Source organism: Eschrichtius robustus, chromosome 13 (genome assembly GCF_028021215.1).
Source record: "Eschrichtius robustus isolate mEscRob2 chromosome 13, mEscRob2.pri, whole genome shotgun sequence".
NCBI lineage: Eukaryota > Metazoa > Chordata > Mammalia > Artiodactyla > Eschrichtiidae > Eschrichtius > Eschrichtius robustus.
The window spans coordinates 4,628,582-4,699,897 of NC_090836.1; the positions used below are offsets into that span (position 1 = coordinate 4,628,582).

Here is a 71,316-nt window from a genome sequence, read left to right on the forward strand (position 1 = left end):
AATCTCTATGTGCCTTAGTATCTTCATCTGTAAAATGGAAATAGTAACTCATTCCCTCCAGAGGTATTGCAGTAATAAAATGAGACAAAGTGGAAGGCTATTTTTAGTTACATTTAGAAATGCACTCAGACCATCTTAACACAAAGGGGTTTTATTGGAAAAACCAGAATCTACAAGGTACTTGGTGCTTGGGCAGCTGGAAAGAGGAAGTAGGGACCAGGTGGTCTCTGCATTGCTCACTGTGTCTTCTTTCTGTCTGTCTACTCAGTTCCCCCACTATCTTTGCTTGCTCTTACCTTCTACTCTGTAATTTTGCTTTCAACCTTGTATTGCTGGTGGTTTCCGTTTCTTCATAGCTTCAGTCTACACACTCCCTTGGGCTCTATCTCCATGCTTTCTTCTTTAGCCCTCACAGATAACTACCTTTAATTTTTCAGTTCAAATTTCCAGAAGAATCTGTTGGATCGATTTGTTCATTCAGGCATTCAGAACACATACATGGAGTATCTACTAAGGACAGGCAGTGGACGCCCATGGTAATCCCTACCCCCTGTTAGGACCCTCTGAATGATCCCTCCATCCTCATCCTGAAGATGGACTCTTCCCCTGGGACCTTGTTACGGGTGCTGAATTTGGCCCCCACTCCAGATCTACTGAATCAGAATCTACATTTTAACAAAATCCTCAGGTGATCTGTGTGCACAGTTCATGTCTGAGAAGCACTGCTTTCAACTTCTAGCTCAAAACCGGCTGCACACTGGAAACAGCTGGAGATTTAAAAAATTACTGATGCCTGGGTCCCTCGCACAGAGATCCCTTTTTAATTTTTCTGGGGTGCAGCCTGGCATTCAGAAAATCCTAGATGATTCCAATGTGCAGGTAGGTTTGAGAATATCTGAACTAGTCCTGAGTCACCACAATCAGCTGTGAACTTGGACAAACTGCTTAGTTTCTCTCAAGGCTAGATTTCTCATCTCTTAAGTGAAGATAACCTGTGGACCTCAGAGTTGTTCTGAGGGTCCCATCTTCTCTTATACAATTGGGGATTTAAGGAAACAAATGCATTATTAAATATGAGAATATAAGTAAAAACGCATGGAAGACAATTGTAAAGCTTACATCATTACACTCTACCTGTGTCATGGCCGAGTACCGTTATTCCATCTTACCTATCACGTAATGGAGCGTTAAAGAGGTTAAGTAACTGTCTCAAGGCCCTGAAGGCTGTTAAAGAGAAATTATTCACCAGATCCTCTTTAAAAACCGGCGGGGAAGACTTTACTCCAGACTACTGCGATGGGGGAGACAGACTGCATGCAACTCGGAACACAACAGGGACCAATGGAGATTTACAGCCAGGGGCCAGGGTGAAGGAGAGAACGGAAAAAAATGACCAAGACGAACTTGGTGAGATATTGGGGGGTAGGGGAGCGGGTGGGATGAGGAACGTGATTAGAAATCGAGAGTGGAGGAAGAGGAGCTTGATTAGATACCAACGGTCGGGGGGGGGGGGTTGCTCTCGATCGAGTGGCTTCGCAGGATTCTCTGGTAAAATCAGGCTCAGCAGGCCAAGCACGAGGCCTAGTCTACACGAGGGCTCCAAAGGACCAGACCAGAGTTTGCTCCCGGAGCGGGTCAGTCTAGGCGGAGTTGGGGGCTCAAGCCGGGCGAGTCTAAGCGCGCAGACCCTGCTGACCCTACACCCCCAAAGTGCCGGGGGTTAACGCAAACCTCATAGCACCGAACGTGTCTGGCGCTGTACACCCACGAAGCAGGACTGCTGGCTGCACTCCAGCTTCCAATCAGACCAACCCCAATCGGAGCGGCTACCCCCCCCTTAGCCGTTCGTAGCCTCCAGGACCGGGTTTCCCCGGGCACGCCCCGCCTCCCGGCCCGGGGCGGGGCCGCCGCACCTGCCGCGCACCAATCACGGGCCGGCGCGCAGGGGCGCACGCGCCACGGCCGTGGGCGGGGCCTCGCCGCGCATCAGTCTCCGCGACCTGCCGGCCCCCGGCCGTCCTGATTGGCCGTCCGGGGGTGACGTGACGGCCGCCTCGGCCTATGGCAGCGGAGCCGGCCGGTGGCGGGGTGCGGAAGCGGCGGGGTGCGGCAGGCGCAGTGCCGGGCGGCTTGTGCGGAGTGCGGTGACTGTTCGGGCGGCGCGCGCGGCCTTTGCTTCGCTCTGTCCCGGCGCCGGCGGGATGACGCGCTTCGCTCTGACCGTAGTCCGGCAGTGAGTATGGCCGGCGCGGGCTGCCCTTTCCCCTCCGTGGAGTGTTGCGGGCTGGGCGGGGGGACCGAAGATCTGCACCCGCCCCGCCCTGCCCGTCCCATTTGCTCCTCCGAGGCTCGGCCTGGCGATTTCTAGGTGTTTCCCATGAGTTACCCCCTTCCGGCCCTCCTGCCCCAGCGACGCTGAGCGGGAAGCCAGGTGTCAGATGGCAGCGGTCCCGCGTTCGATGGGGACAGGGAGGTCGGGAGGAGTGAGTGTCAAGGGCCCCCGCCGCCGGTTGGCAGCTGAAGCGGAAGAGACAGCCCTGTCGCCGCACCTCCTGGGCCCCGCGTTTGCCCCCGGCCGGTCCCCAGGGTCTGCAGAGTGACTGGTCCGGGGCCGACGTTTCCGCTGCAGGCTCTGCGCCGGCTCCGTCCCTGTCCCCTCGGTCGCCTCGGCCCCCCAGGCCTGTGTCTGAGATTCGCTTCTTCTCCGCAGACCTTCTGTCGCTGGGGGAGGACAGGGGACCTCGCCCTGCTCTCAGCCGCCTGCATGGCCCCGAATAAATATGTTCATCATATAACGTTACAGGGAGCTAAATGCTGACAAGTCTTTACGTCTCTTCCTCTTTCCTTCTCGACTCTTCTTAGCCCGGTGTTAACGGGAGGTGAAATTCAGGGAGGTCAGGAGCACAGATTTTTCGAGAAAGATCGACGTAGGTTAGACTCTGGGCTGCAGCTAGGAGCCTTGTAACACGGGCTTCCTTTTACCGACTTAATCTCTACGACCTCAGTTTCCTGATTTATAAAATGGGGGTAGTGATAAGACCCACCCACTTCACTGGGTTCGCGTGATAATGAAATGTCAGAAAGGTGAAGAGTATAGCACAGTGGAGGGGAGAAATATATCTGAGAATTAAATAACTTTTGTTTCTGTAAGGACAGCTCTGATACAAATGCAGTGAGTCCTCCAATTTGTGTGTATGGTTAATGGGACCAGCATTCTGAGTGGGTGCTGTGTGTCAGCAGGTAATTAAGGGTTACAGGGTTACAGGTTACTAAGATGCCGTTTTTGACATCGTGGAGCTTGTGGAGAGCAGCAATATGGTCTAACCTTGTCAAGCTGCCTTTAGCCGCTATCTTTTTTTGTCCTGTTCTTATAGGAAGATTATCTTGGCAACCGTCTGAAGTTGTCCCGTTAGGATTCACAGGATTTTAATGACTGAGCTAGAAATCGAGCTCCTCTCTCTCCACCCCACCCCTCTCCATTTTATAGAAGGCTTTATGACCATCGTGTGACCTTCTTAAGGTCATACAGCTAGTCAGTAGCAGAACAGGAATTAGAGTCTTGATTGCCCTTTCCTCTAAAGTTTCTGGATGCCTTGACCCAGTGCCTGGCATATATTTGCCACTCAGAAGTCGTAGAAAATCTGGGCAAAACCACCCCTTGAAAAACAAGATGATCCCTATTTAGTTTCTTAGTAGACAATAGTGACATGAGTGTGGATTTTATCCCCTCCCTGCTTCTTAAAAAGGGCTTCATTTTTTAAATGGATTCCTCATAGAATTCCTATGAGGAATTAATTTAAAAATAAGTCTTAATAAATTAGTTTGTGCCAGGCACTGTTGTAATTAAATTCTGACAGCAATCCGGTGAGGTGAAGACTGGCTTCTCAATTTGCCAGTGAGGAAAGAGACACGGAGGGCATGTGACTTGCTTATTGTCACATGACAAGTTGGGGCGGTGGCGTTTAAACCAAGGCAGCAGGACTGCGGCCCATCCTCTTAACTATATACTATGCCCTTCTGCCTCCTATTTTACAGAGTTAAAACCTAGTGTTTGTAGATTGCTTGAATATCGTCAGCCATTTCAGAGGCTACTTTTTATTTCCTGTGATATAACCATGAAGAGTGATAAGAATTGTTTACTTTGCTCTGTTTTATTCATGGGAAAGTGCAAAGGAAGTGTTGAAATAATTGATAGGGTTAGTTTTCTCCTTCAGAGTTCTCAGAGCTAAAAATTGATGATTCTTTCAGGAAAAGAAACAGTTTCAAACTTGATTGATAATCACCAGAGTTCAATGTCATGACTCTTACTGGAATCAGCAAGATTGAATCATTGAGCATAATATTGGGAATTTACCTTGAGTTTCCTATTACCCGACTCTGTCAAATGCTTTGAAACTGAGAGCATGATCAGTGTGTTTTAAGAGTTGGATAATTTTTGGATAATGCAAGAAAACTTTATAAATGCAGTTTCTTTAAGTTCAGCCAAATCCTTTATGCATCTGTGCTGTTACCATCTGTGTGTTGATCTTCATCGTCATACTTGAAAGGGAGAGTGCCAGTTGTATCATTTTTGGAACAGAATACCCCACCTTTCAAACTTCCAGTCTACTAATCTGATTGAGCGGTAGCTTCTGGTGGCCTTAGAGCAGCATGGTTGGAAACCCCAGTACATGCAGGTCGGCACTGCCCACACGGCACATCGAAGGCCCTAGTTCCCTTGAAAGGTTCTTTGTAGGAGTTTGCAGTTGGTTGCCTGCAAAACCATCCCATTTCACTTCCGTTTTTATAGCTAGCTCTTTAAACATTTTTACAAACTAAATTTCCTTTACTTTTAACTACTTAAAGACGATGGATCAGTGTAGGTATTGACAGCAGAACTGATTGGTTTTTCTGACTCTGCCTCTGTCGGCACTTAGTCTTCTTGAACGCTAGTCATTGTTCTGTGTGTTAATAAAGCAGGCCAAGTGAATATTGGATCATCTGTAAACTTTTATCAAGATGCATGTAATTGTTATGTTACTGGGATATTTGTTTTCTGGGAGTAGGGTTGATTAACTGGGAGAGCCTATGCAACTAGGCCTAATCTACATATAGACAAACATATGTCATGAATTGAGTATTTTACATTTTTGCCCCCAGACCCATCCAGTGAAACTCTCCACGTTACTAGCGCTTGAAATCTTCTATGTTTTCAAATTATTAATTCATTTTCAAATGAATTAATTGGTGTGGAGGAATTAGGATAAAGCTGTATATTCATGCTTAAATATCAGGTGAGTACACTCCATTCCTGTGTACACCAAAGCATATCTATTTTGAAAACTTGCCCCCAATATATACTGACTTCCCATGATTTGTCTCTGCTGCAGCAAACCGAGTACTGGTCCGTGGAATTTGAATTATTTAAAAGGATGTGATTGGGAAATTAAGCTTTCTATATGATTTCTAGAGAAACGCTATAGAATACAAACCAGAACTAACAAAATAACATGTCTTTTTAAGGGAAGAACAGCATGATAATCCACAAAATAAATGGTGCATATTTGTAGGCCTTTAAATGGCCGGTCATAAGACTTGACTTCTTGGCCCAAGTGTTTGCGTTCTCGCAGAGTCGGGTGTCTGTCTTGGAACTGAATCACACTGCAGGTTTTGAAAATGAGTGCTGTTATTCCTGACTCCTTTAAAATATATTCCTCTGACCTTTCCACTCCCCTTACCTTCCCTGCCACTGCTACAAGCCAAGCTTTGGTTAGGGAAGTAGCTTAATAGTAAACCTATTTTAGCCACCCACTTTTCTTCCCCACTCCCCAAACAAACTAAACAGTTGCTTCAAGGATTTGTACAGACCCCTCGAAAAAGCTGATAAAAGCTGTAAGGCTAAATATTTGTGCACGTTTTTGGAAATAAATTCTCTTTCTATATTCTTACACTATAATGTTTATAAAGTGATTTGAAAGCAAAAAATGCCCAGTAGAACACTAATGATTATTAATAATGCAGTGATGTCTGTAGCAGTCTCTACTGACTTATAGCTAAAGGAAATCTTTTATTATGTTATAGCTATTTTTTCTCCTTTCGCTGAAATTGGTGAGATGCTGGGGCAGTACTGTTTCAAATTATTGAAGTACTGGGATTCTGTTTTTTAATAGGATGACATTTTGATGATATAATGTTTTATTCTGAATCCTTGATCAAATCAGCTATTGGGATTAAGTTAAAATCTTGAGCTACCTTTTCAGTAAGCATACAAAAAGTTATCATCTTGGCAAATCATTTGTGTGATTTGTAAAGACCTGGTCTGGCGTAATTATTAAATTTCTTCTCACCCTTGATTTTAAATTTGTACAATGAGCGAGAGAGCTTGTGATCCACAGTAAGTGGGCCAAACCTTCTGAGGTTCCCGTATAAAAGTAAATATGGGATTGGGGGTCAGGGAGGCGTTCTTTGAATTTTGCTGGTAATTGAACTGGTTACAAAGCCATTGTCTAAAGAGGACGTCACTCGTACAGAAGTGAAGCACAGCCCTTTTATTCTTGGTTTCAGCAGGACTGTGAGGCTGAGACAGACAGGAAGTGGATCCAGTGTTTAGGAACTGTTTTCTGTATGAGAAGCAATGCCTTCCCCATCACTTCCCCGGATGCTTTGTTCATCTGAACCGCAGAGCTTAATCTCTTTCATATCCATTTCATATGATTCTGAATGGGTTTTGGAATGCTACAAGACATCTTTTATTAATACTCACCTCAAGAATGATAATACTGGCAAGTGAGTGGCTAGTAGTGCTGTGTAATTTCACTCACTTGTCGTATATTTTTTAAGCCACTACGTCCACATGTTTAGAAATCAGAACAGTTCTCCTGAGTCTTCTGTCCTCTCACCCTGCAGGTGACCACAGCCTCTGTGTCCTCCCGGCATCTCTCGTGCAGATGCAAACGTTTACTCTTGTGTCCCGCCTTTCTTTTTCTTTCTATTTTTAAAAATTATTTTGGCTGCGTTGGGTCTTTGTTGCAGTGCTCGGGCTTCTCCTTGCGGTGGCTTCTCTTGTTGCGGAGCACGGGCTCTAGGCGCGCAGGCTTCAGTAGTTGTGGCACGTGGACTCAGTAGTTGTGGCTCGCAGGCTCTAGAGCATAGGCTCAGTAGTTGTGGCGCACGGGCTTAGTTGCTCCGCGGCATGTGGGATCTTCCCGGACCAGGGCTCGAACCTGTGTTCCCTGCATTGGCAGGCGGATTCTTAACCACTGCACCACCAGGGAAGTCCCTGTCCTGCCTTTCTAAAAAGCTAGCAGTCTTTGTATATTATTCTGTACCTTGCTTTTTCTGCTGAATATGTCTTGGTGATTTTTCCATCTCTTTACATAAATCACTCTCCAGCAGACACAGCCGCATCGAATTCCATCAGGTAGATATCCCACTGTTTATTTGTTAAAGTAATGGGTTCCCTGCTAAAGGGAATTTAGGTTATTTACCATCTTTTGCTGTTAGAAATATACTGTAGCAAGTATTCTTTTAAATCTGGATGAATGCAAGCATTTCCAGTAATAGGGCTGCTGGATCAAAGGGTAAGCAGACTTGTCATTTTGGTGGATATTTCCAGGTGACCCTCCATCCAAAGAGCATGTACACTGAGGTTCTGTTATTTCCCAGGATTTTCTCCAGGTACCAGGCATGTTAGGCTGATGCAGCCTCTGGCCGTGCGTTTTAAGGAACTGGGGCCAGGATAGATGCATGACTACAAAAGTTAACTAGCGTAGTACAGAGGGTAACTAACTACAGTAGTGCCGGGAAGAATGGGAGCGCAGAGTTGGGGTAGTTAAATGGGATGGGGCGGTAGGGAATGGTGCTGGAGAGGGAAGGCTACTTCAAGGAGCCATCTGGCTGTGTTGGGTCTTGAAGAATGAGAACACTTTGGCCAGGTCCAGCGGTCTTTGTTTTCATAAGACCCCTAGGGGATTCTGAGACACACTCACGTTTGAGAACCTGTGCTCTAGGTGAGGTTGAAAAACAACTGTTTTTATAAACGAGAGGCAAGGTTCCAGGCAGAGACCCGAGTTTGTGATTCTGACTAAGGTCTGATGGCATTCCTTTCCGGATCTGAGTGAGTCAATCCCACGTGAGATATTTTTCTTTTTAAACTAGTGCTTCACGTTAAAAACAAAGCAGGAGTGATGCGCCTTCATGGTAATCAGGGAAAAACCAATTAAAGTCAAGGTGAGGTAAAGTGTTCAGGTGCCATTTTGGCACAAATTGAAGGCTGTCACATGATGGTGAGGATGTGGAACACTGCAGCGTGGCAGCGATTGGTGTAACCGCTTTGGCGTTAGCGAACAAAGCTGGATGCGCCATGGCCCCGCAGTTCCAGTGCTGGGTGTAGGTCACTAGGCGGGGCTCAACAGACCCCTGAGAGTGAATAGTTTAGGCTTTGCAGGCCACATGGTCTGTCTGAACTGATCATTTCCACCATTAGAGTGTAAAACCTGTCATAAACGATAAATAGACGTATGGGTATGACTGTATTGCAACAAAACTTGGTTCGCAGGAAGACTTGTTTACCAGTCCTTGAGTGGATCTCAAACGTGAGCATGCATGAGCATCACTTGGCGGTTTTATGAAAACAGACTGCGGGGCCGCCACCTCGGAGTTCCTGATGCAGTGTGTCTGGGGGCACGTGGGGCCTGGGACGCCGCATTTCCAGTGAGTTTCCAGGCAGTGCCAGTGATGAAAGTCCAGGGACCATGCTTTTGAGAACCACTGCCCTAGAGAGCCTGCTGCGCTCCGAACAAACCTGTTCATGGCAGTGCAGCCCGGAGCTGGAAGCAGCCTAAGTGTCTGTCCCAGGGGACCGCGTGCTACATTGTAGTACATGCTTACGGTGGAGTTTACACAGTAAAAACGAGAATCAAGTGCGGCCACACTCAGCAGCATTGGTGTATCTCCCAAAATGTTGAGCAAAAGAAGCAACACAGAAAACCACATAGAGTAAGAAGCAAGTCATTGTAAAGTTCAACAACAGGCGAACTAATCTATGCTGCACATGGGCAGGAAAGCGAAGAGGAAAGGTGAGCACTTGCGCAGGCAAAGGTCCTGGCAGGGGATCCACTGGGGAGGGAGGACATTGTGATGGACAGGGACGGGGTCCTGGACCCACTGGGGAGGAGGGACATCGTGATGGACAGGGACGGGGTCCTGGAGGCTGGCAGTGATCTGTTAACTTGGGTGGTGTAACGTGCTGCTGGGTTTATCATTATATTATTTACTATTTATTTCATAATTTTTAAAAGATTAAAAATGCATTAAGTCTTTGATGTCTGTATAGTCTGTCCAAAAATGACTTATAAGTACAACTACTGAGTGCTTCATAAAGCTAAGCAGTGTTCTGGATGCTTTACCTGTGTTCACCCAATCATCCCGAGAATCTTGTGAGGTTGGGACCATTTATTATCCCCATTTTACAGATGAGGAAGCTGAGGCATTGAGCTTAACCCAGCTGGTGAGTGTAGCGCCGGGAGCAGTCTTGTTCCTGGGCCCGATCGATGGCAGCGAGGTTTCCCCTCACGGATTTTCACCTCTCACCGACATGGAAGGGTGTGGACGTGGGCTGTGGAGACAGTTGATTCCAGATGAGGCGATAACTGCATCTGAAGAGGCCTGTGGGGTGTTTCCCCCCACCGTTTCTAGTTCTCTGTCCAGTGTCCGCACAGCACACGCCAGCTCCCACCTCCAGGAGATGCCGGTCTCGAGCATCTCTGGGTTCAGTCTCATCACATAAAAAGAGCTCGGAGAAGTGTCTGCGGGGTCCTCCCGGAGAGCTTTCTGTGTGTTTGACGACTGCTTTCATTATGGGTGCACTCTGTCGTCTGTTCTGGTCCAGGGGCCCTCACCCGCACCTTCCCCCTCCAGCCTCAATCCAGTTGCTTTGCGACACCACTTCCCCCCTTCGCTCTCCCGGTTGCTTCAGAATGGGTTGGGTTTGCTTTTGTAATTGCTCGGTGTTGCAAAGTGGAGCAGCTTGAGCGGCTCCAGGACTGAGGAGGCAGGGCCGGGGTCTGCCGCTCTGCGCTCCGCTCTCGGTCCCTCGCGCCTGTCCGCTCAGCCCAGCGGACGGACGGACGGATGGACCAGCTGTCGTGTTTTGGTCCCGATGCCTGTGGGAGTAGTTTTGGTCAACATATTTAAGAAGATTATTTAACAAAAATTTTTTATACGTACATATACTACTTTTAAAATAGTATTTTCTACCTTCAGTTCACTTAAGATTGTTGATCTATACATTTTAATTTGGGGCAATTTGAAATTTTAGCTTATCGATTAGGTACATAGAATAGATGATTGCAGATAGTAGTTTAGAATAAATTTTATCTTTACAGGTTAGATTCTGACGTATGTACAATATGCTGTCTTTACAAGTATCATTACCTTTTGTTGCTGATTTTTTTTTTTCTCATTTCAAAAATAACCTAATTTGGTAATAAAGGCTTTTTTCCCTCCCTGTTTTAGTGGAGAAACAAGACTTAACAAGGAGAAAATCCTTCAAGGTTGGTATGCTCTGACTCTTATTTTAGCTCTCTCTGTTAGTGTTAATGTGAAATATGGGTTAATCAGATCCGGTGGGGTAGGGTGGACGGGGGCCACTCTGGGCTGTGAACTGGGATTACGGAATTAAATCATCATGGTCACAGAAATATGATCAGAGCAGATGGTAAGCAAGAGAAGTAAGTCTCTTGAGTGAATTAGATGTAAAGAACAGTGCTCCAAGTTGTTCGTGGGCAGCTTCAAAGCTGATTAAGGAGTTATATTGAGTCTAGTTGTCTTAAAATACATCTGCCAGGATTTTAAATGATTTCATATTTGGAAACAGAAATTTACTGGCTGCTGTTAATGGTATTTTTCTGCTAAGATACTTACATTATTTTTAGTAGTAACAAAGAAATGGTTTAAAAAGAGAATTCCTGTTCTCACATGGGGTTGTTACTTTATTCTGAATAGACTCTCCCCTGCCCCCTGCCTTGTTCTGTTAATTTGGGTTCAGATCTTTGAATCTCCCTGTGATCCAGCTGGTCTGGCTTTTAAAGAATATCTTTCAGCTAGACATGCTATTTCTCTGCTTGGATTATACAAGCATTTAGTTTTATATTTTGGGGTTAGGGACATCTGGGGTTTGCAGAAGCTGATTTTCATACCCCGTGTGCTTGCCTCCCTCTTCTGGAAACCAGTCTGATAATTAAACGCACCTCTACTTCCCATTGACCTGGACCCCACCCAGAGCATCCTCTGGGCTCACATCCCCTACCGCCTTGTCCGCCTTGTCCGCGGGCCCTGCTCCTTTGTCTCATTTCATTCGAAGCTGACGGTAAAACATGAATAAAATTTTCATGTTCACACCTGTTTTGTAGGTCTGTTTTGTGTTTTCCTAACTTTGGAAGTTAGATGCTTAGTTCTTTAAGTTATAGCCTCCTTTTTATTTTTTTTAAAACCCTCAAGCCTTATATGTTTCTAAGTACCATTTTTTTGTCACATACCTGCAGTTTTGATTTGTCGTAATCTGATAAGTATTCAGCACCAAGTATCTTAAATTTCTGTTATGATTTCTTCATTGACCCATGAGTTATTTAGAACTGTTTTTTAAATTTCCAAATGAGTGGGCTTTTGGGTTTTGTTCTTCATCTTTTGTGATTGACTTCCAGTGTCATTGCTTTGTGTTCTGACAATATGGTTTATTTGATAATACGTCTTTGAAATTGGTTAGCGTGGTCAGTTTTTATAAACCTACTACTGTATGTTTGAGAAAAAATCTGTTTTCTACTTGTTGGGTGTGGAGTTCTATATCAGATACTTAACCTTGGTTTTGTTGTTCAAATCTTCCATACTTTACTAATTTTGTAAATTTACTCATTTGCCTGTATGACCTAAGGGTCAGTTTATGAGTGAGATATGTTGGATTTCCCACTGTGATGGCCAGCTTATCCTTTAACACCTGAAGTTCTGTCAACTTGTGCTTTATGTGTTCTGCTTTTATACAGCTAGAGGCTAATTTGTTAGGCACATACAAGTTTTAAAATTGCTCTATCTTCCTGGTGAGTGGGAACACTGATTGTTTATAGTGATCTTCACAATCCTTACTAAGACTTTTGTCATAAAGTCTGCATTTCTGAGAGTGATATGGCAACTCCGGCTGTTTGGGGTTGGGATTTGCCTGGTATATATTTTCCTGTCCCTTTCCGTTCAACCCTACTGTGTACTGATGTCCTAAGTGTTACCTTGTAAATGGTAGGCAGCTGATTTTGATTCTTTTTAAAAAAAAAAAAAAAAATAACAGTCTTTCTGTTAACTGGTGAGAGTGGTCTGTCCACATTGACTCTGGTTTCTGGTGTGTTTGGACTTTTCCTTTGTGGTTCTTTTCTCCCTTCTTTATCTAGTCCTTTCCTTCTCACTCACCTTTACATCTCAGGTGCCTGCTTTTCTTTTCCTTTTCTTTATCCAACCCACTCTTACTTTCCCTACTGGCCTCGAAATGAGCCATCTCTATCCTTTTGATGGTTGCCTTTATATCTTTACCATTTGTGCCTAACCAAGTGTAAGAGAAATATCATCTCTCCTGAAAAATACAAAGTATGTGCTGCCATTTAGTATCTCAGTCCTGTCCTTTTTTAACCATGCAATGTAGGCATTATTATTTAATTTGTTCCTTAGTGTTTGTTTAGGTTGACATCTGTATTTGCCAGTTTCTCTCCTGACCGTTTCTTTTGCGTCTCAGACCTTCATTCCTGAAACGTCTGTTTTGAAAAGTCCTCTTGTGTAAATCAGCTTGTGGTAAAGATAGTTTCAGTCGATTCTATTGCAGACGATTCCGTTTTTATTCTCCTCAGTCTTTTTTAGTCCAGTCAGTTCTAGACTCACATTCTCTTAGCTCTTGGGAGCTATTTATCTGCTGCTTTTTGGCTTCAGAAGTCTTCTCTCATCCAAATGGTGTCCCACGGTGGGGTATCTGTCTTTCTCTGTAACTGCTTTTAAAGTCTTTGTGTTTTATTTTGGTATTCTACAGTTTCTCTTACTAAATCTAGGAAGGTACTTTTTTTTTTTTTAGTAATTTATCCTTCTTGGTATATGTCGTGTTTCCTTCATCTGTAGTTTTATGTCTTCCCTCATTTCTGTTCTCCATTTTCTCTCTTGTCTTTCTGGAGTTCCCACTGAGGTACTTAGGAATCCTCGTCCTTTCTCCGTGTCTCTAACACATCTGTGATGTGCTCCATCTCCTCGTGTCTGTGCCAGGGGACAGCTTCAGCCCTGCCTTCGGGTTCGTGAAGCTTCTCAGCTTAATGAATCTCCTTTTATCCACTGAGAGATTTTTTTTTTTTTCCCTCCTCAGCAATTCCATTTTTCATTGTTAAAAGATCTGTCTGGTTCTTTTAGAAAGCTATCTGGTTTTTGATCGCTTTTTGTCGCTTATTTTTGTGACTCAGTTTACAGTCTCTGCTGATTCACACGTCTGACGTATTAGTGGTTCCAAATCTGTTACTTCTTGTTTCTGCCGACTCTCATTCATGACAGATTATTTTCCTGTGTGTTGAGTCATTGGCTGACCTGTTATTCGCTCTAAATCAGTAGAAGACTTGTCAGCTTTTATTGAGAATGACTTGCAATACTGAACGTTACTGAATTCAAACAATGGAGATAACGAAGGAAAACTTTTCTAGGTGATGATCCGACTACCCAAATGCCGCAGCTGAGGTGAAAACGTAAGGTCGGGGGCAGCATTAATAAAACACGTGGTGAAGTGACGGGCGATGTGAGGGGGGAGAGCTTGGGACAGCCTCCCCATTACCCAGTTCTCGCCAGGCAAACATTCTTCTGGGAGATACAGAAGAGCCTTTACAGGATCCTAGCTTAATTTTGCTTGCTTTCAGTTCTCTGAAAAGTTATGTGGAGAAGTACCCAAGGAAATCTTTGAATAAAATATAGATAAATGCTCTTTATATTCTCTTAGGTGTGATTTTTATTGCATCCCATATATATATACATATATTTGAATGTTACTGTTCTTTCTCTTAATACCACAGGACAAGGAATAGATGAGCCTCTTTCAGAAACTGGATTTAAACAAGCAGCTGCTGCTGGTATATTTCTTAATAATGTGAAGTTTACTCACGTTTTCTCCAGTGACCTCATGAGGACAAAGCAGGTGAGCTTAGAGTCAAGGCTGAGGCTGATGAGTCAAAAGTCTCAGCAGTTGTAACCTTGAAACATTTGCTGCCAGAGTCCGCAGGGAATTAACTTGCACAAGACATCACCCCCAGCCCTCCTCTCCCTGACAGAACTTACTTCTTTTCCCTTCATTTTACTTTTGTGCTTTGTTTTATTGTGGTAGTTTTTAAGTTAGAGTAGCTTGGGGAAAATGTCTAACAAAAGGCCTATAAAAAGGCAAAGAAGGTGTCGTGAGAGAGAGCCAGTGGAAACACCACAGAGATGTCAGAGTTTAGAATCCAGATACAGGTTGAAAAACAACTATGTTACTCTAAAGAAATAAAAGACGTGTGAAATACCTTTAAGGAACAGATTACTATAAAAATGATCCCAGAGATTTAAGAAAGAACCAAATCAACTTCTAAAAGCTCGGTGGAAGGAGGCTTTTGTGGCAACCGTGGGGGAATAACAGGGTTGGAATGTAGCCTCCCCCCATAAACAACTAGCAAACAGGACGAAATCTGTGAAGCAACTGTTTTCAGACACTGGACTTCAGGCAGTGTGGGCTGCGATCCCCGAATGAAGTGAAACAAAACAGGTGAGCCCTCGATCGTCCTGGTTTTCCAGCTGAAGCAATTCCCAGACTCTGGCAGAAGAAGCCAAATAGAGGACGGTGGTCTCAGTGATTGAGGGGACAAAGCTTGGAATTTGGGGAGTTTAAGTAACTAAAATTTGTGGGGAAGAGTGCTGGAGAGAGAGTTGCACAGAGAAAACTCTACAGACATATGTGTAGGGATCCCCGTGATTCTTTGTTGGACGGTTGGTTAATCTGCACACGTGTGGCTGAAACTGCATGAGAGCAGGAAACACGGCTTCGGGCGGGAGGGAAAAGGTCACTGGCGGGCGGTCGTCCACTCGATTCCTGGGGCTCACACAGGGTGGGGAGTCAGAATTCCCACCAGCACAAGTGGAGTCTTTGCTGGATACAGAGAGCATATTACACCTTAATAGTGAGGCTAAACTGTCCTCAGAGGAGCATGAGGTGAGAAGTAGGAGACAGCAGAACCAAATTTCATCTTCTAGAGGTGAAAAATGCAGTATTCTGAAATGAAAATTTCATAGGGTGGGATTAACAGTAGGTTAGACACTGTAGAAGAAGACGTCAGTGAGCATGAAGACGTGGAAACTGAACATTCCAAAATTAACTGTGGAAAGAAAAAAGACTAAGAAGGGAAAGTGAAGAGTCTCAGTGATGTGGAGGACAGTATCAAGCAGTGCAATATACACGTAGTTGAAGTCTCAGAAGGGAAGTGGGGAGAAGGGTGAGGGTGAGTATGAACGTAAAAAGATAGATTTTGAAGAAATAATGACTCAGAAATCTCCAAATACATACCCAGTGAAAATACTTTCAAAAATTAAGGCAAAGTAAAGACTTTTTCTTTCAAGCACAAGTTGAGGGACCCACACTTATATGGTCAGTTGTTTTCGTTTAGTCTTTTTGGTCAATTGGCTTTTGACACAGATGCCAAGGTAATTCCGTGGTCGAAACGGTGGTCTTTTCAATAAAGGGTGTTGAAACAATGGACCATCCATGCAGAAAAGCATGACATGTGACTCTTACCTCACACAGTCCACAAAAACTAACTTGCAGGTGTTCACAGAACAAATCTAAAAGCTAAATCTATGAAAATTCTATAAGGAAACAGGAAAAATCTTTATAAAGGCATCTTGGAACAAAGCATAAACAAGACACAGATTGGGAGAAAATTGTAAACGTGTGTTACATGTATGTAATACATGTGTATATATCTGACACATATGTATGTATTATCACTATATACCTCTTAGCTGTATAAATATATAAGATTCTTCCAACTCAGTAATTAGACAAATAGCCCACTTTAAAATAGGCAAAAGATTTGAATTTGACCAGGTGCTTTACAAAGTGAGATATGGGGAAAGCCAGTAAACAGATGAGAAGGTGCTCAGCATAATTGATCGTGACAGAAACGCGTATTAAAACCACAGTAAGATACCATTACACAACGTGTGCATGGCTAAAATTAGAAAGATAAAGGATGTGGAACAACTAGAACTCGAGACGTTGCTGGTGAGAATGTAAAGTGGAACAGCTACTTTGGAAAACAGTTTGAAAGTTGAACATACACTAACTGTATTATCCAACAGTTTCAATCCCAGAAATTTATCCAAGAGAAGTAAGAATATATGTCCACACAAAGACTTGTACACAAATGTTTTATGACAACTTTATTTGTAATAGGCAGAGAGTGGAAACAACCCACGTGTTGATCAGTAGGTGAATGGATAAGTGAACACGGCGTAGTCATACAGTGGAATACAACTCATCAGCAGCACAGAGGAGTCCCCAGAAGAGTATCTGAGCAAAAGAAGGCAGATGTGGAAGAGTGCAGACTGTGTGATTCCATTTACATGAGACTCTAGAACACATAAAGCAGGTAGTGCGGGCCGGGGGCCAGGAGTGGGAGGCATTGGCTGGCAAGGGCACGAAGGAATCATTTCGGCTGATAGACTTCTTCTCTGTCTTGATTTTGGCGGTGCTTAGATCTGTCACAACTCAGTGACCTGTATGCTTGAAATATACTTCAATAAAATTTACTTAAAATATGGAAAAAGTTGATCCAAAAACGAAAACCTCAGTGGCTGTACGAAATTATAGACTAGATATAGCTGAAATGGTCATTTGCTTTATAGATAAATGTAAGATAGCAACTGAAGTGTAGCACAGTGTGATAAATAGATTAAAAATAAGACTAAGACAGAAGGATGTGATGAGAAGGTCTGTCGTCTTTCGAGAGGAAGTATCAGAGAGAATGGGAAAGAGGCAATATTCGAAGAGGTCACAGTTAATAAACTACAGAATTATTGAGAGATAGCAAAATATCAGATCCAGAAAGTGTAAAAATATCCCGGTCAGAATTAAAAAAAGAAACCACATCTACACTTACAGCAATATTGCAAAACTCCAAAGACTATGAAGGAAAAAAACATTATCCATTAAAGACCAATATTAGACTATCAACAAATGTGTCAATATCAACAATAATTTGATGTGCTGAGAGATAATAAAGATTAATCTAGAGTTTTATACAGCAAAACATTTTCTAGAGAATAGGTGAAGTGAAGACATTTCAGACAAACAAGCTAGAAAGAAACTTTCAAAGGATAATTGAAGAAGGAAAGTAATTCCAGAAGAGATGTCTGAGATTCAGAAAAGAATAGAGAGCAAAAGAAATCGGTACAGGTATAGGTAAATATAAACAAATATTGACGATGTAAAACAGTGTCTGATTTTTGGAAGGGAGTTAAAAAACAAGGCAGACTATGGACTTTAATTATTTCTACCGTTTGGCAAATACAGTGTCTCTTGTCAGAGTAACCAGGTACACAGTGAGAGAAGGAAACATGAACAAAAATGAGCAAAAACAAAAGGCAGCAGAAAGAGCCACAGGAGTTATCCGGTATCTGGAGTTATCAGATGTAGCCTTTAAAATAATCATTGAATGCACAGATAAAAATGACATGGAGAATTTCAGCAGAGAACTGGAAATTACAAACAAGAACCAAATGCAAATTCTAGAACTGAAAAGATAACTGAAATTAATATTCAACGGATGGGTTTAAAACCAATTTAGACACACCTGAACGGAGAACTAATGAACTAGAACCTTTTTCTGTAAAGGGCTAGTTAGTTAAATTTTAAGTTTTGTGGGCTGTATGGTCTGTGTCACAATTGTGAACTCTGCCGTTGTACTGTGAAAGCAGCCATAAATGATACATAAATGGCTGAGTTCTAATGTTATTTACGAAAACAAGCCATTTATTTATTTATTTATTTATTTATTGGCTGTGTTGGGTCTTTGTTGCTGCACCCTGGCTTTCTCTAGTTGTGGTGAGCAGGGGCTACTCTTGTTGTGGACCACGGGCTCTAGGCGCTCAGGCTTCAGTAGTTGTGGCACGCAGCTTTATACAGTTGACCCTTGAACAGTGTGTGGCTTCGGGGCCCCCACCCTCCTTGCAGTCAAAAATCTGCATATAACTTTGCAGTCCGCCCCGTGTATCCACGGTTCAACATCTGAGGATCGTGTAGTACTGTACTGTAATATGTATTTTTAAAAATCCATGGATACATGGACCTGTGCAGTTCAAACCCATAGTCAAGGATCATCTGTATAGTTTGGATATTAATCCCTTAGGTATATGATTTGCAGTTATCTTCTGTCATTCAGTAGGTTGCTCTCTCATTTTGATGATGGTTTCCTTTGCTATGCAGAAGCTTTTTAGCTTAATGTAGTCCCACTTGTTTATTTTTCTCCCTTGTCTTTGGAGTCAGATCTACAAAAACATCGCAAATACTAATGCCAGTGAAGTTACTGCCTGTGTTTTCTTCTAGGACCTTTATGGTTTCAGACCTTACATTCAAGTCTTTAATCCATTTTGGGTTAACTTTTGTGTCGGGTATAAGATAGTAGTGTAGTCTCTTCTTTTGCATGTAGCCGCTTGGTTTTCCCAACACCATTTGCTGAAGAGACTGTCCTTCCTCCATTGTATGTTCTTTGCTCCTTTGTTGTAAATTAATTGTCCATATATACGAGGGTTTATTTTTGGGCTGTCTATTCTATTCCATTTATCAATGTGTCTGTTTTTGTGACAGTACCATACCGTTTTGATTGCTGTAGCTTTATAGTATAGTTTGAAATCAGGGAGCATGATTCCTCCAGCTTTGTTCTTTCTTAAGATTGCTTTGGCTATTCGGAATCTTTTGAGATTCTGTACAAATTTTAGAATCATTTGTTCTAGTTCTGTGAAATATCGCCACTGGAATTTTGATAGGGATTGCATCAAATCTAGATTGCTCTGGGTAGTGTGGACATTTTAACAATATTAGTTCTTCCAGTCCATGAACACAGAATATCTTTCCATTTATTTGTGTCTTCAGTTTTTTTCATCAGTGTCATAGTGTTCAGTGTACAGGTTTCACCTCCTTGGTTAAATTTATTCCTAGGTATTTTATTCTTGTTGATGCAGTTGTAAATGGGACTATTTTCTTAATTTCTCTTTCTGATAGTTCACTAATTAGCGTGCAGAAACACCATAGATTTCTGTATATTAATTTTGTATCCTGTGACTTTACTGAATTCATTTATTAGTTCTAATAGTATTTTGATGGAGTATTTAGGATTTTCTGCATATAGTATCATGTCGTCTGCAAACAGTGACATTTTTACTTCTTCCTTTCCAATTTGGATGCCTTTAATTTCTCTTTCTTTCCTAATTGCTGTGACTAGGACTTCCAAAACTATATTGAATAAAAGTGTGATGGTGGGCATCCTTGTCTTATTCCTGATCTTAGAGGAAAAGCTTTCAGCTTTTCACCATTGAGTATGGTGCTAGCTGTGGCCTTGTCATATATGGCCTTTATTATGTTGAGGTATGTTCCCTCTATACCCACTTGGTTGAGAGTTTTTTTTTTTTTTTTTTTTTATCATAAATGGGTGTTGAATTTTGTCAAATGCTTTTTCTGCATCTATTGAAATGATCATGTGATTTTTATCCTTCAGTTTGTTAATATGGTGTACCATGTTAGTTGATTGCATATGTTGAACCATCCTTGCATCCCTGGAATAAATCCCACTTGATCATGGTTTATGGTCCTTTTAATGTATTGTTGGATTTGGTTTGCTAATATCTTGTTGAGGATTTTTGCATCTTATGTTCTTCAGGGATACTGGCCATAATTCTTTCTGTGATGTCCTTGTCTGGTTTTGGTATCAGGGGTAATTCTAGGTTTGTAAAATGTGTTTGGAAGATTTCCCTCCTCTTCAGTTTTTGGGAAGATTTCAAGAAGGTTAGGTGTTGAATCTTTGAATGCTTTGTAGCGTTCCAGGTGGTTAGTGAAGCCATCTGGTCCTGGGCTTTTGTTTGTTGGAAGATTTTAGATTACTGATTCAGTCTCCTTACTAGTAATCAGTCTATTCATATATTTTATTTCTTAATGATTTAGTCTTAAAATCATTGAAATTTCTAGGAATTTATCCATTTCTTCTAGGTTGTTCAATCTGTTGGCATATAATTGTTTGTAGTAGTCTCTTACAATCCTTTGTATTTCTGTGTTTTCAGTTGGAACCGCTCCTCTTTCATCTCTGATTTTATTTATTTGGGTCCTCTCTCTTTTTTCTTGGTTAGTCTAGCTATAGGTTTGTCGATTTTGTTTCTCTTTTCAAAGAACCAGCCCTTATTTTCGTTGATATTTTTCCTATTATTTTTAGTCTCTGTTTTATTTATTTCCACTCTGATCTTTATTATTTCCTTTTGTCTATTAATTTTGGACTCTGTTCTTTTTTTTTCCTAGTTCCTTTAGGTGTAAAGTTAGATCATTTGGGGTTTTTCTTATTTCATAAGGTAGACCTGTATTGCGATGAACTTCTCTCAGAACTGCTTTTTGCTGCATCCCATAGATTTTGGTACGTCGTATTTCTGTTTTCATTTGTCTCTAGGTATTTTTTGATTCCTCCTTTGATTTCTTCGATGATCCATTGGTTGTTCAGTAGCATGTTGTTTCACCTCCACATTTTTGTGGTTTTTCCTGTTTTTTTTTTTTTCCTTGTACTTGATTTCTAGTTTCATACAGTTGTGGTCAGAGAAGGTGCTTGTTATGATTTCAGTATTCTTGAATTTATTGAGACTTGTTTTGTGACCCAATATGTGGTCTGTCCTGGAGAATGTTCCATGTGCATTTAAGAATGATATTTTGCTCCTTTTGGATGGAGTGTTCTGTTTATATGTATTAATCCATTATTTAAGACTGATGTTACTGATTTTCTGTCTGGATGACCTACCTATTTGTGTAAGTGGGGTGCTAAAGTCCCCTACTATTATTGTATTGCTCTCAGTTTCTCTCTTTAAGTCCGTTAATATTTGCTTTAAATATCTTGGTGCTCCTCTGTTGGGTGCATATACATTTATAAAATTATATCTTCTTGTTAGATTGACCCCTTTATCATGTAATGCTCTCTTTGTCTTTTATTACAATCTTTGTTTTAAAGTCTACTTTGTCTGATATGAGTGTAGCCACTCCAGCTTTCTTTTCATTCCTGGTTGCATGGAATATCTTTTCCCATCTTTTTATAGTCTGTGTGTGTCCTTTGTTCTCAAGTGAGTCACTTGTAGGCAGCCCATAAATGGCTCTTTTTTTTTTTTTTTTTAAATCTATTCAGCCACTCTGTATCTTTGATTGGCATATTTAGTTGAGTTAGCTTTAAAGTAATTATTGCGAGGTATGTACTTATTGCCATTTTGTTAATTGTTTTCTGGCTATTTCTGTAGTTCCTCTCTGCTCCTTTCTTCTCTTTCTCTCTTCCCTTGTGGTTTGGTGGTTTTCTTTAGCGTTATGTTTAGATTCCTTTTTCATTTTCTTTTGTGTACTTAGTGTAAATTTTTTCTTTGTGGTTACTATGAGGTTCACATATGACATCCTATATAAGTAGTAGCCTGTTTTAAGTTGGTAGCAACTTAAATTTGAACACATTCTCAAACTAGCTTTTCACTCCTCCCTGCCATGCTTTATACTTTTTTTTTTTTTTTAATAGCTACTTTTTTAAATTTTTATTTATTTATTTATTTTTGGCTGTGCTGGGTCTTCGGTTCGTGCGAGGGCTTTCTCTAGTTGCGGCAAGTGGGGGCCACTCTTCATCGCGGTGTGCGGGCCTTTCACTATCGCGGCCCCTCCCGTTGCGGGGCACAGGCTCCAGACGCGCAGGCTCAGTAGTTGTGGCTCACGGGCCCAGCTGCTCCGTGGCATGTGGGATCTTCCCAGACCAGGGCTCGAACCCATGTCCCCTGCATTGGCAGGCGGATTCTCAACCACTGCGCCACCAGGGAAGCCCTTTATACTTTTTATGACACATTTTACATCTTTCTATTTTATGCATCCCTTAACTAATTATTGTAATTTTACTGCTTTTGTCTTTCAGCCTTCATCTTTGTTTTATAAGTGATTGATCTACTACCTTTATTATATTATTTACCTTTTCCAGTGAGATTTTTGCTTTCATATGTTTTCTTATTATTAATTAGTGCCATTTGTTTTCAGCTTAAAGAAGTCCCCTTAATATTTCTTTTTTTAAAAAAATAAATTTAATTATTTATTTTTGGCTGCATTGGGTCTTAATTGCTGTGTGTGGGCTTCCTCTAGTTGAGGTGAGCAGGGGCTACTCTTCGTTGTGGTGCACGGGCTTCTCATTGCGGTGGCTTCTCTTGTTGCAGAGCACGGGCTCTAGGTGTGTGGACTCAGTAGTCAGGGCTCGCAGGCTCTAGAGTGTAGGCTCAGTAGTTGTGGTGCACAGGCTCAGTTGCTCCGGGTCATGTGGGATCTTCCTGGACCAGGGCTCGAACCCATGTCCCCTGCATTGGCAGGTGTATTCTTAACCACTGCGCCACCAGGGCATTCCCCCCTTAATATTTCTTTCTTTCTAGGGTTGGTTTAGTGGTGACGAACTCCTTTAGCTTTGCTTCTGGGAAACTCTTGATCTCTTCTTCAATTCTGAATAACCTTGCTGGGTAGAGAAAAGATTCTTACTTGGAATTCTCAGCACTTTGAATATGTTATGCCACTTCCTTCTGGCCTGTAAGGTTTCTACTGGAAAATCTGCTGTTAGCCTTATGGGGTTTTCCTTGTCCTTGGGAGGGGGTGAGTTCAGTGTCTTCCTATGCTGCCATCGTGAACACTCCCAGGATGATATTTTTTTTGGCTGCGTGTGCAGCTTGTGGGATCTCAGTTCCCCGACCAGGGATCGAACCCAGGCCCCTTGCAGTGGAAGTGCAGAGTCCTAACCACTGGACCGCCAGGGAATTCCCCAAGAATGATTATTTTTATGAGAAAAGAGATAGTTGTCTTTTGATTTGCAGACCGTGCATGGAATTTTGGAGAAGAGCAAATTTTGCAAAGATATGACAGTAAAGTATGATTCAAGACTTCGAGAAAGGGTAAGTAACTTACATATTGTTCTTTTACCATAAATTATCAATAAACCAACTCAGTTAATCCCATGGCTAGAAATTAAATGCCTACCTGCTAGGGATGTGATATCAGCTATTACGTGAAGAATCTACTGTGTGGCAGTTACTGTTACTTACTCTCATAAATAGTGTCTTCTTTGATTATTAAAATCATAGGAAAGAGGTATCTTAAATTATAAAAGCAAGGCATACTTGTGAGAACTTAGTACAGAAGAGTTTAAAGTTAAAGGTGAAAAGTTCTCTTCCCAGTCTCCTAATCCTACCCCATAATTATAAGCATGAATAGACTTCTTTATGCCAACTTTATATACTTTACCAGAAATGAATCTTCCTGAAACTGTGATTTAGCTAAAAGACGGCAATTTCGGATCTGAGATTTGGCCCCAAGTCTCCTCCTCGAGCAGTGTTTTTGGTGCACTCTATAACGCTGGCCTGTAAGCTGCTTGCTCTCCTGCCAGCCCTGTGGTTTCCTCTACCCCTGGAGAGAAGCGTAGCAGCGTGGCCAGGACATCTTCACAGAGCTGCTTTTCATAACCTGCGTGTGTTCACTGTAATAGTTCAGCATGTAGACTAGAGCTGCAGCACGAGCGCTCCCTGGAAAGGCTCACTCTGTGCCCAGGAACCAGTGCTCGAACGTTGTTCAAGAAAAATGTCCTGGGAGCTCCCTGGCGGTCCAGTGGTTAGGACTCCATGCTTTCACCACTGAGGGCGCGGGTGCAATCCCTGGTCGGGAAACTAAGATCCCGCAAGCCGTGCTTTGTGGCCAAAAAAAATAAAATAAAATAAAGCGCGGCCAAAACAAAACGAAAACGACACCTATCCCCAAAACTAACGCTGAATAGATTAAAAGAAGAAAATGTCCTGAGTTCAGTGGAACGCTGCACGGGGCCCGTCATCACGTGAAGGAGAAAGCGCTGTCATCGGCTGGGCCATCCCTTCTCCATCCGTGCTCTCTCCTGAGTAACTTCACCCTCTCCAGTGATTTCGGTCCATGGCCCTGCCCTGAGCTGCACACACACACCGAGCTGCCTGTGGCTCAGCTGCCCCGCGGCCGCATCCGCCCAGTGGAATGCGCTCCCCTCTCCACACGGCCCTGCTCCCCCGCGGTGGCTGAAACCCTCCTGCCGGCCCTTCCCTGTCTCTCGCTCTGCACGTCCTGTCCTCGTCTTGTCCGCACCGCCTCTGAGTAGTTCCCGACGCTTCATTCCTCCGCGTGCCCCCCGCTGCCCTCCTCCTGCCGCTCGGCACCCTCTGTCGCCTGGGTCACTGAGGGTGATTCTCTTGCTTTCTGACTTGCTCCCCGCTTTTCCAGTCTGATCTGCACGCTGCAGCCAGAGCAATCTTTGCAAAATTTGGTTGCCACACCCCTGTATAAACGGGTTTACTGCTTCTCTTCTACCCTCAGGAGTTGTCATAACTCTGACCCGGCTCTTGGGAGCTGCGGGGTCTGATCTGTTGCCTCCTGCCTCTTGCCGGGTGCTCAGTGCCTGGGTTTAGCGGTCACATGAGTGGGCACTGGCGCCGTGCTCACCGCATCCCGCCGCTGTTCCAAGAGCCGCGGGCTTGTTCATCTTCACAAGAACCCCGGTGCCGGGAAGATGTAAAAACCTTATTTCTTAACCCCCGTTTTACAGAAGCAGAAACCGAGGCACATGGAGGTCAAGTCCAGGCCCAGGGTCCCAGAGCTCATTCATGGCAGAGTTCAGATTCACACTGAGGCCTCTGGGCCTGGAGTCCGTGCTCTGGACCACTGGTCACAACCCCTCTCAGCCTCTTTCCGGAGTCTCCCGAACACCCCGTGCTCTGTGCTCACTGAACCTCCGCATCTGTCCTCCACTCTGCCTGGAATGCTTGCTCCCAGGCCTGGCCAGCTTCCACTCGCCAGAGGCTTTGGCCCTCGGTGGTTTCCCGAGTCCAGATTAGACATCCCTGCCGTATCTTGTCAGTCTCTCTCCATGTCGGCACTTTTCCACTTGCAGTTGCTTGGTATCCCCACCACCCCGCGGTCTCAGCAAGGGTGGGAGCTGTGCAGCCGCCCGTCCTCTCCTCCTAACTGCCCAGCAAAGCGTTTGGAGTATTCAGCAAATGGCTGTTTCCACTCCTGTGAAAACAAAGCAACTGATGGCTTTTGATGGCCCTCTTTGTAATAGTTAGGTTGCTCCAGATACAATTAAGAGTGTAAGAAATTGGGCTTGAAGGTTGGAAGAGCAGCTGGTAAAGTGTGCATGTATTCTTATAAAAAAGTAATATTTCACTATTGGATTTCTTATCTGATGGTGGTGTTAGAATCTTTTGGCATCATCAGTGCAAACCATAAGTGACCATTTGTCTCTTTCAGTATTTTCTTATACAAGTAATCCATTGTCATTGTAGGGAATTAAAACTAAGAACACTTTGGAAAAAAATACAATTAAAATTTCTACCACACAACAAACACTGAATATTTTGGTATGTGTGCTCCTGACTTTTTCCTTCTTGTCTGTTTTTATCTGTCTGTCTGTCTATCTGTTTGTGTATATGTTTTTCAAAATGAAATCCTACTCTATGCATTGTTTTTTAACTGGCTTGTCTCACATACTGTGTTTTTCAGTGCCCATAAATGCACATCAATATGATCACATAATTAATGTCTCTTGTATTCTTAAGATATTGCTACTTAACCAAGCTACTACTGACCTAGTTTAGGACATCTAGGTTGTGACTAGATTTCCCACTGATGTAAATAATGTTAAAATATAAACATCTTTGTAGTTGATCCTTCACACACATATCTCATACATTTCCTAGAAATGGAATTGCTGAGTGTGTACTTTTTAAAAGGACTTTTGTATGTATTGCTACATTTCCTTCCAGAAAATCTGTGCCAATTTATACTCCCATGAATGATCTAGGAGAGAGTTTTTCCCACATCAACACTGGCTATTAGTGATCTCTGTGGTCTTCTGATTTAATAACTTATGAAAGGTGTCATTTTAGTTTTCACGCTCTGGATTCCTAGTGAGGTAGATTTCCTATGTTTATTGGCCATTTGCATTTCCTTTGTGACTTGCGTGTCCTTTGCTAAGACTCAATTTTTGTGAATCTAAAAAGCTAATGAGCTTTGAAGTCACATGGATCTGGGTTTGCATTTTCTCCGAGGAGATAGGATAAAGTAAGCCAAGGAAATCTAAGCTTATCCCCAGAATGATTGTTCCGAATTTGCCATAAACATGTACTTAGTTGTTGTATTGCAAATTCCTTTGAGGCCTTTTTGTCTGTTGGATCATTGCAGAAATACGGGGTTGCAGAAGGCTGGCCGCTGAGTGAGCTAAGGGCCATGGCCAAAGCAGCTGGGCAGGAGTGCCCTGTGTTCACACCGCCCGGAGGAGAGACCTTGGACCAGGTACGTAGCCCTGGGGAAAGTCGCCGCGTCCATGAGCGTGCCAGTGTCAAAGTAGCTGCAATCTTGACTCGAAGATGTTTCTGAATTGTAGCTAAGCAGTTTGGAAGTTGTTTGGTTCACAAAACAACTCTGCATCATACCATTTTTTCCCCTTTTAAGCTGTCCTGTCTTTCTCGTTTATTAAGTCATTACCGATAATGGATTTGAGGAAATGGGTTATTAGACGGGTCTGTTAAGAAAACTCCTTGAAAAGGGAGCAGTAACCTTCGCAGTGGCAGTGGAGTCGGTGAAGCAGGCATGGTGCTGGCCAGCGGGATGGTGGGCAAAACCCGGCAACTTGCGTGGCAAGACCATCAGGCCTCTCCTGCGCCTGCCGCTCTAGGTGACATCGTAGCCCTGCTTGCATTGCTCTGGAGTGTTCTGCTTTTGAGTTGTGTTATTGCTGATTTCCGCCCCCCCCCCCATTTTTAATTTTCATAATTTTCTTGTAAAGACTTTGTATTAGTTTAGTGAGGGAAGGCTTTTTATCCTTATTGTTCTGATTGAACGGAAGTGCCGGATGCAGTTTCCCTAGGTATTCCTAGTTTCCTGCTGTTTTATGGGCTTCTGTTTGCTTGTAGATTCCCCCAGCTAGACTCTGAGTGCTTTGAAGTCAGGAATTAGTCATTGTATCTTACTCACCTTTGTCCCCAAAATGCTTTCACGGGTCCAGAAATAAGGTGGGCGCTTACTTACCAGTGTCTGTGGAAACACTGATTGAATGAATAGAAACACAGCGTTTCATCTGCTTCTGTAGTCACTGACGCTGACGTGTAGAAAAACTCAGTTCTGCTTATGTCTTAAAACAGTCATTAATGTCACTTTATTTCACCTTTTTTTTTTCTTTCCTTGTAGGTGAAAATGCGTGGAAAAGACTTCTTTGAATTTCTTTGTCAGCTGATCCTGAAAGAAGCAGGTCGGAATGAACAGTTTTCCCAAGAAGCCCCGAGCGACTGTCTGGAAAGTTCTTTGGCAGAGATATTTCCTTTAGGGAAAAACTGTGCCTCCAAGTTTCATTCGGACAGCGGCGCTCCAGGGTTAGTGGCCAGTGTCTTAGTTGTGAGTCACGGCGCCTACATGAGAAGCCTGTTGGATTATTTCCTGACCGACCTTAAGTGTTCCTTCCCAGTGACCCTGAGCAGGTCCGAACTCACATCAGTCAGCCCCAATACAGGGATGAGTGTCTTTATCATAAACTTTGAGAAAGGAGAAGTGAAACCAACCACCCAGTGTGTGTGTGTGAACCTACAGGGCCACCTGACCGGGGTGACCAAAACTCACTAAATTTAAATCTGCATCGAAATCTAAAAAATGTGAGCCTCTGAGGGAGTGCCTTTGACTTTATTTCCACTCTCTGCTAATGCAGACTTGGAAACAGTTAAAAAGCTGTCCGTTATAGCAGGTTATAAAGCTCGAATGGAATCAGGGCCACATGAAACACTAATGGAAAACCATCGGGAATTGACTTCTTTTTTGTGAGTACAGTTGGAATTTTCCAGGGTGATTTTACCGCCCTGCTCAGTGACATCTCTGGATTGTAAATGGATGAAGGAACTCAGTATTGCAGATTGGGGGATCAATAATCCTGTTACTATGGGTTTTTTTGCTTTTTTAATATCCTGGTGTTTTTGGTATTTTTCTTTAATGTCTGAAAAATCTAGCCTATTTTATTGGCTCTTGGTAAGATACTGTATGTTTTCTTTTTTACTGTCTCATCCAGTTCTTGGAAGAGGGAACTATTTGTAATTGCCACTCCATACTTATGTGAAAATATGTTATATTCAAAAAGTCCTTTAAAGGAGAAATGCTTGCTGTCATAGTTTATGTAAAAGCAAACGACACTAAATGTTTAATACAGAAATCAACTGTTGGAATTGTTTACTCTGGAGGGTTTGAGATGCAGATGAATGTGGATCGTGGTTGCAGAATAGTCTCGTGAGGAAGAAGCATCATCTGATTACAGAATTTGTAAAGCAGGAATCTGAGCAGAGGAAGAGAAGGGAGCAGATCTTTCTTATCTAACCTGTAGGCTGAAGAATTTAGTTTGAAGATGGCGCTAAAGAAAGTAAACGGCTGCTTCACAGTAGCCCCAGAATAAAAGAGAGGCTTCACTGAAAAGAACCGTGGTTTTTTTGTGGAAGGTACAGATGAGGTTTCCTCTCCTTTCCACCAGATGGCAGTTTGGTTACCTTAATCCTGTACAAAAGATGGGTCGCTCTGAGGCCCTCATGTAAATGGAGAACGTGTTTTCCACGCAGTTTGCTTTTAAGTTATCACGTTGATGAATGCTGTGAGTCTCAGCTCACAAGAGGGTAGGCCTGAGGCTGTCAGTTAAGGCTAAAATCACGTGTGGTCATATTTCAAGTTCAGGATCATGCCGTTCTTAGTGTGTCCAGCGCTGCCCGTGTTGTGCCAGTACTGGAACACAGCACGTGGTCGAGCACAGAGGAAGTTCACTGCAGACGAAAAGCTGGAAAGTAACCAAAAAGGACAGATCATAAACGTCCACATCCCGGCCATCCAGAAGTAATACCGCTCCCCCTTTTTCTTAAAAAGAAATAACACATTGCGATGTAAGCCAAGCTCCTTTAAGCAGCTGTCGCTGTCCTGTTTCCTCCTGTTCTCTACAGAGGCAGCCAGCACCGCGAGTCTGTACACCCATCCACCCTTCACGTGGCCACCTAGTGTCATAAGGGAACAACGGTATTGTTCTGGTGTCTTTAAAATGTACAAAATACCAAGCTGTCTGTATTCTGTATTTTCACTTATTACATATATCTTGGGGCTCTATATTGGTATGTATAGATAGATCTGGTTACTTGTAACCACTGTATTGTACAAAATAAATGTAGTACCTTTTATTTCTTTATTCTCATATCAATGGACGTTTCAGTATATTCACTCTTTACTTATAGAGACAGTGCTTACGTGGAATAGCCTTGTGCTGTGTCATAAAAAACGTGCATCTCCAGTCTGACAAGAGCCAGTGGTTCTCTAAAGCGGGCTGTACTATTTTTCAGTCTCAGTAGAAGTATTCAAAAGTTCCTGGTTTCCACATCTCTGGAAATTTTGTCAGGTGAACTTTTGTTGATCTGATGAGTGAAATATATGCCACCGTTATAACGAGCTTTTCTGTGACTGCTGGAGTCTGGGCAGTGTTTTCACATGCGTGTTGACAATGAGGCTCCCCTCCCTGGCGAGTCACCACCGTCCATTCTTGGTCTGGTTTTCTGTTGGGCTGTGGGGCGTTTTCTTAGTGAGTTACAGGAGACCTTGCAAATATCCTCCAGTTCACTGGTCTCTTGCATACGTTACCATACATTTTTTTTCACGTGTTTTTTATTTTGAAGTCAAACCGATATACCTTGTCCTTTATGGTTTGGGGGGGAGTTGAGGGTGTCTTTAAGAAGCCTTCTCTACCTTGAGGTCATATCCTAATCTCCCTTTCCTTACAGTGTTACAGGATTTTTTTAAATGTTAAATCTTTAAATTATCTGGAATTTATTTTTGTACGGTGTAAGGTCAGAATTCAAGTTTTTATTTTTCCGTATGGTGAAACAGTTACCCCAGCATCGTTATTAGGAGTCTTTCTTTTCCCAGGTGGCTGGTGGTTCTCGGTCAGACCCCCACTCCCCCACATTTGCCGGAGTGTGTGGGCTCTGTTCTGGTTTAGTGCAAGCTCTGGGTTCCCGTCACACTGGCACCCTCAGTTACTGTCGCTTTGCAGCTGAGTACCTTGTAGGGTGAGCACCTCTATTCTATACACATGTTAGAACCAACTGGTCAATTTCCAGAAAAATTCTGTTGCACATTTCATTGGAATTACATGCCTCTATTCATTTATTTAGTCACTTGGTAAATATATTTCGAGCATGGCACACACATGCCAGGCTATTATAAGAACTATTAGACTATTACAAGAACTGCGAATATATAGCAGTGAACAAAAAATAGACCAAGTCCCCGTCCTTGTGGAGCCGGTACTCCGTCAGGGAGGATCAATACATAACCTGTCATTGTGGTCAATGCAATGGAAGGAAATGAATCGGGCGCCGAGGGAGGCGTGCTGCTTTCTTTGGGGGACGTGCAGAAGGGCTTCCTTGGGTGGGCTTGGAGGACCCAAGGCGACTCTGCTCATCTGTGGGAGGAGAGGGAATGGGGGGCACAGGAGCCCGAGGAGGGGTCGAGCTCTGCGTGTGGGACCCGAGCTTGCGGGGCGCTGGGCAGGCAACAGGAGACGGGGGCAGAGAGCAGAGGGGATGGGGCAGGGAGGCATGGCTCTGTGGCCTGTGCCAAGGGGTCGTCTATTGATGGATTAATGTCTGGTGGGACTGGGCAGTGACACAGGGAAGGTTTGTGGTCAGAAAACCTGCCTTCAAGTTCTAGTATTGTGGCCAAGCAAGTCTCTTTTAATACCCCTGAGCTGCTGTTTCCTCATGTTAAATGGAGAATAATTATAATTATGTGTGTGTGTTTTGGTAACCTTTTGGTTTTGATATGTCAGACCTACAGAAAAATGGCAAGAGTGATCCAAGAAACTCCTTGTGTTAATCTCTTTACCCGGATTCACCACTTGCTTACATTTTGCCCCATTTGCTTTGTCGTTCACGCTCGTGTGTGTCTTTTCCCCCAGAGACATTTGAGAGTAAGTTGGAGACATCATGCCCTTTTTCCCCTGCAAAATTTCAAAGTGTGTTAATCTTAAGATCAAAGATGTTCTTATATACAGCCACAGAATAAATATCAAAATCAGGAAGGTTGATATTGATAGAATTTATTATCTGGGCAACAGACCATATTTAAATTTTGTCAGTTATTCCATCCATGTGCCTTCTGGCTAGTTTTTCCTTACCCCGCCACCCAGCATCCAGTCCAGGACGTGCTGTATCTCATTGTCATGCCTCTTCATTCTTCTTTGATCTGGAACTGTTCCTTAGCCTTTCTTCGTCTTTCTTGACCCAGTTGTTAAAAATTACAGGCTACAGGCTAGTTATTAGGTTTTTCTGATGCTTCTCATTATTAGATTCAGGTTATGCTTCTTTGTCAGAAGCACCCGAGGAAGGATGTGTCCTTGGCGAGTCTTGTCAGGAGGTGCATGAGTGGTATCACCAAGTCCATCTGCCGTAAAATGACTGTTTATCTGGTTCCTCATTAAACTGTCACCCACACTTTTAGCCTCCATTGATAATTTTCTATCTCTATTTTTGTTTCGGTATGTATTAGTTGGTATTATACAGTAAGGAAGAACTTTCCCTTCTCCCCTACTTATTTATATATATCACTGTGAACTCGGGGATTCTTATTCAATGACTTAAATTCCAGTACTATCATTATTTGATGCTCAGATTGTCCCAAATTTGTCCTGTGGGAACACTTCGCAGCTGCTTCTTGTGTTCTGTTGGGATATTCCCATCATTCTTTAAGCACTTCTTTCTTTTCTGACGAACAAGATGCTCCAGAATCATCTTATTCTTTCCCAGCCTCTGTCCTGGGAATCAGCTTTTTCTCCAAAGAGCCCTGGAGCCATTTGCTTTCAGCGGAAATGGTATTTAGAAACCAAGGTCTGGGTGTCGGATGTGCTCACTGCTAATCTAGGTCTTCCTTGTTATTATTGCATTGAATTCCATTGTGTGAATGAATATACCACAGTTTATCTATTCTATTGGTGACATGTGGACCATTTCCAGTTTGGGAGTATTTTGAAAAAGCTGCTACAAATTCTTCTTTTTTACAAGTCTTTTTCTGGATGTGTTTTCATTTCTCTTGGGCTGGTCGTAGAGTAGGTGTGGGTGTACGCTTAATATACAAGAAAGTTGTCAGACCTTTACTCCAGGTCTGTGTGTATGTATACACACATAGGCTTTTATATATTTATAGTATTCTAGCCTATATATTTGTTATAAAATGTAACTTTCTTTTCTTTTTTTTTTTTTAAACATCTTTATTGAAGTATAATTGCCTTACAATGGTGTGTTAGCTTCTGCTTTATAACAAAGTGAATCAGTTATACATATACAGTATGTTCCCATTTCTCTTCCCTCTTGCATCTCCCTCCCTCCCACCCTCCCCATCCCACCCCTCTAGGTGGTCACAAAGCACCGAGCTGATCTCCCTGTGCTATGCGGCTGCTTCCCACTAGTTATCTATTTTACATTTGGTAGTGTATATATGTCCATGACACTCTCTTACCCTGTCACATCTCACCCCACCCCCTCCCCACTTTATTTTCTTAATAGTGTTTTTTATGAGAAGTTGTTCATTTTCATAAGACTGATTTACCATTGTGTTTATTTTGTGGTTATTGCTTTCTGTGTTCTAAGAAATCTTTGCCCACCCCCTAACTATAGAGATACTCTGTTTTCTTCTAGAAGTTTTATAATTTTACCTTTTTTGTTTAGGTCTTAATCTATCTGGAATTAGTTTGTTTTGTTTTTGTTTTTACTGTCAACTTTATTTTTTTCATGATACAAATTTTTATTATTTTTATTTTTTAAAAATTTTTATTGGAGTATAGTTGATTTACAGTGTTGTGTTAGTTTCAGGTGTACAGCAAAGTGATTCAGTTATACATATACATGCATCCACTCTTTTTTGGATTCTTTTTCCCACATGGGTCATTACAGAGTATTGAGTAGAGTTCTCTGTGCTATAGAGTAGGTCCTTATTAATTATCTATTTTATATATAGTTGTGTGTATATGTCAATCCCAATCTCCCAATTTATCCCTCTGGAATTAGTTTTTTGTGTATGGTGTGAGATGAGGGATTGAGGTGCATGGTTTGTCACATGGATATCCGGTTGTTCCAACAGCGTTTGTTGAAGAGACTTTCCTTTTCCCTTGACTTGCTTTGGTTCCTTTGTCAAAAATCAATTGATCACGTAAGTGTGGGTCTGTTTCTGAATTCCTTATCTTGATTTTCTTTTGCTGTTACAGGACCTTTTTATCTCCATGTACATTTTAAAGTAGACTTTATTTTTTAGAATAGTTCTAGGTTTACAGAAGCGTTGAGAACATGGTACCAGGAGTTCCATATACCCTGTTCTCAGTTTCCTCTATTATTGATATCTTTTACACTAGTATGGTACCCTTGTTAACTAATGAATCAGTATTATTAACTAAGGTCCACAGTTCATTCAAATTTCCTTGGTTTTTACCTGATGTCCTCCTCCTGTTCCAGGATTCCCAACCCCGCCCCACATGGTGTTACATGGGGTTCCGTCTCCTTAGGCTCCTATTGGCTGTGACAGGTTCTCAGACTTTCCTTGTGTTTTGGTGACCTTGGCAGTTTTGAGAAGGGCTAGTATCGTGTTTTATAGGATGTGTATCTGTTGGAATTTGGTGTTCTTCTCATGATGAGAGTGGGGTTATGGTTTTCTGGGAGAAGACCACAGAAGCAAAGTACCGTTTTTTATCACATCATATCAGGAGTACACACTGTCAACATGACTTATTTCATTTGATTGTTGGTGTTGATTTTGATATTGACCTTGATCACCTGGCTGAGGCGGTGTTCGTGAGGTTTCTCCACGGCAGAGAGGCTCTTCTTTCCCCCTTTTCTGACTGTACCTTTTGGAAGGAAGTCTCTGTGCACGGTGGGGTTTATGCCCCCTTCTTAAGGACACAGTATCCACATACATTACTCGGAATTCCTCTGCCTGAGAGATTGTACTCTTCTCCCTGTTTATTTATTTATTCAGTCATTTATTTTGCTCTGTAAGATTTTGAACTTATGAGTTAATTGAGACTTGTTTGTTGGCCTGTATGTGATCTATGTTGATGGACTTTCCATCTGTTCAGAAAGACTATCTTCTGTAGTTGTCGGGTTTGATGCCCTATAAATGTAACTTATATGAAGTTCCTTAATAGTGTTGCTTAGATAACCACTAATCCTTTCTGATTTTTTGCCTGTTTGCTTACTCAGTTACTGAGAGAGGAGGATTCGCATTTCAACTCAGATTAGCACTTGTCTGTTCCTCCCTTCAGTTTTGTCAGTTTTGCTTCATGTGTTTTGTTACTCTGTTTTTAGAGACATAAACATTTGTGATTTTTATGTCTTCCCTATGAATTGGCCCTTTTGTCATTAAAAAACGTTCCTCTTTACCTACGGCAGTATTCCTTAACTTGAAGCCTATTTTGTTTGCTATTTATATAGTAAGCCCATACTTCTTATGCTTACTGTTTTCACTGTATGTATTTGTTATAGACTGGATTATGTCCCCCCAAATTCATGTGTTGAAGTCCTAGCCCCAAGTAACTCAGAATGTGTGAATGTGTTTGGGGAGAGGGCCTTTAAAAAGGCGATTAAGTTAAATGGGGCCAATAAGAAAAGTACTAATCCAGTCTGGCTTGGGTTCTAAAAACAGAGTAAATTTGTTCACACTGAGAGACACCAGGGATGCCTGAGTACGGAGGAAAGACCAGGTGAGGACGCAGCGAGAAGGTGGTGCCTCTAAGCCAAGGTGAGAGGCCTCGGAAGGAATGAAACCTGCTGGCACCTTGACCTTGGACTTCTGGCCTCCAGAGCTCTGTGCAGATAAATTTCTGTTGTTTAAGCCACCCAGTCTGTGGCATTTTGTTATGGCAGCCCTAGCGAACTAATATAATATCCTTCCCTTCTTTTCTTTCAAGTCCATCTAAATGGGTGTTTTTATTTCATGCAGTCTGACCATTGCTGCCTTTAGTTGTAGTGTTTTATTTATATATGATCTAATTATTGATATGGTTGGATTTAGTCTGTCATTTTTCTATTGGTCCCCTCTGATTTTTCTTCTACTGTTCTTCCTTTTCTGCCTCCTTTTGGGATAATTGAGTATTTTTTTAGTATTCTCTTTTTTTTTTTTTTTAATTTATTTATTTATTTTTAGCTGTGTTGGGTCTTCGTTTCTGTGCGAGGGCTTCCTCTAGCTGTGGCGAGCGGGGGCCACTCTTCATCGCGGTGCGCGGGCCTCTCACCGTCGCGGCCTCTCTTGTTGCGGAGCGCAGGCTCCAGACGCGCAGGCTCAGTAGCTGTGGCTCACGGGCCCAGTTGCTCCGCGGCATGTGGGATCTTCCCAGACCAGGGCTCGAACCCGTGTCCCCTGCATTGGCAGGCAGACTCTCAACCACTGCGCCACCAGGGAAGCCCCTTAGTATTCTCTTTTAATACTTTTAGTGGCTTTTGTCAACACCCCTTTGATTGTTTTTATTATTGGAGGTACTTTAGGAATCATAATATGCATATATTCTTACCACAGTCTACTTAGAATTCCTGTTGTATGACTTTCACCTACAGGGTTACAATCTTGCAACCGTCTCCTTCACTTACCCTTCCCATCCTGTGTGGAAATTCTGCCACACAGTACAGTGTTGTAATTCTTGCTTTAAGTGGTATTTTAAAGAAACCAAGAGAAGAAAGTATATCATGTATTTGTAGTTGTTTGAATTTACCCACATTTTTACTATTTCTGATGCCCTTCTTTGTTTTCTATAGTTTTTCCATATGGTGTTATTTCTTTTCAGCCTGGCAACAAGTTATCTCAGTTTTTACTTCACCTTCATGTCCCCCTCCCCACTTTTGAAGGATGTTCTTGCAGGATATGTAATTCTGGGTATGTAGCTTTATTTTCTTTCAGCCTTTTCAACGCCTTATGGCTTCCCTTGTTTATGATGAGAAATCAGTTGTGCACAGTTGTTCCCATATACCTAAAGTTTCATTTTTCTGCAGCAGCTTTCAAGATTTTATCCTTGCTTTCAGAAGTCTGTGATATACTCAAATCACAGTTTGACTGTGATTTTCTTTGTTTTTCTTTTTCTTGAGGTTTGCTGAGCTTCTTTTATCAGTACATTAGTTTTTCATCAATTGGGGGGAAATTTCAGCCATTGTATCGTCAAATATTCTTCCTCAACTCTTTCTGCTCCTTTCTTGGGACGCCACTTACACATATTTTGGACAGTTTGATACTGTCACACAGATCACTGAGACTCTGGCCATTATTTTTTTAACGTATTTTTTCTTTCTTCAGATTAGATTACATGTTAACTTTATTATCTTCAATGACTGTGCTGTCATCTTCAATCTACTATTAAGCTCATTTAATAAGTTTATTATTTCTGATATTGTATCTTTCAATTTTTGATTTCTACTTGGTTCTTTTCATTATCTCTTTTTCTCTCTTGAGATTCCTGATCTATTTGTTCCTTATTACCATTCCTTCCTTTAAAACCCTTAAATATATTTATAATAGCTGCTTTAAAGTTCCTGCTGCTAATTCCAAGATCCGGGTCGTCTGATGGTTGGTTTCTAGTGACTGAATTTTCTCTCGACTGTGGGCCATTTCCCCTTATTTCTTCCAGAGCCTGGAATGTGTCATCTTTCTTTAGAGGTTTACTGGGATCTTGATGTGGCTGTGTCTGTGGGTATTTTTCAAATAAAAAAAAAAAATTTCTCTCTTTAAAGGAAACATAAGCTAGAGTGATCAGAAATCCAGTATTGATTAAAATTTTTTCCTTGTTTTCAATAATTCTGTCTGAATTAGTCAAAATTGCTGAGTTCATCTGTGTATGGAAAAAACCTTGAATATTTTAAAATTCTGATTTTTTTCCACTTTGCTCTCTCTAGATTTTCCCAGTGCTCCCCTCCCATAATTCCTCCCGTAATTCCTTTTATTCTCATATTTCGATGTACTTTTGTGTAGTCATACAAAAAGGAAAAGCGAAGAGAAGCTGAGATAAATTTTATTTTTTTAAAAGAAGAAAGGAAAAAGGTGGGGTTACATTTTTATAAATATCCATAAATACAGAGCGATAGGCAAAAATCTTCCAAATAAATAAATAAATATTGCCACGCGCTAAGTGACATAAGGCATTGTGAGGCTCTCTTAGCTCTGCCAAAGAGAAAACCCCAATGAACCAGTTTTCCGCCGAAGTCCTTTCCATTTCGGTTTCCAGTTGCTTTTATACACTATAATATCTCGAACAGAAAATGAAAACTATAAAGAAAATAGTTGCCATGCACTGCTATATAGTTATTATACATAGTCTGAGTGTTTTGAAATAGGAACTCATCCTTCAAGATCAGCCTAAAACCATAGGTGAGAGCAGTTGGCCAATGTTTCTCTGGTAAGTAAAAGAACGGATCAGTTTCTCAGGTTGGGTGCGTGATGGCAGTAGGGGGAGAAGGTGACTGGGAGGGAGCTGCTGTTCGCATCTATCTACTCTGCTTGTTCATATTCTGCTCTTCAGGTGGCCGTTTAAATAGAGGTAGGAGATGGGGCCCCTGAGGATGACTAAGTCGTCAGTCTCCCCCTGCCTGGCGCTCAGCTGTTCTGTAAGTGAGGGTTGGTTTTCCTCAGCGTAGTGCTGGGGCTCCTGGGACTGAAAGCTGTCTTCGTTTGGTGCCCCCAGAACGTCCAAGTGGAGTGAGACCCAGACACGCCCGCGCAGGAGCGTTCTGGCTAAGCCTCTAGCCACGGCTACAGGGCGGGTTGCGGTCATGGTGGAGAGCTGGCAGTGCTGGCTTTTCCTGACTCCTACACTGTGATCCCTGGTGGTTGGACTTCCTTCCCTGGAATCCCCGATGCCACTTCACAAAAGGACACAGTTCGCACAAAAACCCAACCCAGAGCGGTCCCGTTGTGACAAGGCCCCTGCTTGCAACATTTGTCTAATTCATCCAGGATGGATCACCACTCAACCTGCAAGCAGAGGCTTAACGAAGGGCCTCTTGGGAGAGTTTGAATTTATTTCCATGTTGAAACACAAATCCCAGCAGGGTAGATTTTCAGGAGACAAGACCAAAACGCCTCCTCAGGCCCAATTCACTCAAGCCAAAGGTAGGGCCAAGAGGCAGGGGCCACGTGGGAAGAGCAGGGTCACTCTGGGCCGGGCTTTGGCTGCACAGAGGGAGAGAGCAGGGCAAGGGGCCATCCTGTAAGGAGCTCGTGTCTCTAGCTTGATCCCTGCCTCCGTCCTCCGGGCGGTCATTCTGGCTAAGTTTTGACCAGCCTACCCCCAGTCTTGTTGACGGCCCTTCTCCAGAGATGCTTAAGGAAGAACGAAGGCTCGAGGTTAGGATTTTCATGGGTTTTGCTCAGTCGAGCTCTTGATCCCCCGGGTCAAGGTTGCAAACTCAAAGCCTGCCAAGAGGGTCCGGGCAGATGACACAAAGCAGGGGGCGGTGGCTTGGGCTCCCCGCTTCACCTCCCGGCTGGTCAACTCGCTAAGCCCCTGTTCTTAATGCTAGACTGATGGAGAGGAGAGGAGAGGGAAGAGGAAGGGCTGCGGGGGAGGGAACCCCTTCTCTCCCAAGGCAGCGCGTCCAGGTGGGAGGAGGAAGGCGAGGGGCTCCATCCCTCCGGCCTCCAAGGGCAATCCCCCGGGGACCTCCCGACAAGGGAGGAAGGGGAGCCGGTTCGCCGCACCTCCAGCCCGCGCCCCAGCCGGTTTGGCTTTCCGAGTTGGGCCGCCCTAAGCGAAGCTGGGGAAGGGCCGGCAGCGCTCGGCGCCCCCCGGCCCGCCGCGCGCGTCCAGCCGGTGGCCGCGGAGCACCCCGAGCGGGTCGCTGGCCGCAGGGCCGCTGTCCTCGGCGCTGGGCCGCTCTTGGGAGCAGGAGGCGGGCGCGGGCGTGGCGCGGGCGCGCGGCTTGAGCACGCTCAGCGGGTCCCCGCCGTCGTGCGCGCTGCGCGTGTGGCGCCGGGGCCGCGCGGTGGCGAAGTGCAGCAGCGGGATCTCGTTCCTGCGCGACAGGAACTGCGCGTACGGGGGCGGGTTGGTGCCCGGCAGGAAGGCCCGCTTGGCCCGGCCCAGGCTGACGAGGAAGCGGTGCTGCGGCGAGTGGTACACGTCGTAGCCGTTCTCCAGCGTCCGCTGCCGGAACCTGCAGCTCTCGGGGCTGAAGTGATGCTGAAAGCGGGGCGGGGCGACCGGGTGAGGCCGAAGCCCTCGGGGTGGGGGGGGGGCTGGATGGGACCAGCTCCACCCCGGGACCCCAGTCCTCCCACCCACTCTGCTCGGGCCTTGCCTTTAACCCCGTGGTGCCCTGCTGGGCAAAAGTGATTTCCACTCATTTCCGAACTGCGGTGACGACTGGCAGGTGGGGACAGCCTTGGGGACCTCGCGGCCCCGCCTGGGGACCCGCCGCCGGCACTTGGCTGCCTGGGGCCGGGCTGGACGGAGCCGGCGCCTCTGTGTCTGCTTTCCGGATGGAGGCCTGCCCTCTCTCTGCCTTTTGTTTTTGGCTCAGAGGTGGCTTCGGTCTGTCTCCTCACCTGGACGAAGGTGGGCTGGGGTTTGTAGGGCCGCGTATAAGTAAGGGGACTGCCCCTCGGAGGCAGAACAGAGTTTGGGAATTAGGGACGTGAGCTCCATCACCAGGTGACCTACGTGAGCCCTCGCTCTGCCACTAACTGGTGCTGCGTTTTGCTGAGTGCCTGCTAGGACCGTTACGTAGGATGTCCTTTAATCCTCAAAAGTCCACGAAGTACGTATTTGACAGACGAGGACTCTGTATATGCCTATATGCGGTCAGCAGGTATTTATGTACTTATTTATCTATATTTGTTCAACGGATATTTATCTACTTTGGGCCAGATACTATGGTAGGTGCTGGGACACAGCAGTAAGTAAAACGGAAAGTAATTGCTCTCTTGGAATTTCTGGTGGGAGGAGCTTCTGAGATCCACAATCCTGCTTGTGTCCAATGCCCCCGTGCTTTGGAATATGCTGCGCCCTGTAGTTTGGGAAAGCCCTTGCTCACCAATCCAAAAGACCAGCCATCACAGCCGGGGCCGAGGGAGTTCGTTACAGGTCTTGATTTGGGAGGGGGCGGGGCCCACAGGGCACATGGTCCATCCCACTTGACTTTTTCCAGGTGAGGAAACTGAAGTTGAGAGAAATAGGGGACTTGCCCAAGGTCAAGGATGTCTAGTAACAAGATCACGAGACCCCAGTGGCTTCTCACCCTTTCTTTCTAATGGACTTTCCAACATGAACGTATGTGACTTGAGGACCTGGGCTGCAGACAAGGTGCTGTGCTAGTTAAAAAATGGGGACCAAAGGGCAGGTCAGACTAGAGGCTGAGAGCCCAGGTGCTCCAAAGCCAGATGGCCTGGGTTCAGACCTCAGCTGTATAAGCCTGAGCATCTGATACTTAGATGGAAAAAAGTACTCAGTGAAAACATCACCAAGGTAATCTGCAAGTGGAATCTTTAAGCTATAAAATTCTACATTTTGCCAGAGCAATGAGATAGTTATTTGCAAATAATGATCCAGCACAAAAAGAAACTCACAGATCCAAAAATGTTGCCTCTGAGGTCCATGCAGAGATATCTCCTGCTCATCACCCCTGTTATCACCACGAAGCCCGCATCCTCAGATCTGATCGTCAGGGCGCCTATGGAGAAAGTCATTCAGGTCAAAACCTGGCTTCACATCCAGCCCCTACCTCCAAGGATCCTCCCTTGATTGATCTTAAGGGTGGTGATGACTTCACAGAAGCCTCCTCTTGTCCTTGTTCAGCCTCTTTCTTCTGACACCCCCTCCCCCACACCCTCCCCCCTCCCCCCCCACCGCCCCACCCCCCGCCTTGCCTCCTGCTTCTCCTCCTGCCTGTAGGGAGCACCCTGAACTCCCAGCTTTCTTCCACCTGTACCGACACGTTTCTCTCTCTGCTTGGACTCTCTTTATTTTCCCCTTTGCCTGGCTCATACTTCTTAATGTTTGTGGCGGTGGCCGCATCCTCCCAAGCCTTCTGCTTTTGTGATTTTTAAATCTATGCCCAGATGTCTTTCAAGCATCCAGCTTGATCCTCCACCCAGGTAGCCGTGCAGGACTCAGCGATACAGCGGTCAGCACCCTTTATATGTCAAGAAGTGTATTCGGGTGGAGCTTCTCCTCCCCCCTCTGCTTATCGAGGTCACTCATGCTTCAAGGCCAGGCTCAGATGTCACTACTGTATGGAGACTTTCCTAATCTCTCTAATCAGAATGACCTGTTCTTTCTTCTCAGCCGCTCCGACTCGCCTCTATCAGAGCGTGTATCTCCTCACCTGCTTTAATAAGTTCACGTGTCTAGTGCCGCCCTAGAGTGAGCCACTTAGAAGCAGATGGTTTATCTTTCCATGTCGAGCAGATCCTGGGATGCAGGGAGTTACTTCTTGCTTCTTCATTGCTATTCTTGGTCCTTTTCTCACTTGGTGGTGCCCCCCAGGTGCAGCCCCTCTCAAAAACTAGCCCTGGACAAAGGCCTGAAACCCATTCACACTACCTACATCCTGAGTAACTGACAACAGCTTTAAGTGTGACCGCCCCTCCGCCGCCCCCGTGGGGATGTGCAATTCTAACAAGTACCAGTGAAGAGTTAAATAAAGTTTCTGTTTTGTAGCAAGGGTACAATGAGACCATAAAAGGTGTGATATGAGTGCTAATTCAGCAAGACTTCCTCCCCAGATGCTGTTTAATTACCTGACATTTTCTACTAGAATCATCTCTTTAGGTCTCGGGGCCTCTTCCCTTTGCCGACCACAGAATTTCCCCACATGTCTCATTTGGCCTCACGGTTCCCAGGGAGGTAGCCCAGGCAGGAGGTCGAGTCTTCTAGAAATGTAGCCTGGAGAGGGTGGAAACGCCAGGCATCTGTGCCCAGTAAGTGATGGCGCCTCATGGGGTGACTTATAGCCCAGATCTACCCCGTGTAGGCTCAGTGCAAAGCCCTCCAAGGAGAGCGGCAGGCAATACTAGACACTAGCTGAGCACAGAGAAGTCAGAATGATGTGGGGCAGAGGCCATGAGGCTGGGAGGAAGCCCAGGCAGAGGGCCAAAGAGGAGAGGTCATTGGTTTCCCAGTTTGGCTAAGGATTAGGCTTGACGGAAGCTTCTGGAAGTGGGGTGGGGAATGGGAGGTGCGGAGGATATTAAACGCTCCATAACGGGGTCTGCCTGTGAGTCTCAGATCTATGGTTAATGTTGAGAGAAGGCCTGAGAGAGACATAAGGAACGTGTAAGAATTTGTTTCTAGCCTGATGAATTTTCAGTCTACTTGGGGGAAAAAAAAATTACACTTCGTAACTGTTTTTGAGATGTTGCACTCTGAGTATTTGGCACATTTTAAACTCTCAAAACAGCTGCTACGGGGACTTCCCTGGTGGTCCAGTGGTTAAGACTCTGCGCTTCCACTGCAGGAGGTGAAGGTTCAATCCCTGGTCGGGGAACTAAGATCGCACACGCCATGGGTCACGGCCAAAAATAAATAAATAAAATAAATAAATAAATAAATAAATAAGAAAAGAATCCCCCCCCCCAAAACCCCACAAAACCAGCTATGTTGTCAATGTCACCAGTATTAATATTGGAAGTGGCAGCCTCCCAATTTAAATCATGAGGAAACCAAGGCAAGATTCAAACTCAGGAAACTCAGGTCAGTGACCCTAACATCTTCTGCCCACAACCCTGGAGCTCGTCTCCAGCTGACATCACGACAAGCCTCAGAAGATAAAATCAAGGGCCGAAATCCAGGCCACGGCCGTGAGGCCCCCAGGTCACGGTACCCCCGAGGCGGTCAGGGGAGAGGTGCCGAGCCAGGAGCCTGGAACTGGGGCGCTAGGTTTCTGGTCCCTGTTATGCCCTGTACTAACTCTGTAGCCTTGGGCAAGTCATCGCTCTCGTCTCAGTGTCCTCAGCTGGGAAGAGAGAAGAATCACAGCTGTCCTGCCTGCTTCCCAGGGTTGCAACTAGGATCAAATGGGATGAGGCTGTAGAAAAGTGCCTTGAAAACGTTTAGCAGATGGAAGGCCCTGTGGAGGATGGCTGGCCTGCCCCTGACGCTAAGCCCGCACTCTGCCAGCTAGCTGCCAGCCGATGCCTGGGTCCCTGTGGGCAGTGTGCGTGGTCTCCAGGGCCAGTGAGAACAGAAGACAGCCTGCAGGGGGACCGGGAGCTGCTGCCCTGAGGACACACAGGCTCGAATCAAACCCACAGGAGCCGATGCAAAAGTCCAGCAAGCGGAAGAGCCGATTGCCCTCCCTGGGCAGGTGACTGAGGCAGGTCTGCACCGACCCAAGGGCAGCGTTTGGCAGAAAGAAGGCACAAACTGCTGGCTGCTGGGACCACACCTGTTGGAGCCCGGCAGGTGTAAGGGACATTTCCTTTCGTGATGCCGTGTCTGTGCACGTGATACAGAAGAAGCATGGGACCCGGGTCCAGGTCTCCCCTACGTCATTTACCGCCTATGTGACCACAAGCCAGTCATCTGAGTTCTTGAACCTCTGTTTTCTCATAGGGAGTAGAATCATTTACTTCATTTGGTCGTCTTTGGGGTGTAAGGAGATAATATTTTTATCTGCTGTAAGCCCACTTTCTAAATGCTGGTGATTGTTACTGTTACCACTTTGCCTCAATCTCTGCTATAAAAGTAGAAAATTATCTGCCCTATTCTAGTCTCATGGTCAATAAATGATAAATAAGATGATGGATGTGAAGGACTTTGAGCTCCCCAAAAGAAAGATAACATTTTGAAGGGTTAAAGAGCCCAAGGATAGTTCAGCTTCAAGTAAAGAAAGTGACATTGGGGAAGGCAGAGGAAGTAAAAAGACCAGGAGCCAGGGAGTAATATTAACCAGGGGTAATAAGCATCTCTTTGCTGCTGTTGCCACAAAGTGGGGCTCATGGAGAGTGGGAGGGTAGCCTTGTTCGTAGTAGGAAGGAGACAGACATTGGGGACACACTCCCTGACCCCAGCTGCAAGTCACGAGGATATAGAATCTTGTAGGCAGATGATTTCACAACGATCAACAAGCCGAAGATGGGTTGAGCACTCAACTATTAATCGAGAATTTAGTAAAGCACAATAATCAAGTGAACCGCATTTCACTGGAAATCTGTAATTAATTAGGAGGGGAAAAAACACTCCACACCTTTCCATCAATGTAAAACCGTTGCTCTGCGTTCATTGGGGAGGTCATTACAAATCCTTCTCCAGCCTGTTACTTAGTTGTCCTACATAGCTACAGGCATCAATGTTTCTTCTTTCCTTTTTGGGTAACTTTTTATCTTAGTGTGTATATCTGTCTGTCTATCTATATATATATATATAATGCTCATGACAACTGATCTGAATAGTATAAGTGTTATATAAACTAGCAAAAGTGTCTCTCTCCCGCCCCTGACTCAGTCCCTTCCCAGGTTTCTTAATTGCCAGAGCCACAAGGCTTAGTAGGTTCTTTATATGACAAAACAAAATCACAGTTCTGTAAAAAAAAAAAAAAAAAATCTAAAATCAGTTCAATTCACTTTGCTTCCTCTCAGTCATTTTAATCCATTCCAACTAGCGCTCTGTGCCTTCTCGGGGCCTGAGGTCAGTGGATATAAGAGGGAAAATTCTATGATTCATGCTGCAAACTCAGTGGGCTGAGCCCTACCCCCTCCGGGCACCACTCACAGCCCTCCCCCTCCCACCACCAGGCCATGTCTTTGGGGGCTTCCTTTCATCAAAAGGATTCTGTGCTTATAGAGAAATTTTATAAGCATTCTCTAATTATCTGCAGCCCTTTCCATGTAGGAGAATCAAAATAGTTTACCATAATCTACTGTCCTGCATTTAAAATCACCTCTCATCTTGAAGTGAGGGCGGCCTTCCACGAGAGGGCAAAACTGTGTTTTCTCAAAGCTGATCATGAGCTGGGAGACACGATGGGTTGAAAACCTGGAGGTGCTTGAAGGGCTGGTCTTCTTTTGAAGCCACAGAGCTTTGCATGATGTCAGACATGTTGTAGGTTCTGCTAAATATCCATTGAATAAAACGAGCGATACTTTGGATGCATCAACTGTATCCAGATTTATTTCAGATTTTTTGCCATAGGACTCAAACTTGGCTTCCCAGCTGTTGACTCCTGAATCCTACTGTGTTCCCCCGAGTTCTGGAACCTGTTTGGTATTTGGGGAGAACTTCCTCCTTTCTTTCACCTCCTGTCACCATCCACTGAGCACCTGAAGAGATCCGAACTCTTGGCTTTGCACGTGCATCTCTCTCACTACCAGGTTTAAGGTCCTTTGACTCTTAGCAGAATGCACGTCTTGCATATAGCAAGGCCACAGCGAAATTACAGAATAATTTAGTGCAACAATAAAGGGCAAGTCATTATTCCTATAAGAAGTTGTCTTTAATTAAACAGAGACTGTGCTTACTCTTTCCTTCCTCTGATTGGATCTATTTTGAATCAGTTGGCATTTTTCTGTACCCTTAATTTTTACAGGTTCTCCTAAAATGGAAGACCTTGTCTTTTTCAATATCCGTCCTCCTCCCACCCCATTATTCCTTCTGGAGACATCGGAAGCACAGCTCATTGATTGACTATTGCGGACTGTGGTCCAACTTTCCACAAACCTAATCTTTAACAACATTCTGGTTGTCTCATGTTTTCAGTGAGTTCCCGGCCAGATTGATTTGCTAATAAGTGGACCTTTCAGCTCCACAGAGAAGACTCCCCAGCTCATAGCATGCTGGGTTCCACTGAAGCCCCTAGTAAGCTTGTTGGATGATGATTGTTGGGTGGATGGATGGATGCACTGGCTCAGACTCATCAAGACAGGATTCCTGGACAGCCTAGTCTTTAATACAATTTCCCTGAGAACTTTCGTAAGGCCAGCATACTAGAAGCTCTGAGTTGGAAAGAGCCTCTGGCTTTACCTATTCCAAGCCCTGGTCTGGTACAGAAGTCTTCACAACCTCTACCGTTAACCCAGTCCAAAGTTCATGAGCCAAAACTCAGTGTCTACTGACCGATCTGACTTCTTTTCTTCCCAGCCTCCTTGCCTGTCTTTTGTACGTTTTTTGACTCTTTGGACAGGGCACAGAGAAAGTGGCTGCTGTTGTGGGAAGATGGATTTTAGTTAAGACGGAAATTATTCTTGTTGGGAGAAACCAATACACACTAATTGGGGAGGTGGCAGAATCTTCTCCCAAGGTTTAAACGCGCGCACACACACACATACACTCACGGCTCCTGGGCGAGAAGCTAGGAGGCTGGATTAGCCCTCTGGTCCAGCCAAGGCCTCCCCAAGTCCCTGCAGGTGGAGGCACAGATCAGTCCCCCTTCTTCCCAACCTGGACGGAGCCCCAACTTACTGTAGATGGTCTGCTGGGGTGAGCCATCCACGTGGCCGTCCCTGTGGATCTGCAGGTGGTAGCTGTTCCTGGCCGTGGCCGTGTACAGGTGGGTCAGGCCGCCCCAGCTGGAGCCCAGCAGCGGGGACGTGTTGGGATAGGCGTGGACCGCACAGCCCAGGGTGCAGACCCAGAGGCCCAGGCAGGCCCCCAGCATCGCGGCTCTCTGAATGGCTGGTGTGGAGTCTGAAACCCGACCCTGGCTCTGCGCCTGGCCTCCCTGGCCTGTTTCTCCTCTTCCTTGCTGGTTTCTGGCCTGAGGCTCCTAGGCTGCATTCCCTCCTTTTTTTCCCTCAGACTTTTAAAGGGTAGCAGTGTGACATCAAACAGGAAAAACTCCACCGTCCACATCCTCTGTGTTGTAATCAGCCCATTTGAAGAGAATACAGGGATCTCTGAGGCTCACGGAAGGCACGTCGGTTCCAGACACACACACACACACACACACACACACACACACACACTCACACCCCTCAATTTCAAGCCAACGCTCCCAAAAGTGAATGATGTGTGGGCAAAAGTTATCTACGACACTGGGTTGTCTGCTGACCTGCCCCACTTCCACCAGGAAATGCGAAGGCAGCCAGTGGTTCCGAAAAAATCCAGCTTCAGTCATGCAGTCAACAGATGCCTGTGCAATTAATCTCCCATCAAGTCCACTCATGTTGTTTTTCTCAGTCTTTTAAATTCCTATCAGGAGCTAAGCACCCAGAGCTTTGTCTGTGCACAGCCCTAAGTGGGTGTTTTGAGGGATACAGAAGGAATCCAGGTCAGTACCAGGCAGTGGCGTCCTCTGAGACCCCCTCCTCGTGAAGATATGGGAGACCGAGACAGAGGCACAAAAGCAAAGTTGCAACCTTGGGAGGGTTTCGAGATGGGGAGAAAGAAGAAAGGCCCCAGAGTCCCAGCTCCTTTACGGAATGCTGAGGTTCGATTGCTCGGTTTCCCTGATTTGAACTGCCAAGGGCAACTCCACTGGTGTTGTGGTCTCTCCAATAGCGTGGAGGTGAATTCAGAAACCTCATGAAGATGGCAGGTCTGCTGGCTAAGCACAGGGAGCGGAGCCCGGGAGGGTCCCAGGAGCAGAGCCACAGGCCAGGCGTCCCCTGTGGGGGGCCTGGCTCCTGGGACTAGACGTGCCCTCTGATGTGGGGCGACAGTCCTATCACGTGCCACCCCTGGGGGGCAAGCCACTGCACGCCTTCTGGAAGAACACACATGCGAGGGACTGTTGCTCTTCCCACGTCCCCTCTACTGAGTGCAGACCGCATGCGGGCGGCAGGCTAGAGATCAGGGCTGCTGGCAGAGGAGGGTGACGTGATCCCTGCCCCAGGAGCTCCCAGCTAACGCAGAGGCAGGGGAAAGTCAGGAACCATCGCAGAAGGCACCATGGGAAGGGTGGTCACACAGACGCAGGCACGAAGAAGTGGCATTTGTTATCCTGCCCATACACGTTTTTATAGTTTACAAGGCATTTTCACGTGTATTCGCTCATCTGAACCTCACTGCCACTCTGTGAGGTAGACTCACCAGGCGTTATCCATATTTTAAGTTTAGACACGAAGAAATGGAACTCTTGGGGTTTACACGTCCAGAGTCTCAAAGCAAATAAACAGGAGAGCCGGGACAGGGTCTTCCGCGTCCCTAGGGGGCTGCTCCGATAATGATCTCGGAGACACATGGCACTTATTGGGTTTATGATGTGCTTTCCTTGTAGTAACTCATTTACTTTTCCTAAGAACCCTTTGGAGAGGCACAGTTACTTCCTCTGTATAGATGACGAGGCTGAAGCAGACAGTTTAAATAACACACCCAAAGATGTGCAGCTCATGCCGGGAGAGGCTGGATTTGAATCTGGGTGTCCTGAGCCCCCCACGTGTTGGGGCTGAAGCCACAAGAGCAGGAGAGACGGGTCCAGGGGCACAGTGCTCCTCGCCTGGACCCAGGATGTGCCTCTAAGACACAGGGTGCTGGCCCCCCAGGTTAGAGAGAAGATTTAGGACACTTCAATGCTATGTGTGAGACAGCTTTCTTTAGTAACAGTCACAGAACGGTTCGTACATGTATTCACCACAGAATACAAAGCAGAGCAAACTTATCCTTAAGGGGCCCACGATGCGAGTGAGCGGAGAAGACGTTGTTCCATACAAGGCACCATGTGAGAGGCGTTGGATGACCCAGGACGGGTGTGACATGCCAGAGCATCCAGAGGACGGACAGACCTCGGTGGGTGGACGCCGTGGTCAAGGAGGACTCGGGGGCAAAGGGGCTTGAGGGAGACTTGCAGGGTGGTCAGAGAGGGGTTTCCCAGCAGCTGCCAAGGTGCTGCAGGGGGCAGGGCGGGTGTCTTGAGCGAAGGATGTGGTCATGCGCTCTGGTCCCAGACTGGTTGGAGTTGGAACCTCCCTGGCCACTTCCGCGTGTCCTGTTAGGAGAGAGAACTGATGTACCGGCCTACGTCACTTCCGAAGACTCCCCACCAACCCTGAATGCCTGGCAGGTGGCTCTGAAGGCAGAGGACCGCCTAGGGGAGTAGGCTGATTTCGGGGAGAGGAAGGATCCCCCGCTTGGTGAGAGTGAAGGAAGGTACAAGCATCTCAGAGTAATTCTTCCCACCTGAGATAAAGAAACATTGAGCTTGGAGGTAGGGATTTGCCCAATAGCAGGGATGGCAGACCTTCCAGCTCCTGTCTAGACTCCCTGCCGGGGGGTCCCAACCTGGCTGCCCGGGAGAACAACTGTAACTCCCCCAGGACCATCCTTCGCCCTGCTGAGTGAAGGTGGGACTCTTTGCACTTGTTTCCAAAGCTCCCTGAGAGGTTGTAACCCCTAAGCCTGACTCTACAGTCCTTATCAAGGAACAGATTTTGCACCCGTCCTGTGCACTGGAGCCAATACACAGGGACCGAGCCGCATCTCACTGCCCATCCCCTTCCAGGATTCCAGCCTAGGATGTACATGGGCTTTTCTGGGGAGTCCTAGCACTGAATGCTAAGTCCGTACAGAGCTCTGAGCCTTGTACTTGTGGCCTCTCCTCAGAAGCTTCCGAGGGTGAGGATGACAGAGCCCAGGGTAAGTGTGCTCCTTTTCTTGGCCCCTGGAGGGCATCAGCTGTCACTGCACAGGTCGGAGGATCTGGGAGCGTGTGACCTTGGGAGCCAGGTGTGAAACCCTGGCACCAGATGGGGACCGGAAGCTCAGGACGAGGCCGGTGGCTTGTGGTTTTTGGGTATCCCTGTCCGTGGATCCCATGTTGCCTGGGATGCAGCAGGCGGGGACACCTGCCCTGGCGTTGGGAGAATTTGCCCCGGGAGCTCTGTGGAGGACTTCCGGTCCAGCGCCTGCCTGTACGGTCATAGAATCGAGGCTCTGAATATGGCCTGGGGACTAGACGAATCTGTCTTCCTACAGGGTCGTTCCTTCCCCTCGTCTCCTGACTTTTTCTCAGAATCCTCTCTGAGAAGGTGCAGAGAATTCTCTCCCAAGGTCCTATTCTCTCCATGTGAAGGTTTTCAACAATTTTCCAAAAAAAAAAAATGTTGTCTTGACTGCTGTTCAACTATGAGGAAAAAAATTTCGAGGAATCTTGGTAAAAGAAAGACCAGGGGATGGGGCGGTGGTCTCAGGATGGGCCGCAGTTTTCTTTGCTTTGTTGGACTCTGTCTAAAGTCTCCATCTGCAGATGGAAGTCTCTGCTCCCCATTCCCACCTCTTCACGTTTCTGGCTCCATCATTTCAGCAGTGGTTTCCCTGGCATCGTTCCCATCCAATCCCTGGGGTCAGGCAGATGGATGTCTAAGCCTCCAGGATGAATGGTCATAGGGGAAGAGCTACATACAGCCTTCCTGAAAATGCCACCCTGTGTCGTGTTCTCCTGACGATTAAAGCTCCATTCCTAATATCCAATCCTATTCTCTCTTCCTCTAATGCATCCAATCAACCCACACATAACTGTTTATGGAAAGCCTGTTTTATGGCTAGTGCTTTGCAGAAAGTCTTTAGGGAAGCCTAAGACTGAAAAAGCACAATCCTGCTCTTCAAGGAGCTGACGATGCTCTGGGCAGAAGACCGTTTGCTTCTGTCTGGCTCTTCCCAACCTACGATGCACACACCCCCCCCCCCCCCAGCATCCCATCTGATGCTCTGACAGTCCTGTGGGGAGTGCTAGCGGGTCACTTCAAGAACTTCACCACTCAAAACTGCAATGAGGTACCACCTCACACCGGTCAGAATGGCCATCGTTAAAAAGTCTACAAACGGTAAATGCTGGAGAGGGTGTGGAGAAAAGGGAACCCTCTTGCACTGTTGGTGGGAATGTAAACTGATACAGCCACTATGGAGAACAGTACGGAGGTGCCTTAAAAAACTAAAAACAGAACTACCATACGACCCAGCAATCCCACTACCGGGCATATACCCTGAGAAAACCATAATTCAAAAAGAGTCGTGTACCACAATGTTCATTGCAGCTCTATTTACAATAGCCAGGACATGGAAGCAACCTAAGTGTCCATCGACAGATGAATGGATAAAGAAGATGCGGCACATATATACAATAGAATACGACTCAGCCATACAAGAGAATGAAATAATGCCATCTGCAGCAACGTGGATGGACCTAGAGATTCTCAGACTAAGTGAAGTAAGTCAGACAGAGAAAGACAAATATCGTATGATATCACTTATATGTGGAATCTCAAATATAACAGAAATGAACTTGGCGGGAGGGGCTCTGCTAGACGGTGACCGAGAGGAAGCTGTCGTGAGAACGTGGAAGGGGGAGTGGCTGGAGGTGAGGAGAAGCAGGAGATGGAGGCCTTCCTAGGACAAGCGCATCTCTCGGGAGCAAATGCTTTCGTGGCAGGACCAGCCCCGCCAGTGTACCGTGCACGCACCGCACCCTGTTGTCTGTGGCTGGTGGTCCTTGGCCACCGTCTGAGACAGTGAGGGGAGCTGCGCACTGGGAGGGCACCCAGAGCCAAGAGCTGGAGTGCAGGGGAATTTTAGGGCAGTGAAACTGTTCTGTAGGAGACCGTGATGATGGAAACGCAATATGGTGCGTTTGTCAAAATCCACAGAACTCACGACACACTGTGGACCCTCACGTAAACTCTGGACCTTCGTTAATCATCACACGTCACTATTGCTTCATCGACCGTGACAAACGTACCGCTTAATGCAAGTTGCTGGTAGCAGAGGAAACTGTGTGTAGGGTGGGAAAGGGGGTATATGGGAACTCTCTGCTGTCTGCTCAAGTTTTTTGTTAACTAATAACTGCTCTAAAAAAGAAAGTATATTCAAAAGAGTGAGAACAAAACTCAGCCATGGAGTTTGCCTGAATCAGTGTCAAAATGTAATCACTACCTGGAACAATTCATTCCAGGGTCAGAGAAATGAAATGTGCCAGAACAGCTTCTATCTCCCTGCGTACACTAGTTACCTTTCGTTCCTTTAGATAAGACACGAGCAGATCCCTTACCCGCCCCCGTCACGTGTATCGCCTTCCCCGTCAGAGGGAACCTGTTTCTTTTGAAATCTGTGCGTGCAAACTGAGGGACCACGTTCTCCCTCTGACCTGTTTCCCCACCTGTAAACTGGGGAGGTGGTGGATGGTGAATGAAATAGTCTCTGAAGTCCCTCCCGGATGTCTTAGTCTGAGAGTTTCTCTGAGGGTTGCACACTGTCTTGTCCTCCAGCCCCCTCCCGCGTTGTCTGCTTTATCACCTGCTACACTTGACCTGGTCGCCTGGGAGTTGCCCACCTGTAGACAGCGATTGGAAATGTTTACATTCTCTGCTGCCGGCCTTGTTTCTCTCCCACTGCCTTGCTTATAATGTCCACGGTGGATGAGGGATCAGCTCAAGCAAGGCAGACGCCTTTAATCTCTATTTTATTTATTTCCTCTCTGATCTGTAGTATTTAGTTTTTTCCATTACAGATTCTATTTCACTTCCAGTAATTGGTCTGTTCAAATTATCTACCTCTTTGTGATTCAATTTGGTGGGCTGTGTGCTTCTAGAAACGTGTCCATTTCTTCTAGGTTGTCGAATTTGTTGACATATAATTGTTCATAGTATTCCCTGATGGTTTTTTGTATATCTGTGGTATCAGTTGTTATGTCTCCTTTTTCATTTCTTATATCGTTTATTTGGGTTCTCTCTCTTTTCTCGGTGAGCCTGGCCAGAGGCTTGTCAATCTTGTTTATCCTTTCAAAGAACCAGCTCTTGGTTTTGTTGATTGTTTCTATTGTTTTTTAAATCTCTATTTTATTTACTTCCTCTCTGATCTTTATTACTTAGTTTTTAAATTACAGATTCTACAGATGCCTCTAATCTAATATTTAATATCATACATAGGACTGTGGTTTTTTATAATTTAATATTATAGGTCACTATTATAATAGATGTACTCAAAAGGAAATCCAAATATATAAATAAAACCCTCATTATACATTCCCCAATGAAATACAGCGGCTTCTGTAATATCACAGAATCCATGCCTCTGCTGTCTCTCCTTTGGTGCCAGAACAAAGCTTATGTTGCAGGACAAAGAGGGGCTAAAGCCCTGCAGATGCCTTCCCTGGGGACCCCGGGTAAGGGAAGGTCACGGAAGAGCTTGACAGCAGAGGACATAGAATGGCCAGTGGCTGCAGCCTCAAGTCCCCTTTCCTTCCCTACGTCTTCCCCCGCCTCTTTTCCGCTAACACCCCTCTTACTGGAAACCCTCTCCTGGCCGCCACCACGACAGCTCGGGGGAGATAAGACGACACTGTGTGTCCCAGGCTGCGGGAGTGATTTCACAGAGGGTTCACTCTGGGTGAAAAGAACAGGGCTGTGCTGGTTCCATTCAGAGTAAAGCCAGAGACTTAGGTCAGACTTGCTGGGGAAGCATGGGAGTGGGGATGGAGGAACAGGGGACACAGCTTTTGAATAAGGATTCTCAGTGTGAAGTCTATCAGTCTGTACCTCCCACACCTCCACCAACCAATCTCACTTTTTTTTAAAGAAGTTTATAATTCGAGGTGGAGCTTTCCTGAGCTGTGCATCCTGTAAGTCCCCAGGGGTAGCAGGTGTGCAGGGCCGTTGACTCTTGGCTGCAGTGGCCGGGACCTAGGGGGATGGGCGTCCAGTGTGCCGACAGATGTCACCTTCTATGTCGGCCACCATGTGAAGACAATTGGGAAGCCCCGTTTCAAGGTCATCAGGTACGACCTTGCTCCAGGTATAAAACAACCCCAGTGCCAAAGTGCTTTCTCACACCTGCTTGGGCCCACGTGTAACCCCAGGGAGGAGGCCAGGGCAGTGTCACGGCAGGAGACGTTTCAGCGGCGTTCCCATGGTGATCTGAACTGAAGCCAGGACTGGTCCCCACGCCCCAAGTCTTGTGTAATAACAGAAACCCCCCCGACATTTACAAAGAACTTTCCTGACGGAGTACTCTTACAGAACAACCTCACGTGCATTCTCGTATCAGATCTTCCCGACCACCCCGTAGGAGAATAAGAATCCCATTTTACGTATGAAGAAACTGAGGATCAGTCTGGGATTTGTGCGAGGTTCTACGCCTCGACTGTGGCAGAACAGGGAGTCAGACCCCGGCCGTCTTGCTTTGAGTTCAGAGTTCCGCCAACGACACCCCCCACCCCCCCACCCCGTCCTGTGAACATTCCTGTTTTCAGGGACTGAATTGCTGGGATGGGGACATGGTAGGCAGAGAACAACACCAGGGGAGAGCTGGGGGGACTTGGTACGCTGGGAACAAGCTCTACAGGGTGAGCTTTGGATGTTTGTTCTCTTCTAGGTGGGGAAGAAGGAGCAAAGTGTAGAACCCTCCGTTGCTCTGCCTGCCGGGCTTTGCCGGGCTACCGCCTTCTCCTAATACCCCTCTCTGCTCCTTTGACCAAAACCAGAGAGAAGACAGGGATGCTTGTCAAGCTGGGATTGTGCTCAGGGCAGAACAGTGGGAGCTGTGGACTGCAGAGTCACTGTGTGTGTGTGTGTGTGTGTGTGTGTGTGTGTGTGTGTGTGTGTGTGTGTGCGTGCGTGCACAGCCTGCCTGATCTGATTGGCGCTCGAGGGCTGCCCATCGGAACCCAGCCCGCCCTCGCAGGATGCCTGGGGCTCGTCACGCAGCCCACGTCGGAGAGCAGACATCCTGGTGCCCACTCACCTCCTTGGAGCCTGTGACCAAGGCCAGCCTACCGTGTTTGGGACGCAGCACATCCGGACCCGTGTTATCTCGGGGTCCTGGGACTCCTTGGACACACTGCCCTGCCCCCTCCCCTCCCGGTGTACACGTGGCCTCCGCACACTTCTGCGAGGGCTATTTCTAGCTGAGGGGCCGGTGATTCAGCCCCAGCCTGTAAGGTCAGGTCGTCTGCGTGCTGCAGCTGGGACAGCCGGCCTGACACGTTGTGGGTTCAGCAGAAAGCAGGAAGCCGGGTCTTCCGGAGGCAGGCATCCCCTCAGGCTGCTGGACGTCACGGTTGCTGAGGCGTGGGGCTGGGGCAGACAGGATGATCCGGCCCGCATGATGGGGAGGGGGTGGGAGTCCACAGGGAGAGGCGAGAACCTAGCCTTCTCGCACCTCCCGCCGTGCTCCATGCTCAGACCCCCTGCCCCCTCTCCCTGTGTGAGTCACTGGTCTTCAGTGTGGCTTGCAGTAAGCAGAGTCCTGGGGTTGGACAGTTCGGGCCAGAAACCGAGCTCTCTACCCCGTCAAGCCACTTCCCCGCTCTGAGCCTCGGTTTCCTCACCTGTCAGAAAGGAGGTCATACCTACTGCATAGCACAGGGAACTCTGCTCAATATTCCGTAACAACCTAAATGGGAAAAGAATTTGAAAAAGAATAGATGCACGTATATGTATAACTGAATCACTGTGCTGTACACCTGAAACTAACACAACGTTGTTCATCAACTCTACTCCAATATAAAATAAAAAGTTTAAAAAAAGGTCATAATTGTACCTGCCTCATTAGATAGTCAACCCGATTTAATACTATGATATATGTGGTACTTAATTTCATGGGAAGGGGTCACATAGCCCTGCTTGGTAGATGGTACATGTTTCTTGTTGTTAGGGTTCCTTTTCCAAACCCCAACCTCCTATTGCAGCTTCAGATGATTCCCGCGTGGCTCTCATCTGCTCTCAGAATCCCTCACAGGTGACCTTCAGAGCCATCGTCATTTCAGAGTTATTTCCAATACCTGGCACATGTTAGGAGATTATTAAGGATTTACTGAATGAAGCGATGAGTTCTTCCCTGAGCTTGATGTGATGGCAGGACACTGAACTTGGAATGAAAACAAACACAAAGCGAAAACCTGGGTTCAAGTCCCAGCCTACCCCACGGCTAGTGGCATCACCGACCATGTCAGAGAGAGCACCCCATCTCGGCGCCCCCCACTTGGCTACCTGTCGGTGGGACCATGGCTCCTGCCCAGTCTTCTCCTGAGGGTGTGGGGACGCATGGGCGAAGGGTGTGGCTCTGCTTTGGTAGCAACTCCAGGCAGATTATTCTTTACCTCCAGTGATTTCTGATTCCCACTCCAGGAAGCCACATCTGTTCTGTCGAACCCAGTTTCATAGTCCCATGCCCTCAACCAGCGCTGAGGTTTGCCTGAGCTGTTTCCTCTTCCTTCTCTTCCTCACAACACAGGGCTCCCTCCCTTCACAATGGAGCCCACTCACCTCATAAAGGAAGCCGTCCCCACCAGCCTCCCCCAGACCCGAGGGCATCAACCAGTCATCACTCCAGCCCTCCCTGCGCAGATGTGTTGAGTAGCACGTGGTCTTTTCCTTTGGCATGCTCTTCTATTTGTGAGGAATTCATGCATTCACCATGACTTTATGGCAGCCGTCAGGCACCTGTCACGCCCATGGTGACTTTCAAGGCGAGATCACTTGATCTCATAATACACCATATTGACACATTGAAGAATAAAAACCATATGATCATCTCAATCGATGCAGAAAAAGCTTTTGACAAAATTCGACACCCATTTATGATAAAAACTCTCCAGAAAGGGGGCATAGAGGGAACCCACCTCAACATGATAAAGGCTGTATATGACAGACCCACAGCAAACATCATTCTCAATGGTGAAAAACTGAAAGCATTTCCTCTAAGATCAGGAACGAGACAAGGATGTCCACTCTCACCGCTATTATTCAACATAGTTTTGGAAGTCCTAGCCATGGCAATCAGAGAAGAAAAAGAAATAAAAGGAATACAGATTGGAAAAGAAGAAGTAAAACTGTCACTCTTGGCAGATGACATGATACTATACATAGAGAATCCTCAAGATGCCACCAGAAAACTACTAGAGCTAATCAATGAATTTGGTAAAGTTGCAGGATACAAAATTAATGCACAGAAATCTCTTGCATTCCTATACACTAATGATGAAAAATCTGAAAGAGAAATTAAGGAAACACTCCCATTTACCACTGCAACAAAAAGAATAAAACACCTAGGAATAAACCTACCTAGGGAGACAAAAGACCTGTAGGCAGAAAACTATAAGACACTGATGAAAGAAATTAAAGATGATACCAACAGATGGAGAGATATACCATGTTCTTGGATTGGAAGAATCAACATTGTGAAAATGACTATACTACCCAAAGCAATCTACAAATTCAATGCAATTCCTATCAAATTACCAATGGCATTTTTTATGGAACTAGAACAAAAAATCTTAAAATTTGTATGGAGACACAAAAGACCCCGAATGGCCAAAGCAGTCTTGAGGGAAAAAAAAACGGAACTGGAGGAATCAGACTCCCTGACTTCAGACTATACTACAAAGCTACAGTGATCAAGACAATATGGTACTGGCACAAAAACAGAGACATAGATCAATGGAACAGGATAGAAAGCCCAGAGATAAACCCACATACCTATGGTCACCTAATCTATGACAATGGAGGCAAGGATATACAATGGAGAAAAGACAGCCCCTTCAATACGTGGTGCTGGGAAAACTGGACAGCTACATGTAAAAGAATGAAATTAGAACACTCCCTGACACCATACACAAAAATAAACTCAAAATGGATTAGAGACCGAAATGTAAGACCAGACACTGTACAACTCTTAGAGGGAGACATAGGAAGAACACTCTTTGACATAAATCACAGCAAGATCTTTTTTGATCCACCTCCTAGAGTAATGGAAATAAAAACAAAAATAAACAAATGGGACCTACTGAAACTTAAAAGCGTTTGCAAAGCAAAGGAAACTACAAACAAGACGAAAACACAACCCTCAGAATGGGAGAAAATATTTGCAAATCGAATCAACGGACAAACGATTAATCTCCAAAATATATAAACAGCTCATGCAGCTCAACATTAAAAAAACGAACAACCCAATCCAGAAATGGGCAGAAGACCTAAATAGACATTTCTCCAAAGAAGACATACAAATGGCCACGAGGCACATGAAAAGCTGCTCAACATCACTAATTATTAGAGAAATGCAAATCAAAACTACAATGAGGTATCACCTCACACCCGCTAGAATGGGTATCATCAGAAAATCTACAAACAACAAATGCTGGAGAGGGTGTGGAGAAAAGGGAACCCTCTTGCACTGTTGGTGGGAATGTAAATTGATACAGCCACTATGGAGAACAGTGTGGAGGTTCCTTAAAAAACTAAAAATAGAATTACCATATGATCCAGCAATCCCACTACTGGGCATATACCCAGAGAAAACCATAATTCAAAAAGATACATGCACCCCAATGTTCACTGCAGCACTATTTACAATAGACAGGTCATGGAAGCAACCTAAATGCCCATCGACAGACGAATGGATAAAGAAGTCGTGGTACATATATACAATGGAATATTACTCAGCCATAAAAAGGAAAGAACTTGGGTCATTTGTCGAGACGTGGATGAATCTAGAGACTGTCATACAGAGCGAAGTAAGTCAGAAATAGAAAAACAAATATCATATATTAACGCATATATGTGGAACCTAAAAAAATAGTACAGATGAACTGGTTTGCAGGGCAGAAATTGAGACACAGATGTAGAGAACAAACATATGGACACCAAGGGGGGAAAGCGGTAGGGTGGGGTGGGATGAATTGGGAGATTGGGATTGACATATATACACTAACATGTATAAAATAGATAACTAATAAGAACCTGCTGTATAAAAAAATAAATAAAATAAAATTCCAAATAAAAAAGAGCTTCACCTCAGCTCTCAGCTCTGCGTTGGAGGTGACACGGGTTATTACCCTCATTTTATAGGTGAGAAGAAAATTGAGACCTCAAATTGGTGACTGACCCAATGTCTCACAGCCAATGAGTTGTACCCATTTCCTCAACTGGGGAATCCTGAGGTGAGGTGGTACATACCAGGGTTCTTTGGATGGGCTATAGAGCGTGGGTGTTCTGACTCCCTGATTAATACATCCGGGGTTCCCAGCCTCTGCCCTCTTACTGCCTGCCGTCTTGGACAAGTTACATGGTCTCAGAGCTTAGTGAAGAGGTCTGTAAAATGGGGATATACTGTCTACCTCATATGCAAAGTGCTTGATTCATAGTAGGTCCTCAACCTTCCCTCCCATTCCTTATAGCTCCTCTGGTCTCCAACGGTTTCTAGTAAGTGTGTGCATATTGTATTATATTTCCATTCCCACCCCCATGAAGGGCTTTCAAGGTGAGGTGGACTGAATCTTTATCCAGTTATTCGGTGAATATATACTGAGTGCCTAATATACACCAGCTGTTGTGGTAGGTTCAGAGGTAAGTGGGTGAAGACACTATTCTTGCCTTCCTGTGCCTGCTAAAGAGAAAACTACCCTGAGTGTGACTTGGGCCACAAGGGAGGTGTGTTTGGAGAGCTCTGGGAAGCAGCAGGAAGAGCCTCGAAACTGACCAGGGGACATCAGGCTGGCCTTCCCGAAGGCTCAACAGCGGAGTGGAGTTTTGAAGGAGGAAGCGTTAGCCACGTGGGCAAGGCATGCTGTAGGAGAGATTATTGTAAAAGGGGACATCACATGTGGAAATGCAGGGCTGTCGAGGAACATAGCATCTTTGGAGAGCTGTGAGAATTTCAATCTAACCACAGTATAAAAGGAGGTGAGAAGCAGTGAGAAATGAGGAGAGAAGGTGGGCAGAGACGGATTACACATGCACCTGGATGACATATTAAGGAATTTAGATTATAGCCTCAGCCTGGGGGGACACCCTGGAAATTTTGAGCAGGGAATCAACAGGATTACAGTTGTGTTTTAAGGGGACTTCCCTGGCGGTCCAGTGGTTAGGACTCTGCCTTCACTGCCGAGGTCCCGGGTTCCATCCCTCGTCAGGGAACTAAGATCCCACAAGCCACGTGGTCTGGCCAAAAAAATAAATAAATAAACGTGGGTTTTAAGATGATCACTAGTAGCGGCGTGGTGAATAAATCTGAGGAGGGGTAAGACTGTATGTAGGGAGGTCAGTTAGAAAAACTTCACAATACAGTTGACCCTTGAACAATATGGGTTTGAACTGCGTGGGTCCACTTATACGTGGATTTTTTTCAATAAATATATTGGAAAAGTTTTTGGAGATTTGTGACAATTTGATAAAACTTGCAGATGAACTGCATAGTCTAGAAATATTGAAAAAATTCAGAAAAAGTCTTGCCATGAATGCCTAAAATATCTTTTCATATTTGTAGATACTAGTCTATTCCTACAGAGGCATAAGTGGAGTGATATTTAATATGAAATTAATGTCTTAGTTTTCTTACCGTTTTATAACTTTGTAACAGTATTGATTACACTAGGAGGCTATAGAGCAATCCTATTGCTGCTTCTTCGTTATCAGTGCGTGCATTGTTATACCTGTAAAATGTGACTTTCTTTTTCACATTATCTTTTCATTTTTGATATCCAGTGTTAGTAATGTTAGTAACACGTATAACATCTACAGTGTTTTGTATCATATAAGACAATATTGAGGTAGGTACAGACGGACAATTCATCTTGTAAACTTATGGTGCCGATAAATACATTACAGGACTGTAAATGTCTTTTCTCTTCCTTATGACTTTCTCTTAATAACATTTTCTTTTTCTCTAGCTTACTTTATTGCAAGAATACAGCACATAATATGTATACAGAGTATGTGTTAATTGACTGTTTATGTTGTCAGTAAGACTTCTGGGCATCAGGGGGCTATCAGCAGTTAAGTTTGGGGGAGTCAAAAATTATACGTAGATTTTCGACTGTGCAAGGGGTCGGTGCCCCTAACTTCCACATTGTTCAAGCGTCAGCTATATTCTAGATGAGAAATGTTAATAGACCGGACTAAAACAGGGGTCATTTGGGGCCAGAAAAAAAATAGGGTTATGAGAAATCTTTAGAAAGAAGACTCACAAGAAGAAATGATGGACTGTACACGGGGGTCAAGTCAAGGGTGACCCTTGTGTTTCTGAGTCGGGTGTCTTCAGCTGAGCTGAGTCAGGGCCCCTGGGGGTTGGCTGGAGATGCGGTGGCATCTGTCTGTCCCTGGAACTGTGCAGGGCAGTGCTGGCAAGCTTGCTGTGATGAGATGCCAAGGTGTTGATGCCCCCTCCGCCCTCTCTGAAGGAGAAGATGGGTAACGCGGGTGTTGCCCACGTTACGCTAGGCCCAGAGCCCCATGGACAGCATCAGAAGGTGCAGGTGAGGAAGACCCGGAAGGGGGACTTAGTCATGCAGGCAGGCAGAGCCTGGTGGGTGATTCTGTCAACAGGAAACTGCAATCCTGCGGGGGCGGGGGGGATTAAGGTGAACTGGGACCGCTGGAGGCCGGGGGGGGGGGCAGGTTCAGCTATGTCCCTGGTCTGGGGGCGGGATGGAGCCGATTCAAGAGGGAGATGGGAGTGGAGGACAGCACTGAGGGGGTCACACAGGATTTTGCTCCCCATGCATTTGTTAGCCTGGGCCCAGGATTGGAGGGCTTTCACACCTGTACGCTGTGCATACAAGAATCAGATTTATCTGAAAAAAAAAAAAAAAATCATCCCCAGTTGAGAGAACACCAGAAAGGAGTAGGTTTGGTAGGAGAGATGATGAGTTCGGGGGTGGTGGGTTTGGGGGGCCTTGGGAGGTGTGTGGCTCTGGGGAAGAGAGATCAGGCCTGCTGGTAGAGACATGGGAGTTGTTTTTATGCAGGTGGTAGTGGAAGCAATCTTAAGGTTGGGCCACCAAGGGAGAACACGTGGACTGGCAAAGGGGGGCCCTGGGTATCTGGGGGATGACGACATTTAGCAAGCTGACCACGGAGATCAAGAAATGTTACTCAGAGAGTTTTGGCCGAGAAGCTTGTGTTCCTGATTCCTGGATTAACTACCTTTGACTGCAGTGGATTCCCGATTGAAGATGTGCAGAAAACACCACAGGCAAATGCACCGTCTTTATTAGGAGCCAGAACTTGTACACCGGTGAGTGGGCCTAGGCGGTGTGTGAGCTTCAAGGGCATCACTCACTTTAGCTTGAGATCTTGACTGACACAAAGGCAGCTTCTTCTTGGCCTCTTTCCTCTAAGCTTCCATTCTGCCCTTGATCCCTGGGGTCTTACCTCTCCAATCCCCGAAGAAGGAAATGAATGAAAACATTTAAATAAAGGGAAGAACTGAAGACCCCTCTCTGAGAGGCTGGAGCAGAGCTGATCTGGTCTCTCCTCCCTCCAGCCCTGTCCTGATGCCCACCAGGTGTCTAAGGAGGCAGAGAGGGAAGGGAAGGGACAAAAGAGATCTTAGTGGCAGAGAAGAGCATGATGTGATGTACCCCATGCCGCTTCCAGCTACAGTTTATTTATTCCTTCTACTAAAGAGCTCCAGCTGCTAGCGTCAGGACCCCAGGGTATACCCCTCAGAGGAAGAAGCCCATTTTGTTATTGACTCACATCTGAGATTCCATTCCCAGGGCTGGAATAAAGAGGAAGTCTTCAGCTCCCTGTCAAGATCAGTGTGTGTTCTTAATTATCAGGAATGAGGAGAGGAAAAAAAAGGAGAGTGGGGTCTTGCGGAAGGTCCGAGGAAGCAAGATTTCCAGAAAGAGGGCATGAAGAACCATGCCAACTGCTGCAGAGGGGACACACAAGTTCAGGGACCAGACTTTGCGATTTTTCATTCATGATTTTGCAAAGAATTGCTTCAACAGGGTAGGATTGGAGACCAGATTGTGTGGACTGAGGGCAAAACAAGAAATGAGGGGATGAAAGTAGAGAGTGTGGACACTCCTTTAAAGTTTGGAGAGACATTAATAGGAAGGGCCGTTTTAAGCTGATTAATTAAGAAACTCAAGAGCAAAATGATGTGTTTATCGGACCACAAAAAGAAAAAATTTAAAAGAATATCACTGCCAGTTTTGCCATTTGTTCCAATCATAAGGCTTTCACTATGGGAGGACTTACAGGGCTAATGTGTGACTGACTGTCTTCTCCAATCAGGGAAATGGGAAATCAAGGGCTACATTTTGAATTTAAAAATGATTTTCTCTTTAAAACTATAAAACTCCTAGAGTATAATAGAGGAGAAAACCTAGATGACCTTGGGTTTGGTGATAACTTTTTAGATACATGACCAGAGGCATCATTCATGAAAGAAATAATTGATGAGCTGGACTTCATTAAAGTTAAAACTTCTGCTCTGAGAAAGACAAAGTCAAGAGAATGAGAAAACCAGCCACAGACTGGGAGAAAATATTTGCCATCGACACATCTGATAAAGGACTGTTATCCAAAATATACAAATAACTCTTAAGACTCATCAATAAGAAAACAAACAACTTGATTAAAAATTGGGCGTAAGACCTGAACCTCACCCAAAGATGCTATACAGATGGCAAATAGCATTCAGAAAGATGTTCCATATCATATGTCATCAGGGAAATGCAAATTCAAACAATAATAAGATGTCACTACACACCTACTATATTGGCCAAAATTCAGAACGCTGACAGTGCCAAATGCTGGTCAGGATGTGGAGCGACAGGAATTCTCATTCATTGCTGACGGGAATGTAGAGCCACTTTGGAAGACAGTTTGGCAGTTTCTTACAGGACTGACATAGTCTTACCATATGATATACAGCAATCTCACTCCTTGGTATTTATCCAAAGAAGTTGAAAACAAATGTCTACACAAAAACCTGAAAATGGATGTTTATAGCAACTTTATAATTGCCCAAACTGGGAAGCAACCAAGATGTCCTTCAGTAGATGAATGGACAAATAAACTATGGTATACCCAGATAGTGGGATATTATTTAGCACTAGAAATAAATAAGCTATCAAGCCATGAAAAGAAATGGAGGAACTTTTTATGTATATTACTAAGTGAAAGCAGCCAGTCTGAAAAGGCTACATACTGTGTGATTCCAACTATATGACATTCTGGAAAAGGCAAAGCTATGGAGACAGTAAAAGGATTAGTGGTTTCCAGGGATTAGGGGCGGGAGGGATGAATAGGCAAAGCACAGAGGATTTTTAGGGCAACACAGTGAAAAATACTCTGTAGGATACTATAATGATGAATATATGTCATTTGATACATTTGTACAAACCCAGAGACTCTATAACAACACCAAGAGTGAACTCTAATGTAATCTGTGGACTGTGGGTGATGCTGATATGTCAATGCAGATTCATCATTTGTAACAAATGTATCACTCTGGTGGGGGATATTGATCATGAGAAAGCCTGTGCATGTTGAGGTCAAAGAGTGTACGGGAAACCTCTGTACCTTCCTCTCAATTTTGCTGTGCACCTAAAGCTGCTCTAAACAAATTAATTCTTAAAAAAAAAAAAAAAAAATTTTCTCCTTCCATTGTCCATGTACCTTACAGCTTGATAAGTTCGGCAAAACCAGAGGATTCAATTTATATAATAGAAAGCAATTGCTGTGTGCTGCTATAATATTTGCTGTGTGATATAACTTCAGCATGTACATTTATCAAATAAATGTTTATTGAGTAGCTTTGCTATGTGATACTTTATCAGAAAAAAATGATAGACAAGACCTCTGCTCTCAACGTGGTTACTGTCTAGCAGTGAAGAAAGACAATTTTATAAGTCACATTAAAGTGTGATAAATGTTGCAGTAGGGGTGGAACACAGACCCAGGAGAAGGTACGGCAATGGGTCCCATCCAGGCAATAGGGGTCAGTGAATAACCAGGAGGAAATGATGAAGGCTAAACCGAGATCTGAAAGGTGAGCAGCTTTGGAAACTATAGAAAAGTAGAGAGGTAAAAAAATACCCATACTCTCTCTGAACGTGAATAATTATTTGATAACAATTCAGTGTATTTTCTTCTGATCTTCCTTTCTTGGACATTTTTTTTTTGTTTTGTGAAAATAAGTTAGTCATAAATAATTTAAGAAAATAAAGTAAAAAAGGAACAAAGAATAAAGCTAAAAGAACAAAGTTAAAAAGAAAAACCTGCCGCCCATGGATATCCACCCTTGAATGAACATTATAGTAGTTATCTCCATGTGTATCTTTATAGACAGAAGAATAGGTAGAAATGTTAACAGAAGTATATTTACAAAAATGGGCTCACACTACGTGTTCTACTTTTCACATAAAAATGTTTTAATTCGTTATCACTTGGATTTAATGGAAGTGAAAGTGGTGAGGGAATTGGTGAACTTCAGTTAAATGTGTTATTTGCACAAGAGATATTGTTTTGATAAAATCCTTCCACATTTAAGAAAATAGATGATGAAAATATTATGAAAAACATTAAGAGGTTAGAATCATCACCTATCTATTTTTTGTATACTGATTTAAATTTGGCGGTTTCGATTGGGTAAATGCTATGAAAAATAAGGTAATCAGTATCTCTCATGTGTCTGCGCTCTCCTCACAACTCCCTAATTTTGTTAATTATATTATTAATTTTACATTGTCAAAAATTGTTCTACAATTGTTTAGTCTTCAGTCAGTATCTAATGGTATTAGGTTTTACCACCTGTACTCTTTCAGCTGTTTCTCCTTTTCTGAATTTTTATTTGGATTCATATGTTAATATGTAAAATGTTATTAAAGTAGCTTCCCCCCCATCCCAGGTAGAGTTGCTGGGTGCTGTCTTCCTAAGTTCTTTCAGGTTTGATAACTTCTGGGTTTTTTTTTGGCTTTTATACTAAATGACTTCTTGATGATTATAATTTTGGGTACCATTTTCTTTTCCTCAAAACTTTGTAAATATTGCTCCATTATTTGTCAATTAAATAATGCTCTTGGAAGTCTGAGGTCAGTTTGACTTTTCTTCCTTGCAGATGAATTGCTTTTTATGCCTAGATTTTATACTTGAAAGAACTAAGTGTCAGGCACTGTTTAACCATTTGTTTTCAGTTTTTCAAAAAATTATAGTTGATGTACAATATCATATGTTACATGTTTAACCATTTTAAATACCTGAGTTATATTAATTGATTTAACATTTTATATCATCTTCAGGATGTATGAAGAATTCTTAAGGTTTAATAAGTTCACAGGATATTTCTTGCTGTCGAAGCTTCAGTTTCTCATGGAACCAGAGTGTTTATTTCAATCTGCAGATTTGATTCTTCTTGTGCTTCAGGGAAAACTCTTGTATTATATCTTTAGTATTCTATTTCATTTCTTGGCTTCTCTACCTCAGGGATACCAAATATCTTATGTTGAGTTGTCTTCACCGTCCTTCAAATCTGTTCTTTTCTCTCTAATTGCTTTTAGTTCTTGTCTTTATCTTCTGTATTCACTGGCCCTGGCTCAGCCTTTCCATTAACAAATATTCTCATATGCAGCATATCTATTCTGTTTCTTATCTATTAATTCTGTAATGATCTTGCTTTGCTTCTCTATTTGTTTCCTTGCTCTACAATCTCCCTCCCCCCACTGATGTTGCTGCTTCTCCTTCTTCTCCTTCTCCTCTTCTTTCTCCTTCTTCTCCTTCTTCTCCTTCTTCTCCTTCTTCTCCTTCTTCTCCTTCTTCTCCTTCTTCTCCTTCTTCTCCTTCTTCTCCTTCTTCTCCTTCTTCTTCTTCTTCTTCTTCTTCTTCTTCTTCTTCTTCTTCTTCTTCTTCTTCTTCTTCTTCTTCTCCTTCTTCTCCTTCTTCTCCTTCTTCTCCTTCTTCTCCTTCTTCTCCTTCTTCTTCTTCTTCCTCTTCTTCTTCTTCTTCTGTCTTATTATATTGTTTTGTCATCTCATCTTTGAGTTCTTGTTTTTATTGAACACATGTTCTTTTTAGGTTGTTTCTTAGTGTGTAACACTTATGAAGGATTTCCTTCTTTTCCTTGGGTTTTGTTTTCTTCCAAACTGGCTTAGTTGTCTGTCTTTTGCATGATTCTTTCTTTCCTTTGACTTTGTTTTTTCTTTTCTTTCCTTTCTTTTTCTTTCCCTCCTTCTTTTCTCTTTCTTTCACTCAACTTCTGTAGAATGTCTGCATAATATCCATGTCATTTCTTTTTATTTATTCACATCTGAGCCACTCTGTTTGCTCTGGGTTTGGGGATGAGGCTGAGGATAGCACTGAAAAGTCTATATGGGTCTTTGTTAGATTAGCTATCCTTCCTCTTCTGACATTTGGTTAAATGTCTTGTACCAGGGCTATTCTACCTTCTGTCTTTTTTTTTTCAATACATATAACCATATTTTAAAAATTGTGATAACACTGTTGTGGAGGATTAAATATGGCTCAAATTCTTCACCATTCCTTGTATTGAGAGGCAAAGCTTATATCCTCTCCCCTTGAACCTGAGTTGGCCCTATGACTTATTTTGATCAGTAGATTATGGCTGAAGTGATATTGTATAACTTCCAAGGCTTAGCCTCAAGAAGTATGTGGCTTCTGCTTTGGCATGCTTGGAATGCTCCCTCTTGAAAGCCAGCTGTCTTATAAAGAGTCTGAATGCCATGACACTGTCATGCTGTGAAGAAGTCTAAGCCACCCAGCAAGAGAGAGAGAAGCCACAGCGCCAGGCATGTGAGTGAAACCTTCTTGGACCTTCTGGTCCAGCATAGCCACCAGCTAAATGCAACCAAGTACCTGACCCCTTCTGGTGATGCGGAGCAGAAGAGCCCCCCAGCTAATCCCTACTCACATTCTCGATTTACAGAATTGGGAGGAATAGCCAGTGATTGCTGTTTAAGAGTGGTTTGCTATGTAGAAATAGATAACCAAAACAGCTCTACAAATAGTTGTGTGTTCTGTTTTTTTTTTTTTTTAAACCACTTAATGATAAATCTTGGTCATTTCTTCCAAATTATTAAATATTCCATTACAATTAACAGAAAACCCAACTCACAAGCGCTCAAACACAGAGAGGGGTATTTTCCTCACGTAATAAGAAAGCATTGGTAGGTGCTTGCTGGTGATGGTTCAGTGGCTCAACATCAGGGCTGACATCATTGTGATTCTTCAGCCTTTACCCTGGAGTTGAAAGATGGCTACTCCAGCTCCAGGCATCATATACATTTTCAAGGCAGGGATAAAAGGGAAACAGAGAAGGAGCTGCTTCCCACAGTCCTGGGTAGAATTCTGCTCATGTCTCACTGGCCAGAAGCACATCACATGGCCACTTCTGGCTACAGAGAGGCTGAGCAAGTGAGTGTTTTGCCTGGAGCTGGGCACATTGCTGGCCCAAGCCAAACTGGGCTCCATAGCAAGGCAACCAACAGTGCCTGCCGTAGGTCAGCCACAGGCTTCTCCCCTCCCCCGCTTGCCTGATAAGCAATGATGTTTGGCTTTGCTTCATTTTCTCCTCTTCTTGCACCAATCTATTTGCATAATAACTTTCATTTCACCCACGATTACAAAAGAGGAAAATGCTCATTTTAGACCCTTGGAAAATTCAGGAAAACAATAGAGAGCGAAATCATCAATAATCTCATACCCCAGAGATATTGTCAAATGTTAACATTTTGGAATGTTTCTTTCCTGAAATCCCCCACCCCCACATATGTTAATGATATTATATGACATATTTAGTATGGTACCATCCTTTTTTAACTCAGTGTTGTATCTTCCCACACCATTAAAGTTTTTCAAAGTCATAATTATTTTTTATTATTTATCCTCTTTTTTTCCATATCACCAAACTTACACATGCTTGCTGTAAAACATTCATGTTTATGAACATTCCCCATATTCTCACCTCAAGAGAAAACCACTCTAAGCAGCCAGCAGCTTTATCAGAATTTGTTTAACTATTACATGCTGTTGGACATTCAGGTTGTTTCATCACTACAGATGACATTTTGATGAATATTCTTGCACATAAATTCTATTCACATTTCTGATTATTTCCTCTGTGTAGATTCCTATAAGTTGAATTACTGGCTTAGAGGGTAAAACATTTTCAAACCTCCTCATGCGGTAGAGATCTGTTAGCTTCTGGTCCATCAGGAAGTCTAAGCTCTGCTCTGAGTCTGACATGGCCAACTGCAGGGAGCTCCACAACCCGTTGTTACTGAACCACCCCCTCGAATATCCGTGTGGCTGAGAGGGTCTTGGTGCTCCAGCTGGGTGTCAGGTCTAAGCCTCTGAAGTGAGAGAGCCGAGTTCAGGACATTGGACCACCAGAGACCTCATGGCCCCACAAAATATCAAACGGCAAAAGCTCTCCCAGAGATCTCCATCTCAACGCTAAGACCCAGCTCCACTCAACAACTGGCAAGCTCCAGTGCTGGATACCCCATGCCAAACAACTAGCAAGACAGGAACACAACCCCACCTATTAGCAGAGAGGCTGCCTAAAATCATAGTAAGTTCACAGACACCCGAAAACACACCTCGGGAAGTGGTCCTACCCACCAGAAAGACAAGATCCAGCCTCATCCACCAGAACACAGGCACCAGTCCCCTCCACCAGGAAGCCTATACAACTCACTGAACCAACCTTACCCACTGGGGGCAGACACCAAAAACAACAGGAACTATGAACTTGCAGCCTGTGAAAAGGAGACCCCAAACACAGTAAGTTAAGCAAAATGAGAAGACAGAGAAATACTCAGCAGATGAAGGAGCAAGGTAAAAACCCACCAGGCCAAACAAATGAAGAGGAAATAAGAAGTCTACCTGAAAAACAATTCAGAGTAATGATAGTAAAGATGATCCAAAATCTTGGAAATAGAATGGAGAAAATACAAGAAAAGTTTAACAAGGACTTAGAAGAACTAAAGAGCAAACAAACAAGGATGAACAGCACAATAAATGAAATTAAAAATTCTCTAGAAGGAATCAATAGCAGAATAACTGAGGCAGAAGAACAGATAAGTGACCTGGAAGATAAAATAGTGGAAATAACTACCGTAGAGCAGAATAAAGAGAAAAGAATGAAAAGAATTGAGAACAGTCTCAGAGACCTTTGGGACAACATTAAACGCACCAACATTCGAATTATAGGAGTCCCAGAAGGAGGAAAAAAGAAAGGGACTGAGAAAATATTTGAAGAGATTATAGTTGAAAACCTCCCTAATATAGGAAAGGAAATAATCAAGTCCAGGAAGCGCAGAGAGTCCCATACAGGATAAATCCAAGGAGAACAAGGCCAAGACACATATTAGGCAAACTATCAAAAATTAAATACAAAGAAAAAATCTTAAAAGCAGCGAGGGAAAAGCAACAAATAACATACAAGGAATCCCCATAAGGTTAATGGCTGATCTTTCAGCAGAAACTCTGCAAGCCAGAAGGGAGTGGCAGGACATATTTAAAGTGATGAAAGGGAAAAACCTACAACCAAGATTACTCTACCCAACAAGGATCTCATTCGGATTCGATGGAAAAATCAAAACCTTTACACACAAGCAAAAGCTAAGAGAATTCAGCACCACCAAACCAGCTTTACAACAAATGCTAAAGGAACTTCTCTAGGCAGGAAACACAAGAGAAGGAAAAGACCTACAATAACAAACCCAAAACAATTAAGAAAATGGTAATAGGAACATACATATTGATAACTACCTTAAATGTAAACGGATTAAATGCTCCAACCAAAAGACACAGAGTGGCTGAATGGATAAAAAAACAAGACCTGTATATATGCTGCCTACAAGGGGCCCACTTCAGACCTAGGGACACATACAGACTGAAAGTGAGGGGATGAAAAAAGATATTCCATGCAAATGGAAATCAAAAGAAAGCTGGAGTAGCAATTCTCATATCAGATAAAATAGACTTTAAAATAAAGACTATTACAAGAGGCAAAGAAGGACACTACATAACGATCAAGGGATCAATGCAAGAAGAAGATAAAACAAGTGTAAATATTTACGCACCTAACATAGGAGCAGCTCAATACATAAGGCAAATGCTAACAGCCGTAAAAGGGGAAATCAACAGTAACACAATAATAGTAGAGGACTTTAACACCCCACTTTCACCAATGGACAGATCAACCAAAATGAAAATAAATAAGGAAACACAAGCTTTAAATGATACATTAAACAAGATGGACTTAATTGATATTTATAGGACATTCCATCCAAAAACAACAGAATACACTTTCTTCTCAAGTGCTCATGGAACATTCTCCAGGATAC

General features: G+C 44.4%; 2 protein-coding genes across 2 annotated transcripts; one reads left to right on the plus strand and one right to left on the minus strand.

The window, feature by feature from the left end:
• Positions 1 to 2,097: 2,097 nt before the first annotated feature.
• Positions 2,098 to 29,533, plus strand: TIGAR (TP53 induced glycolysis regulatory phosphatase). Its single transcript, XM_068561755.1, has 6 exons — positions 2,098 to 2,233; positions 10,495 to 10,532; positions 14,055 to 14,176; positions 23,125 to 23,202; positions 26,507 to 26,617; positions 27,512 to 29,533. Exons 1-6 carry the CDS (start codon positions 2,202 to 2,204, stop codon positions 27,938 to 27,940), a joined length of 810 nt encoding a protein of 269 aa, XP_068417856.1. The 5' UTR covers positions 2,098 to 2,201; the 3' UTR covers positions 27,941 to 29,533.
• Positions 29,534 to 39,101: 9,568 nt separating this feature from the next.
• FGF23 (fibroblast growth factor 23) lies at positions 39,102 to 47,050 on the minus strand. The gene is made up of 3 exons (XM_068560873.1): positions 46,752 to 47,050; positions 40,922 to 41,025; positions 39,102 to 39,536 (listed from the first exon to the last, which is right to left on the minus strand). The coding sequence occupies exons 1-3, from the start codon at positions 46,945 to 46,947 to the stop codon at positions 39,102 to 39,104; spliced, it is 735 nt and encodes a 244-aa protein (XP_068416974.1). The 5' UTR covers positions 46,948 to 47,050.
• Positions 47,051 to 71,316: the final 24,266 nt, after the last annotated feature.

What these genes read in the sequence shown, in the direction of transcription:
- TIGAR (XM_068561755.1), top strand. Translation starts at nt 2,202, where the DNA reads ATGACGCGCTTCGCTCTGACCGTAGTCCGGCA. An exon ending in ATTCAAGACTTCGAGAAAGG is followed by an intron (nt 23,203 to 26,506) that starts GTAAGTAACTTA and finishes GGATCATTGCAG; the next exon opens with AAATACGGGGTTGCAGAAGG. An exon ending in GAGGAGAGACCTTGGACCAG is followed by an intron (nt 26,618 to 27,511) that starts GTACGTAGCCCT and finishes CTTTCCTTGTAG; the next exon opens with GTGAAAATGCGTGGAAAAGA.
- FGF23 (XM_068560873.1), bottom strand. Translation starts at nt 46,947, where the DNA reads ATGCTGGGGGCCTGCCTGGGCCTCTGGGTCTGCACCCTGGGCTGTGCG. An exon ending in ACCCCAGCAGACCATCTACA is followed by an intron (nt 41,026 to 46,751) that starts GTAAGTTGGGGC and finishes CTTTCTCCATAG; the next exon opens with GCGCCCTGACGATCAGATCT. An exon ending in GAGGCAACATTTTTGGATCT is followed by an intron (nt 39,537 to 40,921) that starts GTGAGTTTCTTT and finishes CCCCGCTTTCAG; the next exon opens with CATCACTTCAGCCCCGAGAG.